Source organism: Microtus oregoni, unplaced genomic scaffold (assembly GCF_018167655.1).
Source record: "Microtus oregoni isolate MIOR12 unplaced genomic scaffold, Mior012 000067F_ref0000223, whole genome shotgun sequence".
In the NCBI taxonomy this organism is placed as follows: domain Eukaryota; kingdom Metazoa; phylum Chordata; class Mammalia; order Rodentia; family Cricetidae; genus Microtus; species Microtus oregoni.
In genome coordinates, this window is record NW_024543974.1 from 247076 (window position 1) to 318192 (window position 71117).

Sequence of the window (71117 nt, forward strand, 5' to 3'; positions counted from 1 at the left end):
CAGACTCTATGCCTCTTTTGGTTTGTTTCTTTGTTTATGGAGCACAGTCTCAAGTAGTTCAAGGTGGACTGGAACTTACTATGTAGTTGAGGTTGCCCTTGTATTTGTGATCCTTCTATGTGCACATGGAAGCTCTGGGACTGCACGCATGTGCCTCATACCTCATTTTTTCTTGCTTCTTGATCTCCCTTCATGATTCCTCTTTGAGGAGATGGCATTACAACGCACAGAGGACGTGCACATGAGTGCAATAGATGGCTTCTGGATCTTAACTCCTGAGCAACAATCACCCTTCAATTCCTTCTTGCCTTATCCAATCACCTGATCCCGGGTTGAAATCATAGCAAACTGTGTTTTTGGAGTTCTAGGAATAAGGGGGCTGACTACTATTTCTCTAAATATGTTGAGCTTGAAAGGCCAGAGATAGATTTTTAACTGGACAGGATAGGCATGAGGCACAAGAGCATCCACGAAAGCCAAAACTAGGAAGGTGTGTGAGACCCAGCATGATGCTAATATGAGCACTTACAGGCACCGTTAACGTGTCAGGCTCAGCCTTAGGAATTTCATAGAAAGTATTGCCTCTTGTCATTCTCTTTAGTAAACTAACGAGACAAGCAGTCTCATCATCCAACCTTTATCCAAGGGTAAGGGCGCACAGAGAAGTTAGGTAACTGGCTCAAAGTTATCCAATTTTCTGTGTGTGATGGTGCATGCCTGTCATCACAGTGCTTTGGAGGCTGAGGCAGGGGGATCACAAATTTGAAGTCAGCCTAGGCTACAAATCCTGATTCAAAAGCCCCCAAACAAAACACGCAACACAAACAAAAACAAAAGTTATACAGCTAGTGAGTGACACAGTCAGATTCGAATTTAAGAACTTTCCCACTGACTTCGTGTGCCAAGGAAACAAGATGGATTGCTCAGGTCTTAGTTCTACCAAACCTTGCCTTCCTCCGTTAGGTACCAATTGTTATTGCCAAAGAGAACCCGAACAAAGCAGGATCACCCCCTCCTGGAAGAGTCTGACCTGTAGGAGTCCCACGCTTTTGCTTTTTAAAGGAGCTCCTCTGGCTTTGCCAAGTTCTTGTGCCACCTCGATACCCCTCCGCTCCGCCCCCAACCCACTCCCACTCCCCCTCTCCCACTCCGCCCCCGCCCCACTCCCGCTGCTCCTAGTCCGCCTCTCTTCAGCCCGCCTCTGTCCTGTTCTTGCCCAATCCTCTTCGCTGCACTCTGCTCCCTGAGGCGCGCGCAGACAATGGCCGAGCTGCAGCCCAATAGGAAGGCTCAGTGAGAAAGAGCGTGGGCCTCTGTCCCTACGGACTGACGGGTGGCTCCGCCCCTGCCGCACGCAGACTAGTGGGCGGGAAGACCTAAGTAACTGCTGTAAGCGTAGCTGTGTGGTCGCGGCCTGTAAGCTTGGGGGCGTGAACCGGTTGTGCTTCAGAACGCAAAACATGGCGGAGAAGGGTACAGCCGCCAGTAGCGGCAGCGGCTCTGGTGACAGCTACTGCGATGATGTGGGCGATGACCGTGTGGTCAAGGCGGCTGTGGAGGTGTTCGAAAAGCTGAAGGTACTGTAAGCCAGGGACTCCAGGATGGGAGACCAGGCAGGGCCCTACCTCAAGGCCTTCTGGAGCTTTCTGTGAAAATTGGCCACTCCACAGGTATCCACAGTGGTGGGTCCTGGCAAAGCCTTAGGGGCGACTTGTGGATTGTCTGTCTTAGCTCTTTGGGTTCCCGGACCTCTGCTCATGCAGTCTCCACCGAACTTTGTAATATTGAGGCTGAGAACTTGGAGTGTGTGAAGAAATGGAGGGTGTAGGCCTCACTCTCAAAGAGTTAGAAGTGGGTGGAGTTGGGTTTGGGGACAGCCATTTTGCTGGATTAGAGGTAGGGATTCCAGGTGCACTTAAGGTACGTGCAGCAGTGTAAAGTCAGAGAGCTAGTCCAGGACCCTTGTCCCCCTCACTAACCTCCCTCCCATCTCCCCTTGCCCTTGACTCTGATCACCTTCACTCTCCATCCACCAGCCCTCAGATTTAATGTTAGTCTTTCTAACCCACTCTTAGGCATTTTCCTAGTTTTGTGGCCATGGAGCCCAGAGGGAACACATTTAAAAGTGGTGGTGTAGCAAGTCACAGGAGGCTTGGGTGAAGATGAGAGGGACTTGAACTTTTGGCAAGACCAGGAGGTGCTTCTGGCTGGCACCATGCTCTTGGAGGTGGGAAGTGTGTGGAAGGGTTAGGAAGGGGTCCTGAGCACGAATTGACAGAAATGCATTGCTACCCTACAGTAACAGGTTTTCTTTTTACTTTTCCTTTCCTTGCTTAGGTTGTAAGCTGCCCCTTCCTTGATGGTCTGTATATTGCAGAGCCAAAGACAATTCTGGATCTGCTATGTAGGCCCTCAAAGTACCGGTTGGACATACTGGAATGGATGTGTATGCGGTAATGTTCTGTATTCTTTTCCTTCTCTTGGGGTGTCTCCTGGGGGGAACATGGGAATGTGTCCTCTCAAAGGGTTCCAGGAGAGCAGCTGGTTAGTTAACAGTGCTGGCTACAGAGCCTTGGCCGAGATGGTGGAGAAGTAGTCCTGACAGTACACGATGAACTTTAATGAAAGCCCTGGGCTTGTGATTGTGTTGGGATTTGATGTGGTCTATGTTTATGGAATTATGATTACTGTTGGCTTGATGGGCACCTGATGATCCAAAAACCCAGTAACAGAAAATAGCTTCCTAGATTGTTCTTCCTCACCCCAACTTTCAAAGAACCAGGGCTTTCCTTAGTGTATCCTGGGGGCAGTGTTTCTAAGGCAGCCTGGTCCCATACCTGTCTCTGCTGCAACCCTGGGGGCAAGTATGACTCCAGGAAAGAAAAAGTCAGTCCTGTTTAATCACTGTGTCTTTTCCACAATATTGGGTCAACAGGCCCAGATACTATGGTCTAGGCCACACATATCACCAAGGTGATACAATAGTCCTACAGAAAGAACATTTTGTTGTCTGGGGGTTACCTGCTTTACCTACATCCAGAGCTCTTAGTTTAGGTGACTAGCTCCTTGGGCTGGTGGGGGGCAAAAACATATTCTAAGGCTCCAGAGCCAAACCAGGGGTGGAAATCAGGGCTGGATGGGCTTTTCTGAGGGAATGGGAGTTGTTGGAGGCCTTCTCCCTTGCCTTTCTCTGTAGAACCTTTCTACCCAGCTAGGAACTCTTCCAAGGCTTGCAGCTCACTGAGGCCTCATTGTTATGCTTATCTGTGTGCCTCCCTCAAGGACAGGGCTGCACAGTCTTGTGATCAGAGCCTTTTCCTTTGGAGCCTTCAAGGGTCTCAAAGCAGAGCTCAGCAAGACTTTTTTCTATGAATGACCAGCTGCTGCTGCTGCTCCAACTCACTCTTGCCAGGGTAGCCCAAAAGCAGCAGAGACAGCATCATCAGTAATGGATGGGATGATGTAGCAATGAACTTTTTTTAAAACCCAAACTGGGAGCCTACGTGTGGGCTTATCCCACATGGATTGAATTGGGGATTTTGAAAAGCGTAAAATGAAACAGAACTCAATGGCAAACGCCCTTAATCTGGGAGGCAAAGCAGATGGATCTCTGAGTTCAAGCCAGACTGGTGAGTTCTATCAGGGCTACAGAGTGAGACCCTGTCTTGAAAAACAAAAAACAACAACAACAACAAAAAACTATAAAATGACCTTCTCTAAAAAGAGGGTATATAGCATTGGTATTTACTAATGGTAGAGGCAACCATAGTTCCTTCATTATATACTCACTGGCCTCATTTTTTGTGTTGGTCATTGCCTAGAGATGTCCTAGGCTCCAGGGATACCTAAGGGAAAGCCAGTTTCTGGTCCTAGCCAGCTTTCACTCCAAGAGGGCAATAGAGTCCCATGGAAGTCCCATTGGCCAAAGAGGTGTCATTGTTCATTGGAAGACCTTTGAATCAGGGCTGGCCAGACTGACAAGGAGTGAGCGAGATGGATTGAATGGAAAGTGAATGCCCCAGTTGGTGTGCGCTCAGGCCAGATTGTGAGGTTCCAAAGTCTTCCCTTCTTGTGCACACATCACTTTAAAACAAAGATTTATTTATTTGTTACATATACAGTATTCTGGTTGCATAGATGCTTGCAAGACAGAAGACGGTACCACATCTTATTATGGACGATTGTGAGTCACTATGTGGGTTCTGGGAATGAACTTGGGTCCTCTGGAAGAGCAGCCTGTGCTCTTAACTTCTGAGCCATCTCTCCAGCCCGGCACCCACCATTTTTGTGTGGGAGAACTTTGAGTATTCACATTTCTGAGGGAAATTTTTCTCAAGTATTTTCCCATAATAATTGATGGTAATAATCACATGATACTAAACAAATCACTTAAAAGTGTCTTTTCACTGGCATTTAGCTTGTACAGGTAATTCTCTGTTTAGAGGATAGTTATGGAGGGGTGATGAGTCAGGCACCTGACCGACTTTGCTATTTTCCCACAGGGTCTGTCCCTCCTTGCAGGACAAGTTCAGTTCACTGAAAGGAACTGCAGGGGATATGAAGATACAGGGTAGGTCTCTTTATGGGAGTGTGACATTTGATGGTGAATTCTGGACAATTTTGAACTTGGTCACAGTGTCTTCCTGAGTTGTGAAATTTCTATGAAGTGATCTTTTATTTTGTATGGTGTATGCTCTGTGCTTATTATTAGAGCCTTCTAGAATCAGGGCCTTCCCTGATACGGTGTATGGGAGGCTTCTCACAAGACCAAATAATACATTGGCCCATCATAGCACTGAGACGTAGAGAGCATGATTGTTTTGATGTTATCAGACGTCTCTTTTCACTGGTTTGTGTGCATATTCTGTCCACATGGTATTCCCATGAGTCCCCTATTGCTCCTTGCTATGATTTGCCTTGTAACCTTATTAGTTTGATGGGTTTTTGTAGAAAGTCTCTTTAACTTGGTATGAAAATTAGATGAAGATGAGCAAAAATGCAATTTGTGTAAAAGGGTAGGGTTTTTTCCTTCCTTGTAGTGTGGCCAAACATTGATAAAATTTAAAAGACTTTCCATCAGCTTGTGTGTATTCAGAATACTGCAGGGTGGGTGAACTTAACTTGAGCCTCTAACTGTGCACCAACTGGCATTGCCAAATCAGTTATCTGGGGAGAGTTGCCCTCTTGGATTCAGTAGGGTGTTTCCTGTTGGCAGGATTCCACTCATAGGCTCGGAAACAGTACTTGATTTCTCTGGAAAGCCCTAGCCTGCAGTCTGAACTTCATTAGATCCAGCTTTTACTTCCCTCTGTGAAGATGAAGGCCTTTGCCTCCGTCATCTCCTTAGAATGTATTGAGTACTTGTCAGAGTGGAAGTAGAAACAAGGACAGGTAGTGGTTAGTTCTCAAGTTTGGCTGACACGTGAGGCAGTGTTTGAAGTGCTAGGGTACAGTAGTGTACTGTGTCACCCTTGTGGAACCTAAATATCAGATGATGGATAACAGATGCTGACTAAAGAAGACAAAACTTCTCAGTGATAGGCTGCTGAGAAGGGTGTAAACTGCCAGTTAAAAAAGAAAGGTGACTTAGGGAGAGTTGGAAGAAGGGTGGTCTTATTGAGAAGACGGCAGAAGGGAGGAAATCAGTCAGGTTGAGAGTACTGTTCAAGGCAAGGGAACAGCAAATGCAAAACACTGATTTGGGCTATGCTTGGCAGCTTTGAGGAAGAGCAGGGAACAAAGACGGCTGAGGCGGATTGGAAATCAGGATGGGATAGGGTTAGCGCCTGCTAGGCATTATAGATCATGGAAGGGCATTGGCTTTTATTCCAAGGAAGGCTGAAACATGACTAATAAAAACTCAGAGAGAGAAATTGGGGTTCAACCTGGAGGTCAGAAAAGCAAAACATCCAGCCACTGGCTCTTACTTCTACCTCAGTCTGAAAATGGACATCTTGCCTTCAGGACTCTCAGAATGAGACTGTGTCTGTGAGCTGTTTTATAATCCTCTCTAGATTTGGGATTAAAGGCATGCACCACTTCCACCTGGTTTCCATGGCAAACTGATGTGGCTGCTGGGATTAAAGGTGTGTGTCACCACTACCTGGTCTGATGACCAGTGTGGCTGTTTTACTCCCTGATCTTAAGGCAAGCTTTATTTATAAAAATAGGAATGAAATGCCACTACAGGTTTTATCTTCCTTTGGGTTCATCAGGCTCTGTGGGGATACTGTAGTAAACATAGGAACACGGAGGCAGCAGTACAGCTCTTGCAGTGACTGAGGCACGATATTGGGGAATGGGTGGAAAGGTGTGCTCTGCAGAATTTGTTGAGAGGAGGAAGACAGGGTCAAAAGGGTTTAAGGGCTGTGGTTGAAGCAGGCTGGTGTGGGGACACAGTGGCATCTGCAGAGTATTCCTAGGGCCACATAGATACTCTCTGCCACTTCTTCCAGTGAGTCTTTCATAACATGTCCTACACAGGTTTACACCTGCTCTGTTGCTGCTGAGGCATAGCCTGGCCCGTGAGGGGTTGAAGGTACTTCTGAAACACTACTTTCTGGCCTTTGTTTATATACTAGATAGCCATGCAAAGATGTGCTAAATGTTTCCTGTTCCTTGTGAGGCCTCAGACTCCTTATCTGTAAAATAGAGCCTAGACTCACCTTCAAGATGACATGTCAGGAGAATGAAAGGCATTTGGGACATGGACAGATGTGAGCCATGGATCATTTTGTTTTAACTTCATGAAGTCTCTAAAAGGGTGACATGTGGTGCATGCCGGAGTCCTTCTAATTTCTGATGGCTTCTCAGGCAACTGATCATCTATGTCTTGTGTACAGAGTATGGTGAATAACCCTTCATTTACTTCTGTGTCTGTAAACATATCTAGAAAGAGAAGCCTTAGTAGTACCCTATTTGCTCTTAGTTCTGGGATGTCTTGTATCCTCCTCTTTTTGAGAGGGTGTCTGTAGTGACAAGGTCTTTGTATTCTAACAGAGATGGTGAAGCTAGGCCATGAGCTGATGTTATGTACACCAGATGACCGGGATCTTCTGATGGTAAGAAAGGACCCTCTTGTTTCCCTACAGAGGATGCACATGCTTTTGTCCTAGGCTGGTGAGTGGATGGGAGAGGCTTCTGGCTCCAGAGCCTGCATGCCTGGCAAGATTGCTTCTCTAGGCGTCCCTAGGTTAAGCGCTGCCAGAAATCTCTGAGGGAGATAGACAGAATGGGGAGGCTTGTAGTAGAAATGGAAATAGAGGTGGATATCTGGTTCATGATGATCAAAAGGACAGAGTGTATTCTCACTTGCTGATGTCATACTTGGCTAGTATGGTACGTAATATATAGTATCAAGATAGGTAATATATTTCAGTCACTGTCACACCCATCCTGAGCAGACAATGTTTTTTTAGCTCCATTTCCCAACTAGGTATCAGAAACTCACTTGAGATCACGTGGTGGCTGAACTAGGCCTACAACTCAGGACTGTGGCTCTCAAACCCATGTACTTTACCCTACCTGAGGGTCCCTGACCTACCTCATAGTTAATTCAGAGAAACCCTACCCTACCGTTAAAATGTCTAAATTTCAAATAATTGTTTCCAATTATTTGTTGTGAGTGACGGGTTGTGGACAGTCTGTGTGTTTTTGTTTGATCCCCATTGTCATATCTCTTGGATATGAGCTAGGTATGTAGTAATTCTGTTTTCAGTTTTGAGGAACTAATGAACCATTTTTTGGTGAGGATGTGCTGCTTTGTGCTGTTGAGTCTCTCCAGTGAGGGTTTGTTTTTAAGTAGGGCAGGTTCACAGGGAATTGAAGATTAAGAACATAGAATTCCCATCTGTTTTCTGTCACTGGCCCCATTTGACCTCCCTCACTGTGGAACATTTGTTACCTCAGTACATTAACACTGATAAGTATAACTGTATCTCCCAATATGCAGTGGGCCATACTTCTCTTGTTTTGCTTTTTGCTTGAAGTTGTCACATGGTTCCTTTCTCTTCTGGTTCTTTACTGATACTTCATGTTTTTTGTTTCTTGTTCACAGTTGTATAAGCATTTTTTCTGATGGCTGCTTAAAACTGTCAGTTCATCTGCCTCGCGTCTAATGAACATCTTTTCTAACGCAAATTGAGGTCTTCATGGCTTTTCACGGGTCAGATTTTTATGGATTTTTTTCCTGGACATGGTGGCTAGTATTTGAATCTTGTTAAATTTCATGGAGAGTTGAGATCCATGTGTTCCAGCAGACTTGCTTTAGTTTATGCAGCCAGGTCCATCCCTCCTCTCTGGCCTGAACTTCCACTGTCAGCTCACCTTCTTACCATGCATCCTGTATGCGCCACCCAGTGGTGAACCTCAGACCTGGGCCTGGCTTTTCCCCTGGCTTAGTAGTCAGTCAGCGGTGCAGAGAGGGCTGGTTCAGACTTTCTGAAACCGATTTATGTAGTCATTTTCTTCATCTCTTTCTTCGATGCCATATCTCTAAGGCTTTCAGTTCCACTATCCTCTAGCTACAAACTATTTGCATGATTGATGCAATAGCAATGGGGCAGAGAGGAAAAGCTAGCAAGAGGTTCACGAAAAGATACTTTTTATCACTGATCACAAGAACAATGAAAATTACGAATGCAGTATTATGCTCCACTCATACCATAATGTCTAGAAGTAGAAAGAAATAACACAGGCTAACAAGGATGGTGAGACAAGAACCCTCATACATTGCTAATAGAGACATAAAATTGTGCAGCTACTGTAGAAGACAGTTAACACACATGTGCCAGAATTCACTGTGAATGTTCATAGTGGCTCAGAAGTAGAAGTGCCCTTTAATGCCCATTTACTAGTGAGATAATTTTCAAGAAAGAAGACATCACAGCTACATGTGACAACGTAGATGATCTTTGAGGATGCTAAGTGAAAAGCAGTCAGATAATAAATGGTAGTATAAGGTCATAAGAAAAGGTTACAAGATTCCTTATGTGTAGACTGTTGAGAAGAGGTGAATCCACAAAGAAAGATAGGCACATAGTGATTGCTAGGGGCTCAGGTAGGAGGCAATAAGAAATGACTGTTAATGGGTCTAGAATTTGTTTTGGGGGTTCTAGATATGTTTCTAAAATGTGACCATGGGGATGGAAAGATGACTCAATGGTTAAGAGTACTCGCTTCTCTTTCAGAGGATAGGTTTAGAGTCAGTTAGAGTCCTACCCAGCCTCCACATGGTTGCTTACAACCACTTGTAACTCCATTTCCAAGGGATATAATGGCCTTTTCTCTCTCCTTGGGTGCTTTACACATCTGGTACACAGATACACATGTAGGCAAAACAGCCAGACACATAGCATAAGTAAATAAATTTGTAAAGAAAAATTGACTATGGTGATGGCCAATTTGTTCTTTGACTATCCTGTCATGTTACTATATACTTTAAAATTTGTGGACTGAATTAAATTTTAGCAAACTGAAACAAAAACCAATGTCTCTAAATGAAAAAAGAACATCTAGGAAAATAGCAAGTGCAAAGGCCCTGGGGTGGTCTGTGCTTGATATGCTTAAACAACTGTTAAAAGGCTGATTAGGCTAAAGCCAAATGAAAACAAGGGAAGGGAACAGAACAGACTGGGCAGGTGTGATGGCCTTTGTAGGCCAGAGAAGGGTTTAGTGTGTGTAAGGTGGTGGCCTAGGGAACTTGGAGCTAAGGAACAGAAATTTCTGTTTCGTCTGACAGAAATAGCCATGGTTAAGATGTGAAGATGGGGTAGATAGAATAGACCTTGAGGGACCTGTTCGCAGTTTACAGCAGTGGCCAAGCATGTGAAATAATAGCTTGAATGCCAGTGATAATGGGGAAAGTAGAGGAGTGGCCAGACCCACTGGATTTGCTGATGTAGTAAGGTAGAGGCAGGGACAAGGCCCAGCAATCATACTCTGGTAAGGTCTGAAGAATGAATTCATAAAAATTCACACTTTACCATTTCTTTAGACCTTCCCAGAGTGTGATTGTTGGGTTTTGCCCTTTGCTTGGGAGCAGAGAGGAGACAGAGTATGGTTTAGTTATGGGCTTTAGTAAGGTAACCACAGACCAGCCTGCTGGAGGTTAACTCTACCTAGGGTCTTGTAAGGTCATCCAGAAGGGTTGTAAGTGGCTTTGGGGAGCTCATTGGGAGATATTGAGCAGGACTACATGGGGCAAGTCTGTGATGATGAAACCCTAAGCAGGCTACACAACCATTCCAGAGCGTGCAATGGGGGAGGTAATGGAGCTAACTCTCTACTAAGTGACCAAAAGCCTTGTGAGGTCTTGAATGACAGCTGCACTTGTGTTTTTGTCTCGACTGTTTCCAGTTTAAGCAGTGTAATACCTTTTACCCCCGGCTGTCCTGCAGGTGTGTTTCTTGGGTAAATGGGGAGACTGAGTGAACAAGAAAGTAAAATAAAGTAAAATAAAATGTCCCAGAAGCAAGTGTCAGTTTGAAGATGTTTGAAGATGTTTGGAATGTGTTTTGCTAACTCACTCATTGTAGCCAGAGTTTGTTTGTTCATTTCCTGGCTGCCCAGACCTGAATAATCACACAGAAACTATATTAATTACAACCCTGTTTGGCCTATTAGCTCAGGCTTCTTATTAACTAACACTTACATCTTAAATTAACCCATTTCTGTTGTTCTGTATATAGCCACGAAGCTGTGGCTTACCCAGTAAGGTTCCAGCATCTGGCTCCTTCAGCAGCTACATGGTGTCTCCTTGACTCTGCCTACTCTCTCTTATTTTTCCAGCCTGGCTATATTCTGCTTTGCCATAAGCTAAAGCAGTTTTATTCATTAATCAATAAGAGTAACACATATACAAAAGGACATCCCACATCAACTCGGTGGCAGTGAATCTTGGAACTGGGCTTTCTCTGTGACTACTCCTCTCCAGGGACCACTTGGCTCCTTTCACTTCAGCATCTGCATTTACCACCAGCTTTCAGTCTTTGTTTGCTCTTCAAGGTGATTTTGCACTGGTGATGGTGATTGAGTGACTCTTTGATTAGTCTTCCTCAGAATTGTGTGTGCCAGGCCAGGGTGGTAAGAAGGTACACTTAAGGGAATAGGCCTTGCTTGGTGCCCTATTTTCACAGGAATTTGTGGAGCGGTCATGGCCTCTAAGATAGTGTCTGCTCCTGGGGAATCACCGACTTTCTAGAAGAAGGCAAGCCTTGGACTCTTCACTGGGCAGCTCCCTGCATCACCTGGGCAGATGGGCAAGCAGGAGACCTGGTCAGCCCTGCACAAGTTGCTGTACAGAAACCTGTAGCCTTCCTGATGGAAAGTCTAGGGGCCCCTGCCGGAGAACAGGCCACCTCCAGGCCTCATGCTGTACCTGTTGGCTTCTGCCATTCGTGGCCAGAAGGGATTGACTGAGGTGTTTGCTTGGAGGTGTCCCTGTGGAATAGGCTACCATCAGATCCCTGTGAGCTCTATTCTGCTTTAGTAGGCCCTGCTGCATGCCACCCACCCATTCAATAAGCTTTCCCCCTCTGGCTGTGTGACAAACTCACACTGTAATATGTTTTGACAACATTTTGCGTTTTGCATTTGCAGTGTGCTTCCAGGTGTCATTGCAGCCTGAAATGTGGCCTCAGAAGGAGCACTTTGTGGCAGAAGTCTGAGGATGCTATTGCTGAGCCAAATCAAGAGGCTACCAGCAAGGGTCAGGGACAGGAAAGAGGAACTGTCTGGCCAGGTCGCTTGCCATTGGCCACAGCAAGGGCAGCATAGGATCGGGCATCTGGAACAGTTGTCTAGGCCTGACCTGGGTCTAGTGGCAAATATATGTGGCTTTCCCTGCCAGGGCTGTGAGTGTCCCCAGAAGCAGCTGCAGTTCATGGACCAGTTGCTGGATATGATGCAGAGCCTGGCCACTGGATGCTCCAGTAGTTCTAGGTAAAGGTGTCAGTGGCATAGGTGGGTGCCCTTGACAGATAAGTCTTGGTCTTAGCTGGGGGTGGTAGGGTGGTAAGGGAAAATATCTTCATCTGGAGTCTCTCTGTACCCCTGTGGCAGCAATAGTCACATATTGGTCCAGGAATTACAGAACTGATAAGTTGAGACAGTTAACTCTAGTCACTGTCTTGGGGGTTGGACTGGCTGTTTAGGGGTCGGTCAGGCAGTGGCCCAACAAGGGATAGCTGTGTCTCTGGGATGTTGGGTCATTGCCTGAGATCCTTGCACTGTAGACTTTGGGGGAAACTAACCTTTATGTATAGGAGTAGAATTAACACCTGGGTGTCTGTAGGCAAGAGGCCATTAGCGAGGCCAAAACAAGCAGAGGCTAGAAATGTAGGCAGTAGAGCTCCCCATCTGGGACTGCTGGGCTAATGCTCCTGCTGATAATAGTGTACTCAGTGCCTGTCCTGTTTTTGCAGCGTGAAGGAACACATTGAAGACACCACAAAGAAAAATGAGGCCTTGCTGGGGGAGCTCTTCTCCAGCCCCAACCTGTGGGCAATCTTGAAGCCTGAGAATGACCCATGGCCCCTGGACATACAGTCCTCTGTCAACAAGCAATGTGATGACCTGCCAGAGTAGGTCTCCAGAAAGGCTCTACCTGGTATCACCCCAACTTGCTTCTGTTCACTAAGGCGGCAGACCTTATAGTGGCCTTCTGCCTACAGCAGCAGTAGCAGAGAGCCGACAATGTCCTCTCCTTTTTCCTCTGCAGGGTTGGCTCCGATGCCCAGTCAGAGGGAGAGAAGGTGGTAGATCTGGCCAGGCATCTGCAAGAGAGTGCTACTAAGCTTCAGACACTCCGAGACCAGGTAAAGGGCACCAGCTCTGGGGACATTGGGACTTGGGGAACAGGCTCTGCTGAATAGGGCAAGTGATGTCCCCCTCAGCGCGGCGTGCTGTGAGGCTTCAGTGAGATGCCGTGAGAGTGCTGAGGTAGGTGCTGAGGGTCTGAGCATGAAAGGAAATAATGGATTTCAGGTGGCAGCTGTGCACCAGGCCTGACTGTACACCTTCACATGTCTTCTCAAATTCAGCCCTACTGGCATCTGTTGACCAGGCTAGATATTTATTTGGCTATGGGGATTGAGGCCTGTGCAAACATTAGCCTCAGAGCTGAGGCTCCGTTCACACCCCCAATCTCCTCCTTTATGGAAACTTTCTTCCTTGCTAAGGTGTGCTATGTTATATCAGCCTGTGTTATGTAGGCTGATGGCAGCCCAGGCTGGCTAGGCAGAGCATCCTCAAGTGACTGTTACCCTTGATTTTGCAGTGCTTTGCATGGCATAAAGCAGGGACTGATAGCAGTCCCATAGATCAGAAGCTTCGTCTGGTCATCTCTGACTTCTACCAGCTCGTTTTGGCCTTCCTCCAAGTCTATGATGATGAGCTGGGACAGTGCTGCCAGCGCCCAGAACCCAGCCTGCACCCAAGTGGCCCCATCATCCAAGCTGTCTATCAGACTCTGGCTTCCTGTGGTCAAGTAAGACACCTCCCTATCTCTGTATCTATACCTTAGCAGCCCCTGATTTCAGGTCTAGGGGCTGGGAAAGAGCTTGAGAGGGCTTGGCCTGGGCTCTTCAACTAATCACATTGTAGTACTTTGGATCTGGGACCTTTGTCAGGTGAGGACAGACATTCCTGGCACCTTGGGGAGGTGATGAGAGCTGATGTGGACGTTATCTCCAAGAGCTCCCCCCCGCCCCCGCGATTTAGGAGAATTCCATTCTTACCTCTCATACCTCTAGGGAGGTTCATGCATTCCCTGCATTGGGTTCTACTTGACTCAGTCTGGTGCCCTGGTCCTAGTTTCTATGCTAGAGTTGTTCTCACATGCCCAAACCTGCTGCGCTAGCTCTGATCTTGTGTCCGAGTACTAGGCCAGACAAACAAACAAGATAGGAGGCAGTTGGGTTTGTGACTAAGCCATTGAGTGAACATGGCTCTGCCATATTTCCGCTTCTCAGAAACCAGGCTCAGCAGCTGGATTTAATTCCCATTATTATGCAGTGTGCACAATTCTGACTTTGGCTCACAGTGCCATGATGCTGATTTTAGGTTAGAACAAGAAAACCCAAGATTTCCAAACCTCTCATAAGGCTCCCAGTACAGGGAAACTCTCATTACAGAGGCATTTTTGGTAGAATGTTTCTTTTTCTGCCCTGCCATTTGCTGTAGTCAGACTGTCACAGCATGTAGTGGTAGCATGTCACTAAACTGAGGGCTGCCAGAGTACCATGATAGTGTGTAGTCACCACTGAGCCAGGAAGAAGGAGACTTGGGTTTGAAGGGAAACTCTCCAGCTGAGAGTTCTGTCTCTTTATGTTGGCTGTCTTTTGGGGCTTCAGTGTAAGATTGGGTGGGAAGCAACAGATGTCAGCAGACGAGCCTCACTGATGCTTGCCTGTCCTCTTTGTCTTGGCAGTTGTTGAGAGTCATTATGGAGATTGCAGACACCTCTGCTGAAGCTATGGAAGCAGTGAGGAAGCAACAAGGAGATCCAAACTGTTGGGGCAGCAGCAACTCTGGGATAAGTCTAGGTAAGTGCCTGGGGCTGAGGGGCAGTTTCCCTGCCTACTTAGGCCAAGTATGCTCCATGGCAGGGCCTCTGCCTTTCTGTGCTGGGCCAGTTCTTAGGAGACTGGCTGCTTAATTTTTGATTTTAATGCTTGTTTTCTTTCCCTTGAAAAAAATGCTTCCAGCATTCCTGACAGGAAATTGGGATAACTCAGAGATGTATAGAGGTAAAACTAAAAGAAATAAACCACATTCTGGCAACCACAGATGCTGGCTATGATAATTTTCATCAGTTTCTTGCTATTCTTTAACCTATTTTCATTTCCTTTCTTTTTATAATTTTGCTATTAGGAGCAAAACTGTATCTGCATTTCATTTTAATTATACTCCTCTAAGTTTGTTATTGTACTTTTTTTGAGGCAAGGTCTTTCTGTAAAGCCCAGGTTTGCTTTGAATTCATGGTAATTTTCTTGCTTCAGCTTTCTGAGAACTGGAATGAAAGGCCTGGGCCTGCAACACCATACCTGGTCCTGCATTAATGAGTGTGGCTGTGTTTCCCCCAAATTTCATCTATGAAAATACACAGCCAGCCTTGGTTTGTTGATCCTGCCATCTAGTGCTACATCTTACCCCATGTCATTGCGTTTCTATTGCAATGATAACACCCCATGACTATAACTTGGGGAGGAAAAGGTTTATTTTATCTTATAGTTCCACACCACGGTCGATCACTGAGGTAAGTCAGAGCAGTAACCAAAGGCAGAAACATGGAGGAGGAACTGATGCAGAAGCCATGGAGGTGTGATGCTTACTGGTTCAGTCAGCCTGCTTTCTTACAGCACCCAGGACCACCATCCCAGGAGTGGTACCACCTACAGTGAACTGGGCCCTCTCACATCTATCATCAAACCATTTGGTGGGGACATTTTTTCAACTGAGATTCCAATCTCTTCCCACATGACTCTGGTTTGTGTCAGGTTGACATAAAACCAGCTGGCACATCCTGTGTCACACTGTGCTGTCAGTGCTGTAATCAGCGTCCACTCTTTCTGGACTTTGGGGCTTCTTTCAATTGGGGGTTCTTTTATTTATTTCTTTGTTTTTGAGAATAGAATTTACTATATAGCCTAGGCTTGTTTCAGACTTAACAAGAGTGTTGGGATGACAAGCATCAGCCTCCATACCCAGTCAGTTTGAGATTTTTACAGATGGCACTGCTTTGGGCATTTTTGAACATATCTCCTTGTGTAGACATGTACCAGTTTCTCCAGGATGTCTTTCTGGGAGTAGAGTTACTCCAGCCTGCCACATTGCCTGGCCCCCATGTGATGTCCCATAGCTGCATATCCCCATCAGCACTAGCCGTGGCCTGACTTTAGTTGATGATGTGTACGGCATGTGTAACAGCATTTTCCTGCATGTTTTATTCTGTATTTTAGTGAGTGCCTACAGAGTTGCACGTTTGCATACATTTATTAATTATTTAAGCTTTCCTTTTTGTAAAGTACTTGTTAAAGTCTAACTTGTAAAAACTTCATGTTTTCTCATTGATTTGTAGCTTGTTTTATATATGGTATATTAGGTTCTTGGATGCTTAGCATAGTATACACATCTTCCACCATAATGTGGCTTATCTTTTCATAACTTGTGTGTGGTCAAATGTAGCCATAATTCCTTTATGGAAAGCATCTTTTATATTTACTGTAGATAGCATTCCTACTATTGCAAAGAGTAGGTTTTATATCATTCCTTTCTGTGGTTAGGTTAGTAATCTTCCCAGATTATAGCATGAGATGGGAGTCCAGTTTCATTGTATTCTGTATGAATGTGCATCTTCCCAGGAGCACTTAATGGAAATGCACTCTTTTCCCCCATTGGTCGATAAAGCCATCATTCTGCTAGTCATCAAGAGTCTCTGAGTTCTCTAGTCTAGTCTGTTTCTCTTTTCCCCATTGGTCGATAAAACCGTCATTCTGCTAGTCATCAAGAGTCTCTGAGTTCTCTATTCTAGTCTGTTTCTCTTTTCCCCATTGGTCGATAAAGCCATCATTCTGCTAGTCATCAAGAGTCTCTGAGTTCTCTATTCTAGTCTGTTTCTCTTTTCCCCATTGGTCGATAAAACCGTCATTCTGCTCGTCATCAAGAGTCTCTGAGTTCTCTATTCTAGTCTGTTTCTCTTTTCCCCTATTGGTCGATAAAGCCATCATTCTGCTAGTCATCAAGAGTCTCTGAGTTCTCTAGTCTGTTTCTCTTTTCCCCATTGGTCGATAAAGCCATCATTCTGCTAGTCATCAAGAGTCTCTGAGTTCTCTATTCTAGTCTGTTTCTCTTTTTTTTTCTGTCTTTGTACTATAGAGATAAGAAAACAAATAACAAAATAAATCCATAAGGTAAAAATATTTTTTTCCTTTTCTCACTTCACTGGAGATTAAATCTGGACTTTATATATGCTATACAAGTGAGTTGCACATAAGCCCTATTTTAATAACATCTTTACTCAATCTTTCAACAGTAAACAATCTAGTGTGTTTTTTTAAAAGGATACTAACACAGTTCATATAGTTGAACAACCATCACAACTAAGTCTGGAATATTTTTTTAATATTTATTTATTTTTATTTTATGTATATGAGTATAGTTGTCTGCATTTATATCTGTGTACAATGTGGGTACAGTGCCCACTGAGGCCATCAGATCCCTCGTGAGTTTAGTTACAGACAATTGTGTGCTGTCTTGTGGGTGCTGGTAATCGAACCTGGGTCATCTGGAAGAGCAACAAATGCTCTTAACCACTGAGCCATCTTTCCAGCCCCTGGAATAATTTTTATTATTCCCCAAAGAAGTTCTATAGCAGAAGCTAGGTGTGGTGACATACACCTTTAAATCCCAGCACTTATGAGGCAGAAGCAGGTGAATTTCTGTGAGTTCAAGGTTAACTTGGTCTATGTAATGAGTTTCAGGATAGCTAGAGCTACATAATGAGACCCTATCTCAAAGAAAAAAAAAAGAAAGAAAAAATAGCAATCTCTCCCATTTTTCCCCCAATTCCCAGCCCTTGACAAACACTGATCTACTGTCTTTCTCTATAGTCTTGTCTCTTCAGGACATTTTTCTTATAATGGAATTGAACAGTGTGTGACCTTTAGACTGTCCTTTTTCACTAAGCACAGTAGTTTCAAAGTTCATCCAAGTGCTATATTCTTTTGTATGGTTGATATGGCTGTGAGGAATAAATAAAATATTTTTGTTTATTCATCTATTAGGAAACATACAAATTATTCCTTCATTTTAGCTGTTAGGAATAACGTTGCTAGATTTTTTTTGTGTGTGTGAATGTGTTTTTGATTCTCTTGGTCTAAAGCAGAATTGCTGGATCATATAAACTTTTAAAAAAATATTCATTCTCTCCCATTTGCCTTCAGGATTACAACTAATAACTTAATGCAGGTGCCTCGGTAGCGCGTCAGTCTCATCATAATAACTTAATGCACTCTGGTACCAAGTTAATTTCAATAGTACACAAAAGTGTGCTTTAATAGAATTTCTTTGTTCTCTCACTTAAGTTATTTTTAAATTTAGATTGAAAATGCATTTATTATATGCCCATCAACGTAGATTTATAATTCCTGATTTATGCAGTTGCATTTGAAATTAGAAGAAAATTACAATCAAAAATACATTTATGCAGCCGGCGGGTGGTGGCACACACCTTTAATCCCAGCACTCGGGAGGCAGAGGCAGGCGGATCTCTGTGAGTTCGAGGCCAGCCTGGTCTACAAGAGCTAGTTCCAGGACAGGAACCAAAAGCTAGGGAGAAACCCTGTCTTGAAAATAAAAAAAAAAGAAAAACATTTATGCTAGTTGTCATATTTATCTGTCTTCTTACTTTTATTGGTGTTTGTTTAACACAAGGTCTTACTCTGTAGCCTTGGATGGTCTGAAACTCACTATGCTGATGAAGTTGACCTCAAATACTCAGCGATTCTCCTGCCTCTGCTTCCCAAATGCTGGAATTACAGATGTGAATCATAGACCGGGCTTTCAAGTTCATTCATTTCTTATTTCTTCCCTCCATCCCTCCCTCCCTCCCTCCCTCCTTCTCTCTCTCTCCTTCCTTCTCCTACCTCTCTTTTTGTTTTTTTTTTATGACAGGGTTTCTCTGTAGCTTCGGTTCCTGTCCTGGAACTAGCTCTTGTAGACCAGGCTGGTCTTGAACTCACAGAGATCCACCTGCCTCTGCCTCCTGAGTACTTGGATTAGAGGCAGATGCCACTACTGCTTGGCCTCAAGTTCTTTATTGATATAGGCTGATAATCACTATCTGGTGTTCATTCATGCTTTGTAGGGAAGGTCCATCAGTGACAAATTCCCTCAGTTTTTGTTGATCTTAGAATGCCTTCCTTATTTTCTCCTTCATTAAAAAAATTCAATGTAATATTTTTATCAATTCTCTGAGACTATTATACATGTATTTTGTTCATATTCAACCCTTACTCTTACCCTTAATGTTTTCCAGATTTATCCATACTCTTCTTCTAACATAATGTCCTCTTTAAAAATAAATCCCACGAAAGCTAATTTGTGCTGTCCACGTGGTGTGTGTGTGTGTGTGTTTGTGTTTGTGTAGGGCCATTCACTGGAGCATGATTGATGCACCAGGGGACTCATTCTTAAAGAAAACTGCCTATCCTTACCCTAGCATTCATCAGCTGCCAGTAGCTCCATCATTAGGGGTGGGGACTTGTGAGCTGCTCCAGCTTCATGCTAGAATGTCGACAGGCTTGATCTTGTGTAAGCAATCACAGTCACTGTGAGTCATGAGTGCAATGTCCCTGCCATGTTCAGAAGACCCTGTTTTGCTTGAGTACTCTCTAACCTCTGGCTCTTATGGTCTTTCCGTCTCCTCTTCCTTGATGTTTCCTGAGCCTTGGGGGTTGGAGGTATGATATAGGTTTCCTGTTTTTGAATTAGCACTCCACAGCACTTGGAGTACTTGTGAGTTTCTGTTTTAACCACCATCCACTGCACAAAAGTCTTTTCAGAGGCATCTGGCTTCCCCCTCTTTTGAAGGTTCATTTGGCTCTTTGCTCTTGGATGACAGTTCTTCCATACTTTGACTGTATCATTCCACTGCCATTTGGCCTTCTTAGCTTCTGATATGAAACCAACTTGTATTCTTTTTTTTTTTTTTTTGATTTTTCGAGACAGGGTTTCTCCATAGCTTTTGGTTCCTGACCAACTTGTATTCTTGTTAAACAGGTCTTGTATGTAACAGGTCTCTTCATTTTCTTGTTTTCTGCTTGTTTCTGGCTTTTGCCAGTTTGGTTATATGTCTCATTTTGGAGGACTCTGGACTTTTCTAGATTCCTATTGTTCACCAACAGTTAAGCAGTTGACAGTGCTTCCTTCTCTTCCACTTCTTGTTTGCTCAGTCTCAGGGTCAGCCAGGAGGTGGACTAAAAACTTGTTCAGATTCTCCTGGGCATTTTCACAGCGCTGGGCTTTTTAGGTCCTTTTAGGTACCCTGTGGACTACTCACTTCCCAGCCTTTCCTTCCAAGCTTTTTGATTTAGTGTATTATTTCCCCCAACTGTTTTAGTGAGCAGAAAGTAAAGCACTTGACTATAGCTGTTTTCACTGATTTTCCCCCAAGTATTGGTCTTAGATCATAGGCTTTGTGCTGTCTCCTTTGGGGACGTTTTTCCCCAGTACTAGAGAAAGGGTCTCACTAAGTTGCCCAGGTTCGCCTTGAACTTGTGATACTCTTCCCTCATCCTCTCCAGTAGCTGTATAACCAACCAGGTCCTTATTGGGATTTTCTCTGACTGCTGGCCTTCTTTCTATGTTCTGCCCTGGCACATACCTGCCAAATGTATATTAGACACTTGAGAGTCTTTTCTTACTTATTGAGCTATAAGAGGATCCTCCATCTTAAAATTTATTATAGTATTTACCCCAATTACCAGTGTCACTGTTGCTCTCACTATAGTCCACATAATTACTATTAGTAAATTGTTCATAATCTATGCTGTCATTACTACAATAAGGATCATTAATAGTCTTAACATTGTGCCCACTCACTGGTGAGTAGGGCATACTAGCAGTGGTAGCCAGCTTGGCAGTATGAGTTAGGCACCCCCACCCCATGCTTTGGTTCCTAGTGGCCTCAGGGATGTGGAGATGGTGGGCTCCCGGCTCAGTTCTTGTTAGTGCAGATTTCTGATGTGCCTTGAGACAAATTCTTGGGCAGTAGGCATTCCTGGGTAAAAGGAGCAGTGCCAAATCTACTACAGAGCCACTTGAACCTTTGCCTGCTCATTTTCTACCTCACCAATTATAGGTTTTAGCCTCTATGAGAAACTACCTTCCACTTACCTGGGAGAGCTCTGCATTTGCATTGGGAATACCCAGCCTGGCATACCTGTGACCTGTGATCATTCTGGCTGGAAAGTCAAGTTCCTGGTCAGCCTGGTAAAACACAGAATAAGAACAAAAGGAGTAGAGTGAGATTGCCCATTGGGTAAAGGTACCTGCTGCGAAGCCTGACAACCTGGATTTGATACCCAGAATCTACAAGGCAGAAGGAGAGAAGTAACTCTTGAAAGTTGTCCTTTGACTTCCACATGTGTGCTAAGGACATGTATGTTCTTGTATGTGCATACACATACATAAAAGAAATACATGGGGCCAAAAAGATGGCTCAGCAGTTAAGAGTATCTGGGTTCAGTTCCCACCATTCCGTGGCAGTTCACAACCATCTTTTACTCCAGTTCCAGGGAAGCCAACACCCTCTTGTCTCCACAGGCACAAGGCATGCACACGGTGTACGTAGAAACATACAGTTAAAACATTCATACACATAAACTAATCTTTAAAACAGAAATATATGTTAAAAAAACAAACAAGCAAAGAACTTACAATTGGGCAGAAATCCCTCATTGGTATTCAGTAATTGTCTGGTTAGGGCCCTGGAGGTGGATGCTTTTACAGGATGTGTCCATCAAATCGGGGCAGCTTGGGCTGTAGCAACTACTTTCGAGAATGTCCTTCCTCTAAAGCAGTAGTTCTTAACCTGTGGGTGGTGATCCCTTTGGGGATCTCATATCAGATATCCTGCATATCAGATATTTACATTACGATTCATAACAATACAAAATTACGGTTAGGAATTAGCAATGAAATAATTTTATAGTTGGGGTCAGCACGACACGAGGAACTGTATTAAAGGATCACAGCATTGGGAAGGTGGAGAGCACTGCTGTAAAAGCCTTAGAGCAGTTCTGTGTTGCTGGCTTTGTTACTGTGTGCACATATTGGTATCTGATTAAAACCACTCACCATCAAAACCAGAGTAACTCCTGGCCTTTGAGGTGGCAGACACCCATCTTGGTCTGAGCTTTGACACTGTCTGGTCAGTGTGATTCAACCAGAGACCCCTGAGCTACTGGCCTACCACCAGTCAAAGGGGCTCCCAAAGCAGCTCCCTGATCAGTGTTTCTGGGTCATGGTAGATGTTGCACCCCCAAGTTCCAAGCCCTTTGAGGACCAGGTGGGAGTGGTCCCCTTACCACCTGGTCATGCCCAATGACAGCCTGAGCAGAATAGGGAGGACGGGGCTCTGGTAGGAAGACAAGGGAGTCTTGTATGGACTGGCAGCTTCTGCCTCTTTCAAGCTTGCAAGCGCTGAACTGACTTTGTTGTTTGTGTTTCTTTTTCTGTATAGCCGCAAGGATTGATGAAGTAACCCAGAAGTACAAGATCCTCACTGACAGACTGCACAGAGACACAAGATAATGTGGGGGAGAAGGCCCTTCCTGGAGCTGTTGCGGAGGGGGGGGGCGGGCAGTTCCAGTTCTGTTCATGGCCTACATGAATTTCCACTTGCTTGGTATCTGCAATTGGAGGAAAAAAAGGAAGAGGGAGGTGGAGAAGGCAGGCAGAGATGGGTAGGACAGGGGAGCTAGAAATAAAAGAAACCTTATGTTCTGAGAAGTTGCCTCCAGACTACTGTTTGTTTCTGCTTATCATACTCTTCCCCTCTGGCCTGGGATGCTCAGCCTCTCTTCTTGTCCTCGTCCCTGCTATTCTAGGTTAGCCAGATGGCACCCTTCTACTTCCCCAGTGGGCCTTGGCTTTTTCTCTCTGCTGCTTCCATTCCTTTCTGATACTGCCTGGTTAGGGTGACCATGCCTAGCCCTGGAGGTCTGCACTGCACCTTGTGATGACACCTCTTCCTGCCTCTGTGCCCTTCACCGCCTTTCCTGCCTCAGGGTCCTGCAGATGCCCTCTTTGCCATGTCCTTGGCAGCCAGGCTATTTCTTCCTTCTTTCCTAAGGCACTAGGGAATTCTCCCTATGATCCCCTGGCTGTCCAGGAAACAGTGACCCAGTATCTTTTTGAGTAGTATACTTGTCACAACCACCTCCCTCCCTTCGAGCACCGGAACAGGAATGACTTAGTGAGGCCCATTATCACACCTGTGGCGGCCTGCCCCACCCTGCTCCTGTAACTGCACCTTTGCTCCCCCAGGCTCCCTGGATAGTTTTGGACAGCTGGGTGCTAGGCCCTTTCTGCTCAGACACTGATGGGTAAGCAAGTCCTTGTTCTCTATGACAGACTCAGGAGTGCCTGCAGTGGGCAGGTACAGCATTGACTACACAACCTTGGGAGGCCAGGCCCACAGTGCTGGATACCTAGCTCTGGAATAAAATCTTCAGGAGAGGCCATGAATGGTCTAGCCTTCTAGCTACTCTCACGTCTTGATGGTGTCCTTCACCTGAAGTCAGGTGAGGCAGGAAAGAAAGGCCTTAGAGGAGCATTTCCTAATCTGTGGGTTATGACCTTCTCGGGGGTCGAATGACATTTTCACAGGGGTTGCATATCAGATATCGTCCATATCAGATATTTCCATTATGATTCATAACAGTAGCAAAATTAGAGTTATGCAGTAGCAATGAAAACAATTTTAAGGTTGGGGTTACCACAACTGTATTAAAGGGTCACAGCATCAGGAAGGTTGAGAAGCACTGCTCTACAGTCTTAGAGGTGTCCAGACTGCCTCTTTCCACTTCTGAAATGGAAAAAATCGGCTCAGGGCTGTTTGGGTCAGGCCTCATTACCTCATGGCTTTCCTTTGACTGCCTATCCTCCCTGCCTTCTCCAAAACTCTACTAAATAAATGCTTGTAACAACATTAGGTGTCAAACCCCTGAGTGTCAAACCCAAAAGCAGAGATCACCTTCCTGCTTGCTGCTAGAAAGTGGGGCCACAAGGTAGGGGTGATCTGCAACCAGACAGTTGTATATTGGAGATGTTCCTGAGGTCACCCGCTGTTTACTAAAGTAAGACTAAGGTCCTGTTCTCAGCATGATTTCCCATTCACAGACTAAACATAACCCAAGTAGATACCCCTGTCACTCCTGAGATTATGGTAATCTCATGAAGGACGTCCATATCCTCACTGATGGAGGAAACCAAGACCTGGAGAAGAGGATCAGCTGTCTGTGTGTAATGTGTCCCAGCATAGGGCTAAGGAAGCACCACACCTGGTTTATCCAGATCTGGCAACCACAACCCAGACCCTATGAGACTTTGAGGTAGGGCTTGGTGGAAGACAGGCTTCCTTGACACTCTGACTTCCTCCTGCCTGTGAGGACACATTCCTCTTGGTCCATGACAGTACTCATCACTCACTGGAACCTGCGTGCGGCCAGAGCCCTGCTTCCCAGTCTGTAAACATGGGGCGTGTGTCCTGGTGGCTGCAAGCTCACGAGGGGGCGGTAAGCAAGCCGGCTGCACAGGTCCTGCGGCCTCAGGCCTCCTGGTTGCCCAACTGGTAGCTAGGGGCGGGCTGTGGCCTCTGATTAAAGGCTGCCTGGAGCAGCCTGTGCAGAGACAGGTGCCCAGCAGCCCAGGAAGCCAGCTGAAGCCTGCCCCAGGTAAGCCAGTGTGGTGGGGATGGGTGGACAGTGTCATGAGCCAGGAGGCAGGTAGAAGCCAACCTAAGACAGCACTTGTTTGGTAGAAAAATGGGGAAATTAGGGTCTTAATGTAAGATTCCTCTGGTGTCTGCTACCCAAAGGTAGAAAGCAGGGCATAATGCCTGAGGCTCCCAGCCAAGGTGTCTACCAAGAAGCTGGGCCAAGGCACCATTTGTGGATTACATCTGCCTCCCTCCTTGCTGGAGACAGTGACTAGGTCTGGGCCTCGCAGCAAAAGGGAGAGGGGCCTGGGCACAGCAGGCCTTTTGTGTCTGGTTAGGTGGCAGAACTAAGATTAGCTGCAAAGAGACCTGGGGAAAGGAGGAGGAGGGATGGACAGCAGTAACAGATCCTGGTCACTTGATCTCAGCCCCATGGTGTCCCTGGATATGAGTCTTAGAAACTTTGCCTAGCACCAAAGGTCTCATGAGGTGGGGTGGAGCCATAGGAAGTGAGGCCCTGAGTGATAGAGCTTTGACCTGAGGGGCTGCGGGCAAAAGGGCCTTGCTCCCATTTCTTTAGCCCTCTGGTTTATGCCACTTGTTCTGGTGCTTTAGGCCTCACTGTTCCTGTGAGAACGTCAGCATGTCTGAGCCGCCCCGGGCTGAGACCTTTGTATTCCTGGACCTGGAAGCCACTGGGCTCCCAAACATGGATCCTGAGATTGCGGAGATATCCCTTTTTGCTGTTCACCGCTCTTGCCTGGAGAACCCAGAGCGGGACGATTCTGGTGCTCTGGTGCTGCCCCGTGTGCTGGACAAGCTCACACTGTGCATGTGCCCGGAGCGCCCCTTTACTGCCAAGGCCAGTGAGATTACTGGTTTGAGCAGCGAAGGCCTGATGCACTGCCGAAAGGCAGCTTTCAATACCGATGTGGTGCGGACACTGCAGGGCTTCCTGAGCCGCCAGGAAGGCCCCATCTGCCTCGTGGCCCACAATGGCTTTGATTATGACTTCCCACTACTTTGCACAGAGCTACAACGCCTGGGTGCTCATCTGCCCCAAGACACTGTCTGCCTGGACACACTGCCTGCGCTGAGGGGCCTGGACCGTGCTCACAGTCATGGCACCAGGGCTCAAGGCCGCAAGAGCTACAGCCTGGCTAGTCTCTTCCACCGCTACTTCCAGGCTGAGCCCAGTGCTGCCCATTCAGCAGAGGGTGATGTGCACACACTGCTTCTGATCTTCCTGCATCGGGCTGCTGAGCTGCTCACCTGGGCCGATGAGCAGGCCCGCAGCTGGGCTCACATTGAGCCCATGTATGTGCCATCTGATGGTCCAAACTTTGAGGCCTGAGACATGTTCTCGCTCTCTGTAGTGCCTACCTGGCCTTCCTCAGCCAGGCCTAACTGGCCATAGGATCCCAGAGCCCTCTTTGTGCCCTACATCCAGCTGGACACCCCTGGCCAGCCTGGGCTCCTGCAGGTTGCTCCTTCACGGCTTCTGCCTTTCCTCCCATTTCTCAATAAATATCAGCAACTATTTACCAGCTGTCTTACTGGCCAGATTTCTCTCTGCCCACACCCAAAACCATCACACCAAGGCACAGATAGGGGCCATGCTGGCCTGACTCTGAATGTACAGAGGGGAAGATGTCAGTATGCAGGTTTTTCCAAGGGGTGTATGTTAGGTTGGGGTGCTGGACCCTAGCCCTTGGCTGTCTCTCTGGTGTGTTTCATGGTCCCCTTGAGTGTTGCCTCTTTCTGCTAGGCCCTCGGGATGAGCAGGCTGAATCCTCTGGGGAGTGGACTGGAAGGAGTCTGAGTCTGCAGAGCTAGTTCATGCCTTCTTCAAAGCCTTGTCCCCCTCTGTCCCTGCTTGCAAAGTAGCATCAGTGAATTGATATAGGGCACAGGGTAAAACAGCTATCTCTATGTTTGTGGACACGGTACATGGATGCCACAGGAGGAGGGGTCACCCAGGCGGGCTAGGGTGCTGAACTTTCCTGAGGCACAGAGGAGAGATACGGATTGGTACATAAGGTACCTCCCAGAATGGAACTCATCCCAGCTCTCAAATCCTTCATGGAGTGATTTGGGTGCGCACCTTCTCACCAGCTGCCTCAGCTGGACTGCAGGTTTCTGGTAAGCTGCCTTTGGGGCCCAACCCTCAGGCATTCCTGTCTTGTGGGAAGTCAGACTAGGTGGAGCTGTGTCACCAAATGCTGGGGCAAGTAAGAAGGGGTGGGGTGGCCACACCCCAGAGTGACTCCTATGACCAAAGCCTCCAGCTTTGTCCTAGCCAGCCTGGCCCGTTTGGGAACCCTAAGTAGGTCAAAATGACTAGAGAGGCTTTGTGTGTGTGGGGGGGGGCAGGATGGTGAAACCAGAGTACTGGTGACAGCTGTAGCAGAAGAGTCTCTTGACCTGGCTGAGACAGAGGACAGTGGAGGTAACAGAGGGTTGTGTCTAGAAGAGAGGCAAAATCTGATTTGTGTGTTTGTTGTATTTCTCAGGCTGGATTACCTTCTGGCCAGGCTCAAGTGGACAGCCTATACCAGAAAGTGGTGCCCTTAGAATGCTGTCCCTGCTACAGGTCAGAAAGACTCAATTCCAGAATATCTGTGCCTTATGACACCTCCACAGTGGTCTTGTTTTGTGTTTTTTCCTCCCTGAGGTTGAGGTTTCTGCCTCAGCCATCCAAGCGCCCTTGGCCTCCTGGTAGTCTGGTCTTGAATATTGTCCCCAAGTCTTTCATGCCCACTCAAGTCTTTCATGCCCACTCAGACTGGTCAGGCTAAGCACTAAGTGCCTTTCCATTTAGCACAGACAAGCTGAGACAATAATATGCTGATGAATTCATGCCAAGTGGCTTTCCAGGAAAGTAAATGCACTCGTTTGTGTGTGTGTGTGTGTGTGTGTGTGTTCCACCCATATGCGTGCTGGCTCAGTTTCCTTTCTCTTAATGAGTAAGTTAAAAATAAAGCAGCAGAGATATACTTAGCACTTCACATGTTCATACTACTCACTATGTTATGGCCACAGAGGCAGCACTCTGATTTAATCTGCAGTATTAACATGTTCCCTATTATTTTCTCAAGGCATGGCAGTCAACAAAGTAAAAATAAATTGAGCACTACCATGCCCTGGCCCATCAACCTCTATGGGAGTAGTTCTTTCGCTGTGGCCAATAGGAGGAGGACAGAGTATGCACAAGACTGTCCAGGAAGAGATTTGTGGTTTCACACTATGGCATTGATTTTCACTGTGCTCTGCTAGATGCACATCAATACACAGTAACAGTAAAATGTGACCAGTTAAGATGTGATAGATTTTGGGTATCTCCTTTAGTTTTCAAATAACTTGCTTAATTTTTCATTTATATTACTTATTTATTTTTATTTTCTGGAGGCAGGTCTCATGTGTCCCATGCTGTTCTTATACTCCCTATGTAGCCGAGGCTGACTCTGAACTCCCGATCCTCAAGCCGCCACCTCCTAAGTGCTGGAATGATAAGCAGGTGTTGCCATGTCCAGCTTGTTTACATAATTTCATTTCTAACAGATGTTAACATTTAACAATTGCCTCTCAGATTTTCCAAACATTTAATATCCATCTGAATGACTAGAACAACAGCAACAAAAAATTGACTATCACATGCTTTGTTAAAGATGAGAGAGGATTGAGGGCTCCTGTGCTTTTGGTGAGACTATAGGCGATGCAGCTTCATGGGAACCAGCTGGGCAGTGTCTGAAAGGGTTAATGGAGCAACCATAATGAGATACATAAACTTTCACCCATATGTATTTCCCCAAGAGAAATTCAGGACACATTCAAGACATTTTGGTTCCAAAGGCCCCTTAACCAGAAAGAAGCAGATGTTTCCCAGTAGGATGGCAGGCTGTACAAATTATGTCACATAATGCACCTGAGGATGCTGCCAGCAATGATGTGGGATTTCCCTCTGTCTGCTGTGATTACCATTGATAAATAAAGGAACTGCTTTGGGCCTATAGCAGAGCTATAGGGGAACAGAGCTAAGTGGGGAAAACTAAGCTGAATGCTGGGAGAAAGAAGGTGGGGTTAAGGAGAAGCCAAGGAGCCCCACCAGAGGCAGATGGAGCTTTAGCTGGTAATCCACAGCCACATGGAACTGTAGCTGGTAAGCCATAGTCACATGGTTAATAGAAATGGATTAAATTAAGATGTAAGAGTCAGCCAACGAGAAGCTAGAGCTAATGGACCAAGCAGTGATTTAATTAGTACAGTTTCTGTGTGATTGTTTTGGGTCTAAGCTACTGGGCAGCCAGGAAAACAAGCAGCCTTCCTTCCAACAAATTGGCATGCCAATGTGGTGGACTAAATCCCTGTAAAACCTGAGAAAGCTTAAAAAAGAATTTTAGACACAAAAGAACAGAGTTAAGCATGGTTTGGTAGCAGCATTTTCTTCACTGGGCTCTGTTTGTTAGAAGCAAGCAGAGGCATGGCTCCTTTAAGAGAGGTTTTCCTGATTAAGTAGTAGCAGGAAAAAAAAAAGATGCACCATTTTGAAATGCTGGCTTTCTGGGCCATGCTGCGAGCATAAACTCTGGCTTTTTCAGGAGGCTGAGCATTTAAATGGGGGTTGTAAACAGCGTGTTACAAACTGCTTAATGGCTTGACATAGACCCACTGCATACTTGTAACTGGGGTGGTATGTGCAGCTCAGGTGAACAGACCTCCTCTGCCATGTTGGACTGGGCAGAACAAGCAGGCAGGCATTACTTGGGTAATGGTGCAGCTTAAGTTTTTAAGAAGTGTTTAGCATCTTAAGAAGCACTTCTGGTCAGAAAATAATTACAGATACACAATAAAGACAGATTCAGATAAAAAAAGCAGTTTGGAGAAAACTACACCCATATTCCCAAATATTGTTTATAAATGTCTGTTTACATTTAGAGAGGGATATGCTATAGAGATTTGCATTGGTATGGATCTTGTTTATTGATACAAATTTAAGGTTAATTTTGTTATATGTATATTTCTGCTCTTGATTAAGGTATTGTGTTTGTGCAGCTCATTTAAAAATGTAATGTATAATTAAGAAATATAGGTTAATAGATAGTCATCTATAATAGTCAAGTTGTAGTCATGTTAGTTAGGTTTTCTATATGTAGAGAGATATATTTCAGTTAGGTATCCTTCAAATCTTCTAGAGACCTCCAGAATATGGCATTTAAATGTTTTTAGAAATTAGGAAGCCGGGCAGTGGTGGCGCATGTCTTTAATCCCAGCACTCAGGAGGCAGAGGCAGGTGGATCTCCGTGAGTTCGGGGCCAGCCTGGTTTACAAAGGGAGTTTCAGGACAGGCTCCAAAGCCTGTCTCAAAAAAACCAAAAAAAGAAAAAGAAATTAGGACTTTTTATGACAGTGAGACACATCTGCTCCTGGCAGCACCAATTACTTCAAGAGAAAGATGGGCATCGAAGAAGCTCCTTATGGTGTTGGTTAGCCATTTGGGCAAGAAACTCCTCTTGTCTGGACTTCTTGATGAACTGGACATGTAGGAGCAGCAGAGAAATGACTGCTGAACTTGCCTAATGGTGAGACAATCCTTTGGGGTTCTTGCTTTCATGAAAGAGTCTGCTAGACATTCTGAAGGACACAGAAGAAAGTAACTGAAATTTCCTGCTTCATAGAAAAGTCTGCCAGATGCTATGGGCCTGTAGGCTGAAGATGGATGCCCCAACATTACAGAAGAACTTTGGGTAAATGTCCAGGCAGTGAGATGTCTCAGTCAATTCTAGAGCTTTGGAAGTTGCTTACAATGTACTTCCTGTTTACTTAGGTAATATTGTATCCTTCTAGAATCTTTGATGGAGTAATAGTTTTGTAGTTACAGTTTTTCTTAGTTATGATAAAAGGTAAAGTAGATACAAATATTATAACTGTAATTGTTGCTTGATACCTGTTTTGTTATATGTAATTTACTATGTTAAAGTTAAAACCTTCCTTTTTATTTAAAGAGAAATTGAAACAGGTGATGGGGGTTTCCCTCTGTCTGCTGTGATTACCATTGGTAAGTAAAGGAATTGCCTTGGGCCTATAGCAGAGCTATATGGGAACAGAGCTAGGCAGGAAAACTAAGCTGAATGCTGGGAGAAAGGAGGCAGAGTCAGAGAGAAACCATGGAGCCCTGCTGGAGCCAGACGGATTTTTAGCCATTAACCTGCAGCCCTGTGGCAATACATAGATTAATAGAAATGTGTTAAATTAATATGTAAGAGTCAGCCAACAAGAAGCTAGAGCTAATGGGCCAAGCAGTGGTTTAATTAATACAGTTTCTGTGTAATTACTTTTGGGTCTAAGCTGCCAGGTGGCTAGAAAAACAAGTGGTCTCCTCCCTCCAACAGTGATTTGAACTCTACAAGCTCCATTGCTTACTGAAGCTCCTCTGACATGGCTACCAACATTCTCACATGTTGAAGGGGATTGGCTCATTCCTTGTAATTTCTTCTAAGGGTGCTAATGCTCTTCATGGAAACTTTTGACTAGATATGGTACTTCTTAAAAGTCATAAATGCCTCTATGTGAAAAATTTATAGCCAATTTCATGCAGGACTTTAAGGTTTTTTGTTTTCTTTTTTGAGATGGGGTTTCTCTGTGTAGCCCTGGCTGACATGGAACTAGCTCTATGGACCAAGATGACCTCAAACTCACAAAGATCTACCTGCCTCTGCCTTCCAACAACCAGAATTAAAGACATGTGCCATGACCACCCAGCTTAAGGTTTTATTAACAATCTCTTTCATTCTTCTATCATCTATACTGATGTCTCCTTTCTTATTTTAAGTCATGTTATAATAAGGATTATGAGAAATTATCTGTTTCATTGGCCCTTTCTTTTGAGTATGTGTATACACATATTTGTGTGTCTACATGTTCATATATGGACCTCTGGCACTTTATTTTATTTGAGTCAGGGTCTCTCACTAAAACTTGGGCCCACCAATTGGCTAGATGGGCGGTCCAGAGAAACCCAGGGTATCTTTTATTTCTTCCTAGCCACTGCAATGGTTACAGATACGTGTTGACTTGCTCAGTTTTTAAATGGGTTCTGTGGATACAAACTCAAGTCCTTATGTTTGTGAGACAGGCACTTTTCCCGCTGAGCCATCTCCACATCCCCTCATTGGACCTTTCAAAGGAAAACAAACTGAAACTTTCCTTACACTTTCAATTTTTTTCTGCTTCATTAAACTTCAGTTTTATCTTGATTATGTCCATCTATCATCTCTCGTTTAATTTAGATTATTTTCTGAGATGAAGATTAACCTCTTGGATCATCTTTATTGAATAATTGAAGTCCTCAAAAATCACCATTTCCTCCAAGTAAGAATCTGACCATATCTCAGAGGTTTGCTATTGGACAGCACCTTCACTTTGTATTAGAGATAGCTCATGGTTTTACCTTTTGTTTTCCTCACAATGTAATGCTGTATAGAAGAGTTTATCCTAACTTCTGAGTATTTAAAAAAATCTTTCCTTCAGTATTATTAGTGTGCCATGTGTATGTGTCCATGTACACTTACTGTTAAAGTAAGAGGATGATATTCAGGGAGTCATGTCTTTTCTTCTAATATGGGTTACAGGAATCAAACTCAGATTGTCAGGCTTATGTGGCAAGTGCTTTTACTCACTAAACCATCTCACTCACCCAAATCACCTTTAAATGGGGGTTGGGGTAGGCCTTATGTTTTCTAGGGCTGCCAAATCAAAGCATGCCACAGTGCTAAAAGGCCTAGATTAAGGGCTCAGCAGGGTAGGTTCCTTCTGAGTTTTTCAAGAGAATCTAGTCCATTTTCCTTCCCTGGAGTCTGTATGGTTGGCCATTCTGTGACTTGTTGGCATATGCAGGACTCTCATTTCTTCTTTCATCTTCACATGACATGATATATGTAATCTCTGCCTGAGACTCCTTTATTACTTATTACTTCTTAGCCACACAGGGTCCAAGCCCACCTTCATGACCTTCTCTTAACATGAGCTTTAGTACAGATCTCATTTCCAAACTTGCAATCTTCCTGTTCTCAGTCTTCCTAGTGCAGAGATTACAGGTGTGTGTCACATGTCTTTTTACAGCATCATACCTTTATAAAGTGTTCTAGATGCTGGAAAATTATGTCTCCTTAAGAAATGTTGGTCTTGCTGGGCAGTGGTGGTACACGCCTTTAATCCCAGCACTCAAGGGGCAGAGGCAGGTGGATCTCTGTGAGATCGAGGCCAGCCTGGTCTCCAGGACAGCTAGCTCCAGGACAGGCTCCAAAGCTACAGAGAAACCCTGTCTCAGAATAAAAAAAGAAATGTTGGTCTTCTTGGGAGAAGGTTGAAAGAGACAGGAGAGGCAGGGAGGGGAGCAAAGAAAAATGTAGCGCTCAATAAAAATCAATAAATTAAGAAAAAGAAATGTTGGTCTTTCTCTATAGTTCTAAAATATAGTTTGACAATTGCACTGCTCTGCAATTCTGTTCTTGTTTATCTATTACATCTCTCCAGTTACATGCATACATGGAAGTTTCTGTTCCACCCAGTCTCAAAATCATTCAGTCCCAAATAAACATAAAGGCTTATATTAATTATAAACAGGTTGGCATATTGATCAGGCTTATTACTAACTAGCTCTTACAATGTAAATTAACCCATAATTCTTGTCTATGTTTAGCTACGTGGCTTGGTACCTTTTCTCAGTGAGGCATTCTCATCTTGTTTCCTCTGCATCTGTCTGGTGACTGCGTCTCTGCCTTTCCTCTTCCCAGAATTATCTTAGTTTGGATATCCTGCCTATACTTCCTTCCTGGCTACTGGCCAATCAGCATTTTATTAAACCAATATGAGTGACAAATCTTTACAGTGTACAAGAGCATTCTCCCACAACATCCCCCCTTTTCTTTTCAAAACAAGAACTCTGAATCTAATCTCTTTTGTTTAGCTTCTTTCCTGACCATTATCCATAACAACTTGTAAACAATACACTAACCAAAGACAAACATCCATAGTCCATTTCTTTGGGAATGTGGATGTAGTTTTCTAGGCTACTTCCTTCTGATTGGGGGTGCTGGTAATCTCATGGGAACCCAAAGAAAATGTAGGATTATGATCAAGTCCTTACTGGAGTATTCTTTGAGGCTTGATCATCTTAGTCAGCACTCTTGGGGCCGTTCTGGATGTAGAACTCAGAGAAACTGCAACACAGGTGCTCTGAGATATTGGATCATCTGGGACATCCACTCCTATTAGAGATTTTTCAGGGGGAATCTTCCTTGATCAAAGCTTATTTTTCTTAACCCAGAATGAACCCATAGCCTTTCATTTCCTGTGGAAACAAAAGCAAAACCTCTTTTCCAAATTAACATGTCTTTTGACTTAAATTTTGAAATCAAAGCATTTTCAAAATATATATGTTGAATTAATTCAGCAGCCTTTATAATCAAATGTCTTTTAGCAGCTCTCGCTCCTTTCTCAACAGTTAAACAATTCAAAGACAACACAATAACATACAGTATTCAGATTCTCTGTGTATTTTCCACTTTTACATGGCTTTTTTACTCTATTTCCTTTATTTTTTTAATTTTTGTTTTTTTGAGACAGGGTTTCTCTGTGTATGTTTGGCTGTTCTGGAACTCACTCTGTAGAGCAGGCTAGCCTTGAACTCACAGAGATCCACCTGCCTCTGCCTCCCAAGTGCCGGGATTAAAGGTGTGTGCCATCACACTTCTTTTTTAAAGGATTTTCTCTATCCTTTTTCTTTTCTCTCCCAAGTCTATGTATATTTTTAAATGTACTGTAAACCATTTAGAGATTTTTTTTCCCACCTGAATCTGTCTTTACTATATATCTTTATCTTTTTCTGACCACATGAGTTTTTAATCTGCCAAATTGCATGGCTAGGATTAAAACTGCTACTTTGGCGGCTGACTCTACCCCATTCCTTAACTTTTTGAGAGTCTAGCTTCATGTAGAGGTACTGGCAGGAGTCACATTTATTGCCACAACTCTGTGGAGTTTTTAGGACCCTGCCACCGCCAAGAAGCCTGCCGCTGGGTGCTCATAAGTGTTTGGTGGCAGAGACTCTTAAAAGATCTATAAGGTTTTTGCTATTAATGCTGACCCAGGAAGCCTCTATTAAAGGAGCCATTCCTCTATTTGCTTCTATCAAATACAGCCAGCCTACCAGAGAAAAGATAGTTACCAAGAAGTTGCACTTGATTCTGTTCTTGTATGTCTCAAAACTTTTTTAAAAAAAAGTTTTCTCAGCTTTATGTGGAAATTCTTGCTAAATTTTTGGGCATCATTTGTAGATGGATATTTTTGCCCCACCCGGTCCCACAATCATTCAGTCCCAAATAAACACAATCCTCTGTATTAATTATAAACTGGTTGGCCTATTGCTCGGGCTTATTACTAACTAGATCTTACAATGTAAATTAACCCATAATTCTTATCTATGTTTAGCCACATGGCTTGGTAACTTTTCTCAGTAAGGCATTCTCATCTTGCTTCCTTTGTGTCTGGCTGGTGACTGATTCTCTACCTTTCCTAGTCTGGTTGCCCCACCTATATACATGACAAAATATGATAATACTCCACTATAGTTATGTCTTATTGAAGTATTCCTCCGTGTCAAGTAGTTTTTATGTTATACATTTAATCTTTATATGCTTGTACTTATGACTTTATGACTCTATTAGGATTCTCACAATACGTGGGAATCGATCTCTTCATCTATCAAGAGACTTCAAAGCATTGGCTCACGTGATATAGAAGCTGAGTGGCAGTTGATCCAACTAGCAACTGAGGATGGAGCTAAATATAGTTCAAATCCATGGGCCATCTGGAGCAGCACCCCTTCCTCTGGGTAATTTCAGTCTTTTTAAAGCCTCTAACTGATTACACAAGACTTACCTACACTAGGGAAAAGGATGGCTTTATTTAAAGTCAATCTCATCTAAAATTATTTTTACAGCCTCATCTAGACTGTTGTTTAACCAAAATCTGAGTTTTGTATCCTGGCCAAGGTGGTATATAAAATTGTTCCCTGACTTTAACCTAGTGCTTATCATCCACAGAAGCAGAGTGAAGCCTCACAGAGCACTGGGCTGGCTGCTCTGCCCTCAGACATGCAGATGTGATATTTTGCTTCCTCCCTCAAGTCTCTGTTTTACGGCTTTGCTTCTAGTGGGTCCTCCCAAGTTTCCACTTTCCTCCCCTATGCAGTGAGTGGCCTTGGCTAGCATTAGGATCCAGAGCTGCTATTTTCCCCAAGCTTTCCAGCCAGAGTTCTAATTGTGTTCTCCGTAAGCACACAAACAGAGGGCAAAGGGATATTATGCTCACAGCAACTTCCTGGGGCAGCAGGACTTGTGGGATGCTTAATTGCTTGAAATCTACAAAACCAGGCTTGGTGGTGTACCTCTGTAATCCCAGCCACAGGAAGACTGAGGTAGGATGATCGAGGCCTCATTCCACTCCAAAAGCCTTTACAAGGACTCATACGCACCTCCAACGGCTAGAAAAAGGGCTTACAAAAGAGATGTTACTATCAAAAACACAGAAGAAATGGATAGGGCAAGGATCTTTCAACAGGAAAATGCTGTAGGATGTGATTGGCTCTGCTTTCTTGTGGATAAAACTGGCAGAAAACTCCGGGGCCAAGGGCTGCAGTTGGCTTCAGAGTGACTTGGGTCCACTGAAGGCCCATTGATGGCCATCACTGGTCTGCTTGTTCACCTGCAGGGCGCGCTACCCTGCATTCTCACCATGACAGCTGTGAGCTATGACTGTTCATGCACACTCAGCCTTAGGGAATTTGTAACAGGCTTAGTTGTTCTGAGTTCCATCTTGTGTTACTGCCTGAGCATCAGTAGCACCAGGGATCACAGCAGGTGGCCATTTCTGTCACTGAGCCCAGAGACCACTGTATGGAAGAAAGGGCAGAAAGATTTTAAGAGCCACAGGACCAAGGCATTCGCTCTGAGATTGTGTCCTCTGTATATGATGGGGAAGTTGCACCCATGAAACTTATAGGTTAAATGCAACCCCAATTAAATCCTAGCATCTGTGGCAATGCAACGAACTTGGATTATGTAAAACAATTTTGAAAAAGAACAGCCATTCACAATATCTGATGTCAAGATGTACATAACTACAGCAATGAAGAGATTATGATGTAAGATAGACTAATTGTCTTAGCCAGTTTGGATACAATAGCAAATACAATACCATTGACTTGATGGCATAAACCAGGCATTTATGACTCATAGTTCTAGGGTCTGGGAAGTCTAAGATTAAGGCGCTGTAAGATTCCACTTCTGGGAAGGACCCCTTTTCTGGCTATGCATGCTTATCTTCTCATGGTAGTCTTACACTGTAGAGAGATGAGACACTAAAGTTTCTTCTTACAAGGGCATTGATTCCATTACCAAGGCCCCGAATTCATGACCTCCCTGAAGCATAATTATCCTCAAAGGCTCTATTTACTAACACTATCCCTTTGCGGGTCAGGATTTTCAAATATGACCAGAGGTCTGGGGACAAGCATTCAGTCCTTTGCCACGAGTGACGTGGTGCTACCAAGAATGAAGAAATCGACTCATACACATATGGCCACCTGCCTTTGCACAAAGGCACCAAGGTAATTCAATGGGGGAAAGACTGTCTTGGCAACTGTGGTGCTGGGCAAATGGAATACCCTCCAGAATGGTTTTTTAATTGATCTCACACAATGCACAAACTGGGTTAGAGGGCTAAACCTAAGAGTAAAGCTACAGACTTTTTTTAAGGACTGAAAGGGCTTTTCAAAGTATGGCCCTATTGCAGAGATTGGATGGAAATGAAGGTGGCAGTCCCTTCTCTAGCAACACCCAGGGGTCAGTGGGGCAAGTCAGTGGGTGAACCCTGGTCTGAGACTTCAGGCTGAGAAAAATGCTTTTTGAAGCTCTCCCATGAGTCTACACTGTAGAGATAAATGTACAACCTGTAACTTCCTACTTTTTTCTTTCCTTTTCTCCACCAGTGCCATTCAATTTTGTTAGGGTCCCTGGGGGCACCTTGAAATTTCCAGGGAAAATCCAGAAACTAAATATGATATAGGTTTCATTTTAATTTTGCAGTGTAGGCTGTTTGATGTTAAAGGGAAAATCATCTTTTAGTTCTCCCAATTTCTCCTGAAGTTGATTATTAAAACTCCTCCCTGATAGGAAACAGGAGAAGGTTGGTAACCTGCTCTGGCCACACAGTTCCCAGAGTAATTAGCCATCATATATAGCCCACTTTCCATCCTAGCACCCTTTGGCTTTCAAATAGTTATTTAAAAGTCTGTGTGAAGGAAGAAGGGGAGAACGTTCTGCATTATCAGGGGTTCAAAGCTGAGTGTGGTGGCACATGCCCAGTCCTGCGCTCCAGGGGTGGAGGCAATATAATCACATGACTGCAGGAGTTCAAAACAAGCCCAGACAACATAGGAAGACCCCACCTGAAAAATAAAAGAAAGCAAAACCCAACCCAAACAAACAAACAAACAAAAAAAAAACCCCAAGACTATCAACAACAAAATCCAAGTCATGAAAAGCTCTATAGACAAACATAAGATAATGTCTTAGTGATTTTTTTGTTGTTAAGAGTTCTTAACTGCGACTCCAAAAATACAAAGTAAAAGCCGGGCGGTGGTGGTGCATGCCTTTAATCCCAGCACTTGGGAGGCAGAGGCAGGAGGATCTCTGTGAGTACGAGGCCAGCCTGGTCTACAAGAGCTAGTTCCAGGACAGGAACCAAAAAGCTACGGAGAAACCCTGTCTCAAAAATCCAAAAAGAAAAAAAAATACAAAGTAAAAATTTAAAATACATAGTTTGGAAGAAAATATTGTTAAAAATATATTTGATGAAGGGATGCCAGTAATTCTTTGTAAGAAGACAAACAACTCAGTTAAAATGGGCAAAAGATAAACATACTTTTCAGGGGCTGGAGAGATGGCTCAGTGGTTAAGAGCATTGCCTGCTCTTCCAAAGGTCCTGAGTTCAATTCCCAGCAACCACATGGTGGCTCACAACCATCTGTAATGAGGTCTGGTGCCCTCTTCTGGCTTGCAGGAAGAATATTGTATACATAATAAATAAATAATTTAAAACAAAAAAAACATACTTTTCAAAGGAAATGTGAATGGCCAACAAGTGCATGCAAAGATGTTCAGTGTTTTAGTCACGAAGGAAATGCAAATCAAACCCACAATTAGTTACAACTTCCCCCACACTAGGGTGGTTCCACTAAGATAGACACAATAAGTGCCGATGAAGGCAGGGGAAACTGGACCTCTCATACAACAGCTATTAGGGATATGAAATAATGCGAGTGCTTTGGAAATGTTTGGCAGTTCTTCCCCCAAGTTAAACAATGTGTCACCATGTGAACCAGCTCTTCCACTCCTAACAAAGCACTCAAGGGAAATAAAAACACGTTCACATTGGAATGTGCATACAAATACTCATAGCAGCTTTATTTGTCTTAAACTGGAAAGAATGTAAATACTAATTAACAGGCATCAACAGACATTGGGGGGCATGTATACAATGAGATAAATACCAAGTGTGGATATACACACAAACACCTGGAAATATCTAAAAAACGGCACCGAGAGACTAGACAAACACTGTGGAAGTCCACTTACAAAGAAGGTAATCACCAGTGATGGAAAGCAGTGGTTATAAGGACAGGGGGCACGGAGGAGCAGAAAGGAGGAATTATCATAAGATACTGAATGCTTACTGACTTGACAATAAGGATGGTTTTAAGGGTACAGACACCCATCACAATCCATCCACAATGGCACACTTTAAGCTTTATATACCCCTACCAATCTACCAAAGAATGTTAATGAGTCAGGAGGCCTCCAAATGCACAGTAAGCCTTCATTTCTGCTCTCACCATTCTCGGGTAATGGAGAGAGACCAGGATTAATCAGTCCTATTGAACACAAAAGGAGGCACTGTTCTCACAAACGTGCAAGGCCTTGAACTTGATGCTACTTGATACAAATGTAAAAAATCTTCAGAAGCCAGGCATGGTGGCCCAAACCTGTAATTCCAGCACTTAAGAGTTAGAGGCAGGAGGGTTAAGAGTCGAAGACCAGTCTGGGTTATACAAGCTTAAGACAACATCCCCCAAAGAAACCCTCTCACAAAGAAAGTGTCCAGGAATCTCAGAGGGCAATTGTTTTGTGAAAACACAGATGAATTGGGGCTCACAAAAACATGAAGGCAGCTACAAATGCCAGGGCTCGTGGGGACTCAGAGGAAGGTGGCTGGGTCACTCGAGTCCTTCCTCTTCTTTCGCACTACCTCTGCAGTGGTGGCTGTCTCACTGCAGAGATTTCCCAGACCTCCAAACCATCTAAATGACCAGAGTGGCTGGTGAGGTGCACACTCACACCCCGTAGCAGTTCTCATTAACGCTGACTTCATTTCTCGTTTAGGAAAGTTCTCCTCAAATGGAACCAGCTAGGGTCTGGCTTCCTACACATGGCATCCTAGGTGCTCCATACTCTACAGTAATTGAGCTCCTGACTCAGGACTGTCCTAGTCTTGTGTGCATTCTAGGCTTCCCTAATACACATCCTCCCCACTCCCAACCAAGGCACTTTTCAGCAATCCCCCCCACCCCCACACACCTGAAATCCCTATATTCTATTCCTTGCCTGGAAAGCTACAAGGTGGGTGCTTTCATGCTGCCTGAAACTTGGTAGCAGAAACAACCAGAAGGCAGGCATTGTGGCCTCTTCGGAGACTGATGAAGTTTTCTGCTAAGGAGCCTGTTGGGCAATCCTGGTCTCAGAGTTGCAGTAGGGGGCCCTGTGAAAAGCCTGCACCCTGGGCAGACTAAGACAGGCCCTCCCACATGGGAAGCAAGCCCTCCCCAATAACTGTAGCATCACTCGGCTCTTTCTAGGTTAGAGTTGACTTTTGCTTGTAACCTTGAACCCACTACCTGTCTGTTTACTTTAAGCCCTCTCCACATGGGGGAGCCCCTTTCCAAGTAGCTGTCAGCTTTTCACCCAACAAAGATGCTGAAAATTCCACCTCATGATAAATTAATTCCGAGACGACCATCTATGAGTTTCCTGGGACACTGCTAGGCCATCCCCACAGCACCTGAAAAGCAGCCAAAGTCTTTTACAAGACAAAAAGGTAAAGTTTGGTGGGGGACAGGAAGAGGAGGAACTAGAAAACAGCAGGGATTCTGATAGTTTAAGCTTTTATAATCTAGTTGCCCCTCAAAACACACAAATGAACGATCAGCCCCATTCCCCATCCAGTTTGAGGGATGAAGCACAGGCTTCAGGCACGAAACAAGGAAAAGCACAAGTGTCCCTCTGGTGACTTTGACTTTCTTCCAGGAGAAACATGTTCTGTTCATTTTGCATACCTGATTAGCATACCTGAGAGAACTCACTACTTTGCTTGCTGAAAACATCTAGGAACAGGAACTGAAGGAGGAAACGGACCAAGAGCTCTGCTGCTATGTATGTAGGCAACAAGTGGGGACCCTGGAGCATTTCAGGGTCCCCACTCTGAAGGGCTCTACAGCTCTCCCTGCAGACCCACTTCCTGCTGAAAATGCCTGTACATGACCCTTCCTCTAAGAACTCAGCCTTGGGTAAAGAAGCTGGTGACTGTCTCAGAAGATAGGCATCATTCATTCATTTCCTGGAGCCATAGAAGTGAACACCCAAGAGTATGTACCAGAGCTTGCACAGAGCCTCCCACTGTGGGCACCTGCTCTGCGTGAGGCCTAGTAGATAGAGCAATTACTTTACAGGGACTTAAAAAGACACTGTTCCTAGCATTTCTTTTTCTATTGGGAAACCAAAGTGACGCATACTCTGAACTGCTTCCATGGGCCACTGAAGTCAACCACTACATAACTCAAACCCAGCAGATCAAGGGAGCAAGGCTCTTTCACTAGTACCCAGGCATGGGGCTTGGACTGCAGACACAAGGCTGAGCAGCTGCAGGCTCACAGACAGGAGAACAATCACAGGACAAGGAGACAGGGATCTACTGTAGGACACAGAGATAACAGCAAGTTACAAACTGGGGCTTTACACAAAACATTTTATATACATAAAATCAATCTCTCTCACTCTCTCTTTCTCCTCCCCGTGTATATTCTTATGATTGGGGCTCCAACCAGCCAGCATCCTGGGTTTTCAGGTTTGCCCATATTCTCTTGGCAGGATACAGCTATCTTTGAATGTCACTCAGCTGGCAGGAGAGGTGCCACCACTCTTTCTTGGAGTGTACAAGAGCTGCCTCCACTTCACCTGTACCAAAAAACTGCCCCCAGGCAGTCTTTGGGACAAAATCTTTCTCTCCTCTGGGATAGGAGAGGGCTGAAAAGTAGCTTGCTACCCAGGATGCTGAGCTGAGTATGCCAAGGGACAGGTCTCCTGGGGGCAGCACAGGTGGAATAGGACTGCCACTGGCTTCCTTTGCAGTAAAGTGCCTTCTAAAGAGCCAGCCAGGCTTAAGGGAAAGGAGGTGGGGGTTGTTACATCATCATTCAGGGCTAGGTTTGCCACCATGCGCATCAGTCATGGGTTGGAAAGGCCCCTTCCTCCTGTCCAAGCTTTTCTTGGGGGAGGGGCAGGGATGGGACACAGGGCCTGTAGTCTGCTAGGCACACATACTCCATCTCTGAGCTACGCCCTCTGTGTGAGGAATTTCTCTAAAAGATAAATTCTCCAACACTCTCACATAACAAAAATCTCCATTTTCAACTAATGGTATCCCCAAATAAAAGCACATCAAAGTAATGGCAACTTTAATATGCTAAGAAATGTCATCTTAAAGATAACTGTCTGGCCAGACTCACTACAGGGGCCACCTAAGTGTGAATTCTTAACCTGCTGTCACCACACAGTGGTTGCTTGAAAGGGATTAGCAGACAAATTGGAAGCTTTAGGCACTGGGGCAGGGGATAGGAATGGCCAATGTGGCCTTCCCTGAGTGGGAGGGGAGGAGACTGAAGCCAGCAGGGTGGTGGGGGTACAAATGCTGCCAGGTCTTACTTAGATCCTGTTCCTGAGAGGGACCAGAAAAAAGGGGCTCCATTCCCAAAAAGGAGACATTCAGGGTCCCTGGGTCTTAACCTCTCTGCAAGATTTGGTACAGACCCTCCAAACAGCAGCAGGGCCACATACACAAGGCCCAAGTTTTCACAGACAGTCTACTCTGCTTCAGAACAGCAGGCTAATTTATAAACTTTTAATGGAATAAAGTGCTTTTAGTATATTCTATCTAGAAACACAAACAACTCTTAACGGGAGACAACCACCCCCACTAACACATTAACAAGAGAAAGGACACACGGGTAATTCCCATGTAAACTTCAATGTAATTGTGCTTAGAGTTGGCTGGACTCTGCTCCTTCTTTCCCAACCACATCAAGCAATTCTCCTGTGAATGGTAGAGACCAACTCTGTATTATGCAAATCTGCTGCCCTGGAGACCCTATTCACACAGGCACTCATTCACCCAAGCACACACAGGAGTACCCTGCCTAGGCTCTTTGAGGAGCCTTCCTGTGCAACCTCTAGGTATCAATTGGATCATCCAGGACTAGGGAGGGAGCCTTACTTTTCAACTCATCAGGGAAAGAGTAGGGCAGATTACATTGGGTGGATGGGTGGGGAGTACCCTGTCTTTCTGAGTTACTTCTGTTTCACACTGGGGAAAGGGGCTACCCTGCCATTCTGAGTTGCTGCCCTGTTTCTGGCCTCAAGGTGAGGATGGGCCCTGGGCCTTCTCGGCATACAGGAAACTTTCACTGCTTTCGCTGTCGTTTCCTTCTGCGGGCTGGGATTCCAAATCCTGGCTGAGCAGCGACCTCTCCTCCGAACCTGAGGTACTCACAGTAATCGACTTCTGTTTCTTGTCATCTTCGTCGTCATGAATGCGCAAATGGCGACACAGCAGCAACTTGTTCTCGAAGACCTGGTCGCAGCGCTCACACACTTGGGGCTTCTTATTGGCCATTGGTCAATGAGCTGGGGTTCGGCCGAGCTGCCTTCCCCGGCTTCCTGGGACCCGTGGGGTCCCTTTAAGCGGCCACGATGCACCCCACCATGCACCACCTGGTGCTTGAAGAGGTTGGCCCGGCGACCGAAGGCCAGGCCACATTCGCTGCACTCGTAGGGCTTCTCGCCGCTGTGCACTCTCTGGTGCTGGCTAAGTCCTGAATGGCCGCGGAAGGCCTTGCCGCACTCCTGGCACGAGAAGGGCCTGTCGCCGCGGTGGCTGCGCTGATGGTGGATGAGCTGCGAGATGCCCTTGAAGGCTTTGCCGCACTCCTGACAGATGTAGGGTTTCTGACCGCTGTGGGTGCGCTGGTGCTCGATAAGGTTGGAGCTGCGGCTGAATGTCTTGCCACATTCACCGCACTCGTAAGGCCGCTCGCCGCTGTGGATGCGCGCATGCTCATGCAGAGCGAAGCGCCGCCGGAACACCTTCCCACACACTCGGCACACGAACGGCTTCTCGCTGCTGTGGATGATCTGGTGCTTCATAAGGTTGAAGCTGCGCGTGAAGGTCTTGCCACACTCTCCGCACTCGTAGGGCTTGTCGCCACTGTGGATGCGCTGATGCTCCAGCAGTGCCAAGTTCCGCCGGAACAGCTTCCCGCACTCGCTGCACTTGTACGGTTTCTCGCCTCTGTGGACGATCCGGTGCTTGATGAGATTGGAGCTGCGGCTGAAGAATTTTCCACACTGCTGACAGAGATACCGTTTATCTGCGATTCTGGAGTGCCGGTACCTTACAATGGAATTTGGCCTGAAGTCGTGAGGACGTCTCCGCACCATGGATCCCGAGGTGTCTCCGAGGAGCCCTCTTCCAAAAAGTTTCGGCCTTGAAGTCAGCATCTTGCTCTTTATCCCATTTCCTGTAATGACAGAGCCACAAACTGTCACTTCAGGTTTTTTTTTTCATAGTGCTTCCCCCTCTTTCATTTTCCCATCAAGAAACTGCAGAATAAAACACCACCACCACCAACAATAACAACAACACATCAGTCAGGCAGAAGGGAGAGCTTCTGCTCTTTCTAGAGGGCAGTAAAGTCTCTTTTCACCCATCCCCAGCAAGGGAGGCTGACACCCATCACTAAAGAGGACATTTCACCCAAAGTTTCAGTATCTATGCCACTTTCCTTAGGCCAGTCCTTACTTTTTACCCTTGCCACTAGCAAGCTGGCTGAGGGTGCCTTGCTCACCAGCACAGGATGCTGCTGCAGTCCCCATTCTGTCTGCAATCCAGGGCTTCTCCCCTCTCTCCAGCTGGGACACCAGGTTAGGCTTAGAGAAAGCAAACCCTGTTCATAGAAATGAAGAAAATCAGCACCTTTCTAGCTAAGGGCAAATTTTTTTTTTTCCGAGACAGGGTTTCTCTGTAGCTTTGATGCCTGTCCTGGCACTAGCTCTTGTTGACCAGGCTGATCTGGAACTCACAGAGATCCGCTTGCCTCTGCCTCCTGAGTGCCAGAATTAAAGGCTGTGCCACCACCGCCTGGCTGGACAGAATAATTTTTAAACAGAGTTCAGCCTGTGTCTTCAGAGAGCAAAGACCTCCTCAGAAAGTATAGCCAAGAAAGATTATCCCTTGTCTTGTGCTTGGGGGCAGCATGTTTCTCCAATAAAACTCAAGTGAGAATTCCAGAAGTTTTATGGGAAGATGTGTCCCCAACTTTCTCTTGATGGTCAAAGAGAACCCAGGGAAGGAACCAGTCTCCCTCGGTCAGATGAGACATTGGTGGTCTGTAGAGTCAGAAAGAAAATGGAAGAGGGCTGATTCTCACAAATCCTTACCCAACTCAAAGCCAGCCAGGGAGCCATCTCAGCTAGAAAGATGCCAGAACAGAGGACGGCCCCAGCTTAGACTCTGTTCATTAGAGGAAGAAGTTGGGACTCATTACTCTTCTCACTCACTTCCTGGTGCTTTTGAGTTCATCCACACAACCTGTGAATCTTGGTTTTGCCTGGAACTGGCAAGATGGACATCCTCTAACAGATGCACAAACACAGGAGCGTGGAGCATGTTGAAGAAAGAAGAGAGCAGCAGGCTGGAAGTTGCCCCGGCTCTTGCCTAGATGTCTCCAGGCTTGGAAACCAAATGCACTGCCTGGCCCTAGCAAGGGGCCTCACAGGCAGTGGAAGATGTTGCTAACTTCTATAAAGTAAGTTGAATGTCAAATACATCTGTTGTTAAAAATAAAATGAGTCTAAAATTCTGCAAGTAAATATTCCTGTATAATAGGCATCTGTTTATCAATAGAAAGAAATTTTTGGGCAGTCTATGATTTTATGTGCAAAATAAGTCTGAAAGGTCATTACTGAATTTATCCTGAACATTTACAAGTCCATATTATTCTTTTTGATACCACAGTTGATCTACAAGGTATGGGTCAAATAAAAAATGTACTTATTCTTGGGTTCATAGCCATCAACAAGCAAAAAAATTCAGAATCGGAGTCCAGAGACAGTAGGTGGGACTGGGTGTGTGTACATGGTAGGGTACTTACCCACTGACACCAAATGGCTGTAGTTCTCCAGCATCACCTGCTTGTAGAGCTTCCTCTGTTTGAGATCCAGAAGCTTCCATTCTGCCTTTGTAAAGTACACAGACACATCCTCAAAAGATATCGGTACCTAAAACAAGCAATTTATGTAGTAGGGAATTAAATTCCAGGTTAAGTCTAGTTGAAAACAGTAAAACATGGCAATCCCCCTGCCTCAAGGGAGTTCAGCAGTCAGGAGAGAGTCAGCAGCAAGTATTACTGCCACAGGAAAGAGGAACAGACAGATGTTGAAAACCTAGCAAAGGGAACTCAGGAAAGCAGCAAGCCACAGGGGTTGGGGGCGGCGGGGATGGCAAAGCATTCTGCTGGCCTGAGACATCCAGGGCAGCAGAGGGAAACTGCTCTGGGCAATTCGAGGACAGTAAGGGGGAGGCTGACTACTTACCTTGGGCTTTGCTCTCAGAAGACTGGCTGCCATAGTCAGGGCTCGGACCACAGAGGGCACAGCTGAAAGGCTGAGAGAAGAGGGTCAGTGAGATCAGGGTGGCTCGGTGCAGCCACCCTCAGCTTGTTTCAAAACCTGCTTTATTTTTCTTGCCAGAGAGTAGCAAGGTGAGACAATGAATGCTGTGGTGTGTGTGAATGAGGTATGTCCCAAAGAAAGGGTGAATTTCTTTCCCAGAGGCCAGTTTCTGCGCCCTCCTTGGAGGACAAGGCAAAGGGTTTTCTCACTCTGGAAGCTTCACCTAGGCTACAGATCACCACACTTTCCTTACATCTTGATGGGGCCACTGCAACAAGATACCTGCTGCAGGGGGCTTAAAACCACACATACATATTTTCTCCCAGTTCTGCAGGTTGAAAGCCTGAGATCTAGGTGCTGGGGGTGGGTGGGTCCTCCTTTCATCCTGAAGGCTGCTTTTCTTGCCTCTTTCAGCCACTGGGTGGCATCCAGTGATCCCTGACTTGTAGCTGCATCCTTCCAAAGCTTTCCTGAATCTTCACATGGATGTCTTCTCTATGTGCACTTGGATCCAAATTTCCCTAGTGTTATATGACACTATTCATTGAGTTAGGGCCTACCATACTCCAATATGGTCTCATTTTAACCTTACTTACATTTCCAAAGTCCGACTTCTAAGTAAAGGTATCTTCCCAGGAAGTTGGGGATGGGACATGAAGCGATCATTTTGTAGAGACACAAGGCAATTCAGTCCTCAACACATTCCCAAACTTAGCTTTCATGCTTTTCTATTTTGGCCCATTGAGTGGGCCAAAATCCAGGGATCACATACCAACTTTGCTCATATGCCCTCTCCAGCCTTCCAAAAGAGCATGCTCTTTCTCTATCATTGCCTTCTTTTAAAAATTATTTTTATTTATTTTATTTTAATTATATGTATGTTTAAGTACCATACATATAACCCAAGGTACCCAAGGAAGCCAGAAGAAGGTGTCAGATCATTTGGGACCAGAATTACAGACGGTTTTGAGCCACCACGTGGGTAGTGGGAATCAAACCCCAATCCTCTGGAAGATCAGCCAGTATTCTAAAAGGCTGTGCTGTCTCTGCAACCCCCTTCATTTCCTTCATTTTTTAAATCTCTTTCTTCTGGTCCCTCCAAGTTTCCAGACATTCCTGGAAGCTCCATTTATGGGTTCCTCTTCCTTTAGTGTCTGGGTTCATGTTAAAAAAAAAAAAACCCTCCAGACACACAATTCAACTTCCAGGCGCAGAGTGATAGCTGCTAGTGAGCAGAAAGAGAAGAGTGGGACACTGTGAGGCACAGTGGAGTGTGAGCAGAAAGAAAAGAGTGGGGGCACTCTGATGAGGCGATGGTAGGCTGAGGGTGGCAATGTGCTTGCAAGGGAACACAGGCAATAAAAGTCCCGGACATGGCTCTCTGTCAGTAGTGCTTGTGTTGCTAAGAACTGGGATGATGGACACAGGCAACGAGACTGGGTGAGGACAGCAGGAAGTTGTTTCTCAGTCCAAGGGCTTGAAGGGCGACAGAATAGATAAAGTTTACTTTAGCCTCGGAGTTCTGTGCATCAGTTAGTATAGAAGCTTGTCAGGCAAATGACCATTTCAAGAATGTTGTTCAACCAGACTTGAGAGTCCTGAGTGGAGCAGCAGAGAAACCAGGAGGAAGTCCAGTGTGGCAATGGCTCGAAAGAGTTTTGATATGCCTGGTGGGCAACTAAAGCTTGTTTGTTTGCCAGTGATAAGGCCACAGGAGAGAAGAAGAAGGGATGGAGTCTAGGGAACACAAGGACAGCCACATATTTATGTAAAATTTAAACTGTCCCCAGATCCCTTGATGAACTGTCAATCAACACTGACCAATTATAAAGTCATATTTCTGATGAAGTTTCTTTTTTGTAGGGGTGTTTGAGACAGGGTGTCTCTCTGTAACAATTCTGGCTGTCCTGGAACTTGCTCTGTAAACCAGGCTGGCCTTGAACTCATGAATATCTGCCTGCCTCTGCCTCCTGAGTGCTGGGATTAAAGGTGTGTGCCACCATTACCTGGCTTCTGATGAATTTTCTATGACTCACACGAAAAAGATCATTTAAGAGGTTAGAGAGATGGCTCAGTGGTTCAGAACATTTGCTGCTCTTCCAGAGGACCAAAGTTCAATTCCATATCAGATGGCTCACTTCCATCTCTAATTCCAGCTCCAGGAGATCAGATGACTCTGGCCTTTATAGAACCTGTACTCTTAAGCACACACTCATATTACACACACACACACACACACACACACACACACACACACACACCATTTGTGGCTGGAGAGATTGTTCAGTGGGGTTATAGTTCAAGTGTCAAGAATGGAGACTGGATATCCAGCACCTATACAAATACCAGGTGGGTGTGTTGGGCCATCTGTAATCCCAGTACACAGGAAACAGAGACAGGGATCCTTGGAGCAAGCTGGTTAGCTAACACTAACTAGCTCAGTTGAGCAGCCCTGGGTTTAAGTGAGACTATCTCTCCATATATAAGGTGGAGAATTGTTGAGGAGGATACTTAATGTCTACTTCTGGCCTTCATATATATATATATATATATATATATATATATATATGCATGTGCACGTGCGCTGCCATGTGTGTATGTCCTTTCATATGGAAACATACACACACTCAATGCCTATTCTCCCGCAACACAAGGAAAACAAATCCATCTGAATGGTTACTCAATGAGTTAAGCACAGTTACCACATGGCCAGGCAATTTCACTCCTGAGCGCATACTGAAAATAATTTCAAACAGGTGTCTACACTAAAAACCTATATACACACATTCATAGCAGTCACACTAGCCAAGGGGCAGAAACTCCACGCGTCCATTAGCAGACAAATGGATAAACAAAATGTGGTATATATAAACAATGGAACATTATTTGTATTTAGAAAGGAAGGAAATTATGACGTATGCTACAACATGAACGAACCTTGGGGATTTTTTGCAAAGTTAAAAATGCCAGATCCAGACACAAACGGCCACATATTTTTTGATTCCATTTATATGATGTAATGACATTTCACAAGAGCTGACTTGACCTAGTTTTTAGTTGTGGCTAAAATCTTTGTCTTTTAAAGACAGTTGCTAAGCCCCCATTCCTACCACATCCTATAAGGTCTCAGTCTTTACAGCCACTAAATACTCACCCTGTCCCTGCTGCTTTCTTATCAGGTTCTCAATCAGGGACTAGATCCCAGAAAACTAGATGGCTCCTACAACCCCACAAGGAACTGGCCCAATTCCTGTTATGCACAGATATCCTAACAGTTTCCCTGTCCCTAAATGCACCTCCATGTGGTCCCAAGTGGCTGTTTTCTCTCATTCAGGGGTGCAAATAAGAGAATTCTTGCTGCCTTTATTGTGGTACAATGTCACTGTGTAGTGAACTCCCTCAAAATCTTTATAGAATATACTGAGTCTGAAAGAGGCAAATTCATAGCTAGAAAGCTGGCCTGGGAGCCCAGATATGAAGAATGACGTAGTGGATTCAGGGGTTTCTTCATGAAGCGATGAAAATGCTCTCGGACCAGATGCAGGCTGAGCAGCACAGTGAGTGCACTGCATGCACTGGATAGTTTCCTTTAAAATAGTGCCTTTAAGTTTGAATTTTTAAATTTTTATTGTTTTATGTGTATGGGTGTTTTCCTGCATGCATGTTTGTGTATCAGTGGATTATTGGTGCTCACAGAGACCAGAAGCAGGCATTGGATCCCCTGAAATTGCAGTTACAGATGGTTATGAGGTGCCATGTGAGTTCTGGACATCGAATCCGGTCCCTCTGTAAGGGCAACCAGTGTTTCTAACCATAAAGTCATCTTTTCAGCCCTGCAAATGGTATCTTTTATGGTAAGTGACTTTTGCCTCATCAAAAAAAAGAGGGAAAGGAGGCTGGGGAGATGACTCAGTTGATAAAGTGCTTACTTACCAAGAAGGGGAACCTGAGGTAGAGAACAACCAGCTAAGACCTCCCTACATAGACTTCTGGCCTCCCTGCATAGAAATGCATCCGAAATCTCACACAAAAACGTACACACATACACACAAATAAGAAGGGAAAGGGGTTCTCTTCATCATTTGGATGTCCACGGGTTACATCTGCATTTCATTATTGATACACTACAACACCAAAAGAGTGTGGAGGAGATGACCCCAGTGTTTCAGGTTAAAATTACTGTTTTAAGCCTGGTGGTGGTGGTAGCACACACCTTTAACCCCAGTACTCAGGAGGAAGAGGTAGGCAGATCTCTGTGAGTTCAAGGCCAGCCTGGTCTATAAAGTGAGTTCTAGGACAGGCTCCAAAGCTACAGAGAAACCCTGTCTTGAATATATATATATATAGTTTTAAAGAAACAACATGATTATGGGGAAGCAGCATGCAGATCTGCGAGTTCGAGGTCAGCCTAGTCTACAGAGAGAGTTCTAGGACAGCCAGGGTTACACAGAGAAACCCTGTATCGAAAAACCAAAACCAAGCAAACAACAAAACACAAACCAATCAACTGAATAAACAAACAAACAAAAAACCCAAACATGATCCAGGGAGATGACTCTGCAGGTAAAATCACTAGTCATATAAGCCTGACAATCAGGATTTGATTTCTGGAACTCACATTTTAATCAAACAAAACATATGATAGTGCAAATCTGTAGATGAAACCGACTTCCCCAAATTGTCCTCTGATCTTGTGTGCATCATGGTGCATTCTCTCTCACGCCAAACAAAAACAATGCGGGTTTGTTTCCCACCATAATGGCACCATGCTGACACAATCCATTTCAGAGAAGTCAGAAGTCCACTTGCTTCAGCCCATCCCTCCCCACATTTGAGGTGGTACACTTCTGTTACGTTGTCCTTAGAGTCAGGCCCAATGGACATGGTTTTACCTGTAGAAGGATAGACCCTTGGAAGTGATAGTCACACAAGGGGGTTACACACCATTGTCTGTCCTTGAGACCTACCCCCTGAAAGTCAGGCATGATTTCAGCTCTTGCCAAGACACAACAAACCTCATGGGGATCCCAGGTAACTACTATGTAACTCCAGTCTGTTCGATCGCATGCTCGTGTGTGTGTGTGTGTGTGTGTGTAAGCTCTGGAAGAAGCTTGGTGGAACTGGAAAACATCTTCCTCCCATTGACTACCTTTGTGGGCCTCCAGAACACAGGACAAGCTGAAAGGTGATTCTAAGCCTGGAAGCTCAGGTTTGTCCCCATATAAGGTTGGGCCTGCCTGAGGCACAGTAGGTTGGGGTCTCAGGGCGATCATCTAGGGAACAGATCAGCCTGTAGACAGAACACCCCTTCCCCTAGGCTTTGGTCCTGCCAGGGGTCTTGCTCACAGACCAGCTTCCCCCAACTCCTGCTTGCAAGGAGCAGGAGGGGAGGAGGGTGAGAAGCCAGGACGTGTGGTGCTCAGAGCCTCAGAGCACCATCCTACAGGCTACCACGAGGTGGGGCACTTTTCCCAGACAAAGAAACCTTAACCCCACCAAATAATCAGCAAGAAAAACATTCAGAATCCTCCTTATTTACATCACAAGGGGATTTGGGGCCTTTTCATCTATCTACAAGAAGGGAGGTGTAGGTTACTTAGGGTGGAACTTTCCTTGGGGTCTAGCAGCTCAAGACTCCCAAATACTTCTTCTCCACCCCACCTGCTGTTCCTGCCCTCCCTCCTGACCTGGTAGAAGAGCCAGAGAGGGCCATCTGAGGAGCCTGTCCTGCCAAAGCCCTCAGGGGTCTCCCCTGTGACTACAGGCCCCAGGCTTAGTTCTAGGAGGCGGGAACCAAGGCTGGCCTAGACAGAGGGCCAACCATGGCTGATCCTCTGAATAGGTGGGTCAGATCCTGGCCTTTTCTGCCCACAGCCTTACCAAAACTGTCACTCAGAGTAAACTCACAAGGCCCTTCCCAATTCCTCCCTCAGCTGTAGTCAAACTGGCCTCTCAGGAGTCAGAACACTCTTGCTTCAGGACTTTCATACCAGCTATTCCTTCTGTCTAGAATATTCTTCCAAAACAGAAGCACATGGCTTATTATTTCATCACCTTTTCTAGTCACAGCACCTAAGCTTGCAACTGTGCCTTTTTCAGCTCCTACTATCTTTCATTCATCCTATGCAGCTACCATTTTAAGCCGTTTATGATTCATGGTCTGTGCTGTCACTAGAATTCCAACCATAGAGCAGAGACTTTTGCCATCTCCTTCTCTGACAGATCTCAGAGAAGTCTGTAAGAACCCAGCTCATAATGGGTCTTGGCAAATCCTTGATAGACGAAACTAGTCATCCTAGCACGACTGCAGTTCCCTGTTCAGCTCTGCTCACTCTCTCACCCCCTTTCCCACCTCACTCTGCTCTTACCTTCCTAGGCATTGGCTTGGTTAAGCTTATTGCTCTTCCCTTGAATGGGGGAAGCACGCTGGGCATTGGTCAACACACACAACCCTCCACTTCTAAGAGCCACAAGTTCAGGATTTTGACGTCCTGTCCCAGTGTGGGGGCCCTTAGGGATTGTGCCTGCGGACTGTTGGCCAGGCACCCCTGTGTAACAGTGCCATGATCACACAATTTGAGCCTTCCTGGAGGAGTTCCCACACCCAGGGGTGCAAAACCCAAATTACCTGGGTAGATCAGCAGTGCAATGCTCCTGTGCCAGACCCCGTACCAGCGTCTGAAAATCAGGAGAGAAACGTAAAAAGATGGCTTCAGTTCCCTAGAGCCCAGACAGGCCGGCTTCTCTTCCCCGAGGCGCTAGAAAGGGGCATTCCCGAGCCACCCTGCCCAGTCCTTCCAGTGTTGGCCCACAGCCCAAGGCTTCCCCAAACACCTCCGCCACCGCTCCACTTTCCACCCTCCAGCCACCTGTGCCCACCATTCCGCACCGCTGCTGAGATGGGCCCGCGACCCGCAGCGCCTCTCTTTTCCAGCCTGCCTGCGTACCTGCGCACCACGCAGGTTTGGTCTTCCCTCTGCAACCCTACTGTGGGCAGAACCGAGGCTAAGGATGCTGCCTCCGAGAAGCTCTCCCGGGAGGCGCCCCTGCAAAACTCAAAGCTCTCAAACTGTTGTCGATTTCACCTCTGTTCAGGAGGTTTGTATTGCGTGGCTGTCCATAAGCCAGGTCCGCCGCTGCTGCGGAGGAGCAGGGTGCGCAAGCAGTCAGGGCCGGGGCGGGGGGGGGGGGGGGGGGGGCGGCGGCGGCGGCGGCGTGGGAACCGGGCGCAAAGGGGGACACAGAGCATGCGCGACGCTGCAGGAGGGCGGTTCGGCCGGCTCTGGGCCCGCTCCTGTCCTGCTCCCGCCCCACTCAGGCATCTGGTCTCGCACCCCACGCACCCGGGACACTTCCGTTTTCCGTCTGGGTTACTCTGAAGCAGACAGGTTGCAATGGTCACCATATCATAGTCCTGAAGCAGACAAAGGAAAAGCTGTCGACCCCATATCATTGGTGACGCACCTCTCATGGATCAGACCATTGAGCATTCCATCCATCCATCCATCCATCCATCCATCCATCCATTTTGCTAGCATCAAGTGGCCGGGCCATGGTCTCCTAATTAAAGACCATGCCTGTGAGCAGGAAGGACAAGAATCAGAAAGGGAGTATAGGGCATGAAGGGGGATTTAGGAGGTGGCAAGGTAGAGATGGAGAGAAGAGAGGAAGTGAAAAAAGTGGAGGTGCCCTACTGAGCACAAGGACTTTCTCTGGTTACTCTATGTGGTCAACAAGCCAGACCCCCAGGGTAGGCCATTAGGAATGCCATTTCCCCACAGATCACCATCTACATAGTGGAAACCCAAGGGTTAGACTTGGACACTTCTCTTTGGACAGTTTTGAGATCTTCCAAGAAAAAATTATGACAAAGAGCAAAGGATAAAGAATAAGGAAAATCAACCACATTGCTGGTTCTACTGATGCCTCCCAACCCCGACTGCTGGGAACTGAGCTGTATCTTCCCTTATAAAGCTGACCAGGCCAAACCCAAGGCAAGGAGTCCTCTGCAAGTCCGTGATCCTACTGTCCTTTGTTCCAGGCTGAGGAGGAAGGCTAGGACCCCCCAGCAAAGATGCTTCTGGCAATGAAGAGTGGAGAGCATAAGGGGGCAAAAGCAAGCTCTGCTTTGGAGTCCCTTTCCTGGAACAGGCTGGGAGGGACCCAGGGACCCTCAGCTGAGGGTTTCAATGAAGAGATGCCCTCTCACTGGGGCTGCTGGAATATGTGTGCACCTCCTGACTCCTGGGCCCGTGGCTGCACACGAGAGACATTCTTGTGGAGGTTGGCCCCATTAAAGATGGAGAGATGAGGTCACCCTGAGCTGCTAGGAGAGCTGGGAAGGGTCCTCCCCCGGTCCCTGTGAAGGGGTGCACGCTGACTTTAGACTCCCATCTCTAGAGTTGCGTGTGGGAGTCAGGTCCTTACAGGCTCTGCTTGTTTGCTGTGGCCACTCCAGGATTCATATTCCTGAAGCAATCAGGGAAACTTAAAATGTTTTAGGAGCCTGGCACGGTGGCACACACCTTTAATCCCAGCACTTGGGAGGCAGAGGCAGGCAGATTTCTGTGAGTCCAAACACAGCCTGGTCTACAGAGTGAGTTCCAGGACAGCCAAGGCTACAAAAAGAAACCCTGTCTCATTATCCCCCCACCCCCCGTTTTGGCCTTGGCCATTCCAAAGAGCCTGGGCAGCCATTCTGGTCTATTCTAGTACAAGTGAGTCTGAAGTAAGTTCACCCCCCCACCCAATTCCAGAGAGCAGAATTAAGCTACAGCTCTTGAAATTTGTGTGAGTTGATTCTCTCATACCATGTACATTCCAGGGATCAAATTCAGGCCAACAGGCTTGTAAGAAAGCATCTTAACTTGCTGAGTCATCTTGTTGGCCCTTAAAATAATTCACTGAGATACATGCAAAACTTCTGTATCAGGTTTCATGAATGAGTTAGTTAGAAGAAATAATACTTGAAGCTAATGTGTTATTTTTCTGGTGGTGTCTGTGGTGGTTTGAATAAGAATTGCCCCCATAGAGTCATATATTTGAATGCTTAGTCATTTGGGAAAGATTAAGTATGGCCTTGTTGGAAGAAGTGTGTCCCTGGGAGTGGACTTTAAGGTTTCAAAAGTCCAGGACAGGCCCAATGGCTCTCTCTCTCTCTTCCTGCTTCCTTTAGATCTGGGTGCAGCACTCTCAGAAAATTCTCTAGCACCATTGTCTGTCTGCGTGCCACGGGTGCTCCCCTCCATGATGATGACGGAGTTAATCTGTGACAATGGAAGGACGTCACAGTTAAATACTTTCTTTCATAAGAGCTGACGTAGTCTTGGTGTCTCATCACATCAATAGAGCACAAAGACACTATAAAATGCAGTGACCAAAAACAACTGATGGAAGAGAAGAGTTCATTGTGGCTTATGGTTCCAGAGGGATAAGAGCCCATCATTGTGGTAAGGCATGATGGCAGGACCAAGAAGTTGAGAGCTCTCATAGTTAACAGCAAGCGTGAAGCAGAGAAAATGAACTGGAAGCAGCATGAAGCTTTTAATCTCAATGCCTGCTACTAACAACATAGCTCCTTTAGCAATACTGCACCAACAAAACCTCCCCCAAACAGTGACACCAATTAGGAACCGAGTATTCAAATACGAGAGCCTATGGGGAACATTTTTCATTTAAATCATCATAACCAGTTAGTGGGCTCCTGCAATTGTACAGGCCCAAGTGTTCTTGTTAAATTTAAATCACAGGTAGGCATGGTGACTCAGATTAGTATTAATACTTGAGAGAGAGACAGAGGTAGGAGACAATAGCTGATAGCTCATGGTCAGCATGGTCTATATAATGAGTTCCAGACAAGTCAGGGCTTCAAAGCATGTCTGTTGAAAACAACAACTAACCAACCAACCAATGATATAATAAATAAAACATCAATTCAGCCTGTGTTAGTTTTTTTTCCTTCAAGAGAATGGCCTCTATAGGATCATATATTTGAATGCTTGGTCTCCAGCTGCTGGAATTGTTTGGGAAGAATTAGGAGGTATGCCTTGTTAGAAGAGGTGTGCCACTGGGGTTGTGGGCTTTGAGGTTTCAAGGGCTCAGAGTACCCTCTGCCCCCTGCTTGTGGATCAGTTATACGAACTCTCAGTTGCTGCTCCAGCCACATGCATGCATCATACTTTCAATCTGCCATCATAGACTCAAGTCCTCTAGAACCACAAATCCAATTAAACTCTTTCTTTTATATGTTGCCTTGGTCATTGTGTTTTGTCACAGCAGTAGGAAGTGGGTTATTGCTGTGACAAGTCTGATCATGATGTTTTAGGGGGTCATGTGGAAGACTTTGGGACTTTGGGCTAGGAAAGTGGTTGAATGCAGAAAGTGGGGTTTAATGGGCCGTCCTAACAGGAGCTTGGAAGCCAGTAGTGCTGAGAGAAATGTAAATTATGGAGGCCCAGTTTATGAGGTCTCAGAGGGGAACAGCATTAGATACTGGACTAGAAACCATTTATTATTGTGATATTTTGGCAAAGAATGTGGCTGCTTTTTGCCCTCATCCTAAGAAAATGCCTTAGGCTCATTTGAAAAATTTTAGATTAATTTTGTTGGCAGAGGAGATCTCAAGACAGCGTAATATTGACTCTGTTGCATGGTTATTAGTAATCACTCTTGAAGAGTTCTATGGTGACAAAGAACAATTGGGGCCAAAAGAAACACAAAATATACAGTTTGAGGAAACTGAATATGGGAAATAAGACTTGTGCTGAAAAAGATAGGAAGAATCCTGATTCAAAATGGAATAAGGGAGTGGTGACCTCAGGGCAAGACCCCATCCAGCTGAGCTTTCATCCTGAGAAAGGAAAAGGGCTGAGGAATTTTTGTTCTTACAACAAATCAAATGTTATACAAAAATAATTCAATAATGGGGCCAAGATCTACCCCAACCAGGCAGCCAAACTTGGCAGTATTTGCCATGTGGTTTGTGGTTCTGACTTTACAGTATGAAGGATGTATGCAAGAAGAGGTTGAAGAATCTTCTGTGGTTAAGGAAAGCAGCTGAGGTAGGCCAGGTGCTTGGCAGTGGAGTCCCTACATGGAGGCCCTGAGAAGCCATTCAGTGAAACTGTGAAGGTGAAGCCTGGAAGTTAGAGATCTTAAGAACTTGGAGATTCCAGAGCTGTGAGCCAGATGCCAAGGAGAGTTACAGACAGGGAGTGGAATCAGCCCAAGAGAGAGAAATATGTTGCAGGCAGCAAAGGTGGAAAAGTCGAGCCACCTAAGTAAGCATGTGACATCAGACATGGAGCAACAGGATTTAGAATTTGCCCTGTTAGGTTTCGGTCTTGCTTTGGTCAACTATTTCCTCAGTATCCCCCCAATTCCTACTTTTTTGGAATGGTAGTGTATATTCTTTGATATTGTATGTTGCAATTTGCATTTTGGTTTAATAGGCGTTTTGTCAAATGGAATAAAAAAAATGCTTTATTTCAAGTCCAGGTCTCTTAGCAGCTGTCATTTATCAGCAATCAAAGCATTCAAAATCAACACAATGACACACAGGACTCCCTGTCTACTTCCCATTTTATGTGGATTTAAAAAATTACTTTTACTCTCTAAGACTTTATTTCTTTAAACTATTTCTTTCTTTCCACAATTCTCAATACCCAATTTCTTTTCTTTCTTAAGCCCATGCCACTGTTAGACACCCTGGAACCTGTTTGGAGGTTTTTTTGATTTGGACCTCTTTTACTGCGTATCTCTAGTCTTTTTTGACCTTTGTGAGGAAACTTAAAACTGCTAAGCTACAGGTGGGTCCTCCATGCGGCTTTATCGGATGGCTTTACCTACTCCTTGGTTTGTGAAAGCCCAGTCACAAGTGTATGACCAGAAACTGCATTTGATCCCCAGATCTCTAGAAGGCTGATGGTTGCACTGTGACAGGTTTTTACTTAGTTTTTTTTTTATTTGTTTCTACTTAGTGTGAGAAAAAGCAGTTTAAGTACTCTTCTGTAAGGCAGAGTTTCTTTTTTTTCTTTTTTTCTTTTGTGTTTTTGAGACAGGATATCTAAGGCAGAGTTTCTTAAAGGGGATGTATTAATTATTTTTTCTTTCCCAGCTTTCTCAGGCCTAAGTGGAAATTTGGGCCCACTTTGAAACACTGAAATGTAGTTGGTTGTTTTTAGTCTTTACTCTTTTGGGGGAAATCGCCCTGAAATAAATCACACAGAGACTTATTCTTACTTATGAATGTCTGGCTTTAGCTTGCCTTGTTTCTAGTCAGATTTTCCTAAATTATTCCATGTATTTTCATCTCTGGGCTTTTAACATATCCTATTTCTCTATACCTTTCTTTACTTCTTAGTATGTGCCTTGTTGTATAGCTGGATGGCTGGCCCTGGAGTCTTCCTCTCTTCCTCTTTCTTGCTCCTTGATCTCTTCTTCCCAGATTTCACCTCCTATTTATTCTCTTTGCCTGCCAGCCCCACCTATCCTTTCTCCTGCTTCGCTATTGGCTGTTCAGTACTTCATTAGCTTAATCAGTTGTTTTAGACAGTAAAGTAACACAATTTCATAGAGTTAAACGAATGCAACATAAAAGAATGCAACACATTTTTGCATCACTAAACTAATATTCCACAGCATAAGTCAATGTAACACACCTTAGTAAAATATTTCACAACAACGGTCCTGGTGTCTCTTAACCAAGATCACCTCAGTGACCTTACCTGTAATCAACATCAAGCCTCATCAGTCTCCATAGCTGAATTTTGTGTATATACATGTTTTTAGGGAGACTCACAAAAAAATAGACAAATGAAGTTGGAAGAAGGGAAAGTGAAAACAGGAAGATAAACCCATTTCAGAAGATTCACAACACATGAAAAGAAACTAAGATTGTGGCACAACTACCAACTATGACCCAGTCCTAATCTCTCAATGTAATAAAAAAAAATCACAGAAGTAGCTGAAATGTCTGAGAGATAATTCAGTCCTTTTAAAAAGAATTATGAACCATATAGAAAATTTAAACAAGAAAATGAATGAACTAAGGCAATCTATCCAAGACCCGAATGAGATCTTTGTGAAACTGAATTAAACAGTTAGCATTTTGTTGTTGTTTTTTTGAGACAGGGTTTCTCTGTGTTACTATTGCCTGGAGGAGTGGAAGGACCTCCCACATACACCTTTAATCCCAATGCCTGGGAGGCAGAGACAGGTGGATCTCTGAGAGTTCAAGGACAGCCTGGTCGACAGAGTTATTCCAGGCCAAAGATATACAGAGAGCCTGTCTCAAAAAGCAAAAAGTTAAAAGTAAAAATAAATGAAATAAAGGTTAAAATAAAGCCGCACAAAGATGGAAAATACAAAGAAAATCTTGATACTGTATGTTATTTTGCTCTCTTTGAATTGTTTTAATGGTGAGGAAGGAGCAACATCTGCTAAAACATATTTGTTTATAAATGCTGCTGAACTAATCCAACGTAGAGATTTTAAAAATACCTTGACTTCAGAATTTGGATCTAAGGATATGATACTTTGGAAAAGAGTTTCTTCTTTTGTTTTCACAGAGGATGAGATCCTGTGGATTGCTTCTATCCCAATATGGTATGATGGACCACGCCCTCCTGAAAGGTTGCTGTGAACACTTTCAAAAAATTACTTCACTTGACTGCTGACTGAGATGAATCTAGCACACAGGTTATACCATGAAAGACCTAAATTACAACGCCCCCATTCAGCAGGAAGCAGTTTGGAGAGAAATAACTGTGCCCATATTCCCAAATATTGTTTATAAATGTTCTTTTACATTTAAAGGGGGATATGATATAGGTATGAATAATTTACATTGATATGGATTTTGTTTTAGTGATTTAAATTTAAGTTCAATTTTGTTATATGTATATGTGTTTCTGATCTTGATTAAGGTATTGTGATTGTGTAGTTCATTTAAAAATGTAATGTATATAGGTTGTTAATAGATAATCATAATAGTCAAGTTTGTAGTCATGTTAGTTAAGATTTTCTAGATGTACATAGATATATTTTAGTTAGGCATTCTTCATATTTTTCAAAGATTACAGAATATGGCATTTTTAAATGTTTTAATAACTTAGGACTTTTCATGACAATGAGATACTCTGATCCTGGCAGCACCAATCTACTTCAAGAGGAAGATGGGCATCGAAGAGGATCCTTATGGAGTTTGATAGCCATTTGGACAAGAAACTGCTCTTGCCTGGACTATTGCATAAACTGTACACAGAGAACCCTCAGAAAGAGGACTGCTGAACTTGCCTAAAGGTGAGATGATCTTTCGGGGTTCCTGACTTATGAAAGTGTCTATGAGACATTCTGCAGGACACAACAGATAGTGACTGAACTGCCTTTGAAATTTCTTGCTTCATGGAAATGTCTGCTGAATACTATGGCCTGTAGGCTGAAGATGGATGCCCCAATGGTACAGAGGAACTTTGGGTGACTGTCCAGGCAGTGAGATGTCTCTGTCACTTCTAGAGTTTTGGAAGTTTCTTACTTGTTTACTTAGGTAATATTATATCCTTCTGGAGTCTTTGATGGAGTTAAAGAATATATAGATAGTTAGAGTTTTCCTTAGTTATGATAAAAGATAAAGTAGATGTAAATATTGTAACTGTAATTCTTGCTTTATAACTGTTTTGTTATATGTAATTTTGCTATGTTAAAGTTAAAGCCTTCCTTTTTTTTGTTTAAACAGAAAAAAAGGGAAATGATGGAGGAAGGTCATTGGTTAATTATAAGCCCTCATAGGTTAGAACATAGGTGGGTGGAGTAAACAGAACAGAATGCTGGGAGGAAGAGGAAGTGAGGTAAGACACCTCAGACAGAGGCCATGCTCCCCTCTCTCAGGCAGACGCCATGAAGCAAGCTGCCAGGTCAGACATGCTGAATCTTTCCCGGTAAGACTGATGCTACACAGATTATTAGAGATGGGTTGATCAGGATATCAGAATTAGCCAGTAAGAGCTAGAGCTAATGGACCAAGCAGTGTTTAAAAGAATACAATTTGTGTGTTGTTATTTCAGGGTATAAGCTAGCCAGGCGACCAGGAGCTGGGGCAGCAGGAACACAGCCCACAGCTCCCACAACATGTTACAGTCCTAACTGTCCTGAAACTCGCTCTGCAGACCAGGGTGGCCTCGAACTCATAGAGATCCCCCTGCCTCTGCATTCTGAGTGCTGGGATTAAAGGTGTGTGCCACCACTGCCTGGCAAAAGTTAACAAATTTGAGGAAAAAAAATTTAAAGGAAAAATTCAGCAAGAAAACCAAAATATTTTAAAAGTTCTGAACAGAAACTCAGGAAATGAAATAAATGGCTAATTAAATAAAACCATACTGGAAAACTTTGTGGAAACATAAGACCATGGAGAAGAACAAATTTCAGGACAGAGAACTTAGTGAAGACATAATACAAACAGTAAAGATAAAAGTTAGACATGAACAGTATTTCTAGTAATTCTGGGGTGCATTCAAGTGACTAAATCTGTGAATTCATGGTGTAGAAGATGCTCAGAGAAAATATAAAAAATAGACAGATTACCTAGAGAAACTGTAGCAGAAAACTCCCCAAATCTAGAGAATGAAGTATAAATACAAACACAAGAGGCATTCATAATCCCACCAGACATTATCAAAGAAGAAACTCTATGACACACTAAGGTCAAAATGCCAAAAATATAAAGTAAATAATAATACTAAAAAAAGTATGAGAAAAAATGAAATTTGAAAGTTTCTCCACAGCAAAGGAAACTTTGGCAGCTATATTTCAGACAAGAGCTAATATCCAGAATTTGAAAAGAATGGCAAAAATTAAACATACAAACAGGTCCCATGGCCATTAAAAATTTGGCTATTGAAAGGAATAAACTGTTCTATAAATGCCCAATAAGTGATTTTATAAAGTGTTCTATGTCCCTAGCCATTAGTGATATACAAATTAAAACCACTTTGGAATTTCACCTCACCACAGTCAGAATAGCTGTCATAAAGAAATCTGAGAACAAATTCTTGTGAGGATGGAGTGGGGGAGGAACTTTTATTCACTACTGATAGGTGTGCAAACTAGTGCAGCTATTATGTAAATCAGTATGGTAGTTTTTTAAAACCATATGACATAGCTATGCCACTCCTGGACATGTATGCAAAGGACTCCATATCAGATAGAGATGCTTACATAGAGATAGAGATACTTACATATCCATGTTTATTGGTGCTCTATCCATCATAGCAAGGAAAAGGAAACAATCTAAATGGCCATAAACAGATGAATGCATATACAATTGAATTTTATACCTCTGTAAAAAAATAAAAGTTTCAGGCAAATAGCTGGATTAGGTAAGTATAATAAGTTATGTGACTCAAACTTAGAATTAAAAACTGTATTTTATCTCATATTTAGTACCTAAACTGTACTATATACATGTAACATATAAATGTAATGTATAAATGTAGGTAAAACTTAAAAACAACAGCAACTAGAAGGTAGACCATGTGAGGGTAAAAAGAGGTGATAAGAAGGATGAGGCATGGGACATAAAAGAGGAAAAGAGACTAAGAGGAGGTTACAAGGATGGATTTGAGTGGCTAGAGGGAGAATCTACTAAAACGTACTTGTGTTAAAAATTCCATAATGATATGTAATACCTTGTATGCTAGTTTACAAAGTAAGAAATATTTAAATATATTTTTTATTGACATAAATTATGCTTATAATGATTTCAAAAAATTTCAGCAGAGAAAAAGTATTGAAAAGGACCAGCTATGAGTTAGGTATAGTGGCATATGCCTGTAAACTCAATACTCCAAAGGCCAAGATAGAAGGATTGCAGCAATTCTGTGGCCAGGCTGGGCTACATAGAGAATTACAAGGCATCTTAAGGCTATTCACTGAGAGTATTTCTAAAACAATTCACCCTGTCAAAGATAAAAGAATTAATTATGAATCCAGAATTGAAAAAAAGCATATAGTGTAATTTTCACCTGATTATTGTAAAAAGATTGTAGATTACAGAAAAGGGAATACAATTTTCTGAACATAGATATAGAGAAAGTATCCATTCTGGAAATCTGAGAGGATAAAAGATTTTTTAAAAGATAAGAAAATAAAAGAAAAAAGAAAGAAATTTAAAAAAATAGGCCTGTGATGTTCTGTGTGAGACATAAGGTCTGATAAATGTGTACAAAGAATCCAAGGAGAGAGGAAAGAGCCCCAGACAAATAAAATTCTTGAAGAAAAGTAGGCCAGATCTGATGTAAATCCAACTACTCTGGAGTTGAGGCAGAAGGGTACAAAGTTTGGTAAGGGTGGGGGAAAAAATCTTAAAGCTTTTGGTCTCTAAGAGAGTCAAAAATTTCCATTGGGGTGATAGTAAGAGATGCACAATAACAACACACAAACAGTAAGTAAAAGAAAATGGAAACAACTCGTCCCCATTCCTGTGACCCTGAGAACTGAACCCAGGATCTGTGCCCGTGAGCTCTACCTTCATTCATTTTCTTTTTCCTCTTTATTTCATCAGCTTTTCTAAATTGTACAATCTAGCTTTGACTAATTGAACCTAGCCTCTCCAGCACCTAGAATTGTAGATTTGCACCATCGTGCCTGGCAAGGATTAACTTGTTATTCCTTTTTGTTTTTTACAGATAGAGTCACATAGCCGAAGCTGGCCTCAAACTCTTTGTGTAGCTGAGAATGACCCTGAACTCCTGATCTACCTCCCTCTACTTCCATGACCAGTGTCCACAGCCACTCCTGGGTTTGTGCACAAACCCGAGGCTTCATGAAAGTCATATCTAAACATCGTGCTAATAATAGAAATAAAGACTAAAAATTATCAGCTAAGGGGGCACATGCCTTGTAATCCCAGCACTCGGAAGGTGGAGGCAAGCAGATTTCAGTGAGTTTAAGGCCAGCCTGGTCTACAAAGTGATTTTCAGGACAACTGACACGACACAGAAAAACCCTGTCTTTAAAAACAAAAACAAACAAACAAAAATCCCCCAAAAACTATCAGCTAAGATTAAACTTCACCATGATATGTGGGTAAATTTATTAGGAACACATAAAATTCATGTTGTTCAACTTAATAAGAAAGCTTCAAAATCAATTACAGAAAAGTCAGCCTTTTTACGCCTCTGTCTAAAGGACCGGAGGAAGGACCAATGAGCATGTCTATTACTTCCGGACATTTCAAGCTTTGCCATGTCAAGCCTTCACATTGGTGGATATGCCCCCTGTTAACACTGGCTCCGCCCCCGAGAGCTCTTGATCCAATCATTTGCCATAGAGTGCTCCAGAATTTTCTTCAAGATACAGAGGGGGTTTCTGGGAGAAACAAGGGATTCTGGGAGTTCATCGGGTGATTGCGAGGTTAACACGTCTCGCCTGCCGCTCCGCTCCTCTCAGCCGCTCCGCTGCAGAGGTGACTGGATTTTCGCGCTTGGGACTCCTGAGGAGAACAAAGGCAGGGAAAATCAACAGTCAGGTAGGGACTTCCGTTGGCCTAGACACTAGTTGCGTATGGCGCCCCGTTGGGTGCCTCGGGGCTGCCACGGTAGTGGTATGGCGAGGGTGTGTCGAGGGCCTTGTTGGACCCGCCTGACTGAGTTCAGGCCTAGTCTAGTCCCTTGTGGCCACAGGATGGATGAGAAGAGGTTGCTTGGGTATAGAGACACAGAGGCTGTGTGGTGGTAGGCTCAGTCTGCAGACTCTGAGGGAGAGGTCAGGAGGGAGCCGTTGGGTGCAGGCAATCACGCGGGGAGAGTGATGAGGTGCCATAGTCTAGGCCTTAGGGTGCTCAGTATGTCAGGCTGCAGACTCTGCATGGGACTGGGCCCTGGTATGTGTGTGCGTGTTCACGTGCCGGCATGTTGCGTGTGCGCGCGTGCACGTGCATGTGTGTGTTTCCTGCTTGCCTGCCCACATGTGAATGCCTAGCTATGGAAGGAGGGGTGTGTTATGATGGTGAAAGGCCAAGCTCCTGAACAAATGGAGCTCACACAGCGCAGATGCCTCACTGTGGAGTAGGCGTGCGTGCCCATTTGGTCTTTGGCGGGAAAACATCTGTTGGGTCTCTTTGAGGTAGGGAGGGCTGCCTTTGGCACACAACATGGCGGCCAACCTCAGCATAGAGGAAAGGGAGAGGGGAGGGGCGACAGTCCTGACGGGAGATGGGGCAATATTTCCCCCCTGGTGAGCCAACTCTCAGTGGTGGGGGATGTGTTAGGGTTCTGGAGCACCCTGATTCTGAGAGTGATACGAGAGGCTTCTGGGGAAGAAATGAATACTTGCTGGCTTGGGATGGGGCAAAAGTCTATGGCTTTTTGGAGGCCAAAGGAGGCCAACAATATTTAAGCACTTGGAGGCACCCTGCCATCTAGCCTAGAGAAGCTTACTGCTGACTGAATGAGCTTATGTGTTGCCATATGCCAGAACCTTGTGAGTGGCAGGTGGGCAAATCAGAAGAAATGGTCACTGCTTGAGGGTGGAGGGCATACAGAAGACAAGGCTAAGTGGCTTCCTGGGATGAATGTGAAGATGGAATGGTGCCTCTATGGGCTGGTGCTGTGCATTTGGGATCAGAAAGGCTTGACAATCCACAGATTCCCCTATGGGGGACATAGCAACCATGTGAATTGCAGTGCTGTACGTTGTACAATTTCCGAAATAGACCATACATGCATTGAGCAACAATTTTTTTAAAAATATCTTTACAGGTTACAAGCAGTAACGTGGGCTTGTACTCACAGATATTGAAGAGGCCAAGGCAAGAGGATCACTTGAAGCTAGGAATTCTATCCTGAGAAAATACCAAGCATTTAAAAGTACGTATTTTAGTATATAATCTTTTAAAACTATGGTGAAATTCTTTCTGAAATTAATACTGTGTATTTTTTTTGCTAGTGTTGACAATAGAACAGCTGAAAAGCTGTTAATGGCTAAATATTTGGAATCCTATGGGTCAAAAAAGTATGATTTGCCTTATATGTTGGAGATGAATTTAACTACAAGGAAATATTTCAAATTCAATAATAAAAAACCACAACTTGCCAAAATTAAGAGGGCAAATAAAGAAGGGATCAGCAGAAAATTGTTTTAGACTTTTTTTTTATTAGAAAAGAACAAATACAGGCTGACAAGGTAACTGAGAAGGTAAAGGCCCCTGACAGCTGGAGTTTGATTACCCAGGCTGACCAGGTGGAACTGTAGGAATTCCTGAAAGTGTTTTTATTCATTTATTTATTAAAAATTTCCACCTCCTCCCATCCTCCCATTTTCCTTCCCCTCCCCCTCCCCTCCCTCTCCAGTCCTAAGAGAGGGCAGAGTACCCTGCCTTGTGGGAAGTCCAAGGTCCTCCCCCCTCCGTCCAGGACTAGGAAGGTGAGCATCCAAACAGCCTAGGCTCCCACAAAGCTAGTACATGGAGTAGAATCAAAACCCAGTGGCATTGTCCTTGGCTTCTCTCATCAGCCCTCATTGTCCACCATGTTCAGTGAGTCCAGTTTTATCCCATGCTTTTTCAGTCCCAGTCCAGCTGGCCTTGGTGAGCTCCCAATAGATCAGCCCCATTGTCTCAGTGGGTGGGTATACCCCTCCTGGTCCTGACTTCCTTGCTTATGTTCTCCCTCCTTCTGCTCCTCATCTGGGCCTTGGGAGCTCCAGTGTGGGTCTCTGTCTCTATCTCCATCCATCACCAGATGAAGGTTCTATGGTGATATGCAAAATATCAGTGTGGCTATAGGATAGGGCCATTTCAGGTTCCCTATCCACTGCTGCCCAAGGACCTAGCTGGGGAAATCCCCTTGGACACCTGGGAACCCCTCTAGAGCCAAGTCTCTTGCCAACCCTAAAATGGCTCCCTTAGTTAAGATATCTTCTTCCCTGCTCCCATATCCACCCTTCCTCCATCTCAACCATCCCACTCCCCCAAGCTCTCCCCAATCCTCCTCTTCTCCCTTCTCTATCCCCAATTTCCCTCCCCCCAACCCACTTCGCACCTCCATGCTCCCAACTTTTGCCCGGCAATGCTTGTCTACTTCCAATATCCAGGAGGATAAATATATGTTTTTCTTTGGGTTCACCTTCTTATTTAGCTTCGCTAGGATCACGAACTATAGGCTCAATGTCCTTTGTTTATGGCTAGAATCCACTTATGAGTGAGTACTGGGTTATCTCACTCAATAAAGTGTTTTCTATTTCCATCCATTTGCACGCAAAATTCAAGATGTCATTGTTTTTATACCGCTGAGTAGAACCCTAAAGTATATATGTGCCACACCTTCTTTATCCATTCTTCTATTGAGGGGCACCTAGGTTGTTTCCAGGTTCTGGCTATTACAAATACTGCTGCTATGAACATAGTTGAACAACTGCTTTTGTAGTATGATTGGGCATCTCTTGGGTATATTCCCAAGAGTGGAATTGCTGGGTCCTGAGGTAGGTTGACTTCCAGTTTGCTGAGAAACCGCCACACTGATTTCCAAAGTTTTTGTACAAGTTTGCATTCCCACCAACAATGGATGAGTGTTCCCCTTACTCCACATCCTCTCCAGCATAGGCTATCATTGGTGTTTTTGATTTTAGCCATTCTGACAGGTGAAAGATAGTATCTCAAAGTTGTTTTGATTTGCATTTCCCTGATTGCTAAGGAGGTTGAACATGACCTTAAGTGTCTTTTGGCCATTTGAACTTCTTCTGTTGAGAATTCTCTGTTAAGTTCAGTACCCCATTTTTTAATTGGGTTAATTAGAGTTTTAATGTCTAGTTTCTTAAGTTCTTTGTAATATGAAGGGGCCTGCTTGTTGGGGTTTATGTCCTGCCCAGTTCCCCACAGCTGGCAAGCCCCAAAGAAAATCACACATAGGTCTACATAGGTTATAAAACTGATTGGCCCATTAGCTCAGTCTTCTTATTAGCTCTTGTAGCTTATATTAACCCATTGTTCTTATCTATGTTAGCCACATGGCTTGGTACCTTTCTCAGCCGGGCAGATTACATCCTGCTTCTTTAGTGGTCTGTGCAGGAGAGTGGGAAGAGCTTCCTTCTTTCCAGAATACTCCTGTTCTCATCACCCTGCCTCTACTTCCTGTCTGGTTGACCCGCCTATACTTCCTGCCTGGCCAATCAGCATTTATTCAAAACATGATTGACAGAATACAGACAATTCTCCCACACCAGTTCTTTATATATTTTGGAGATCAGACCTTTGTCTGATGCGGGGTTGGTGGAGATCTTCTCCCATTCAATAAGTTGCCTTTTTGTCTTAGTGACAGTGTCCTTTGCTTTACAGAAGCTTCTCAGTCTCAGGAGGTCCCATTTATTCAATGAGGTCCTTAATGTCTGTGCTGCTGGGGTAATACGTAGGAAGTGGTCTCCTGTGCCCATGTGTTGTAGAGTACTTCCCACTTTCTATTCTATCAGGTTCAGTGTGGTCAGACTTATATTGAGGTCTTTAATCTATTTGGACTTGAGTTTTGTGCATGGTGATAGATAAGGATCTATTTTCACTCTTCTATAGGTTGACATCCAGTTATGCCAGCACCATTTGTTAAAGATGCTTTCTTTCTTCCATTGTATAATTTTAGCTCCTTTGTTGAAAACCAGGTGTTCATAGGTTTGTGGGTTAATATCCGGGTCTTCGATTCAATTCCATTGGTCAATATCTCTTTTTATGCCAGTACCAAGCTGTTATCATTACTGTAGCTCTGTAATAGAATTTGAAGTCAGGGATGGTAATGCCTCCGGAAGTACTTTTATTGTATAGTGTTGTTTTGGTTATCCTGTTTTTTTTCCCCATATAAAGTTGATTATTGTTTTCTCAATGTCTGTGAAGAATTTTGTTGGGATTTTGATCGTGATTGTGGTGAATTTATAGATTGCCTTTGGTAGAATTGCCATTTTTACTATGTTGATCCTCCCAATCCTAGAGCATGGGAGATCCTTCCATTTTCTGGTATCCTCTTCAATTTCTTTCTTCAAAGACTTAAATTATTGTCATATAGATCTTTCACTTCCTTGGTTAGAGTTACCTCAAGATATTTTATGCTATTTGTGGCTATTGTGAAAGGTGATGTTTCTCTCATTTCCCTCTCTGCTTCTTTGTTCGTTGTGTATAGGAAGGCAACTGATTTTTTGGAGTTGATCTTGTATCCTGCCACATTACTAAAGGTGTTTATCAGCTGTAGGAGTTCTTTGGTAGAGTTTTTGGGGTTGCTTATGTACACTATCATATCATCTGCAAATAATGAAAGTTTGACTTCTTCCTTTCCAATTTGAATCCCCTTGATCTCCTTATGTTGTCTTATTGCTATTGCTAGAACTTCAAGCACTATATTGAAGAGATATGGTGAGAGTGGACAGCCTTGTCTTGTTCCTGATTTTAGTGGTATGGCTTTGAGTTTCTCTCCATTTAATTTGATGTTAGCTGTCGGCTTGCTGTATATTACTTTTATTATATTTAGATATGAACCTTGTATCCCTAATCTCTCCAAGACTAAAAGTTGTTTTTTAATCTCTATAGGGCACTTGATAAGACACATGTACTCACAGACATAAAATAAATTTTATGTAACAAAAAGTAAAGAACAAATGCTTAAGATAGCGATCTAAGGGTCAGTTTAAAGAAACTAGAGTCAGGACCAAGAGTAAATCTAATTTATAAAGTGTCAAATGAAGAAATGTTGTGCACAAGTGAGGATATCAGAAATGTATACAAACAACACAAATGTTCCTTTAAAGAGTTGTAAAACTGGAACCGGGTGGTGGTGGTTCACACCTTTCATCCCAGCACTCAAGAGGCAGAGACAGATAGATCTCTGAGTTCTAGTCCAGCGGAATTTACAGAGCAAGTTCCAGGACAGCCAGGGGTACAAAGAGAAACTCTGTTTTGAAAAATCAAAATAGAGTTGTAAAACTGATGAACACTACTGATCAAGATAAAAGAACAAAAACTAATATCAAGAATGAAAAGAAGACACTGTATCAGGCTATGCAGACATTTAAAAAGAGAATTGAATGTTAAGTGTGGATTTTCACCAAAGCTTGAAAACTTACAAATTGCAGGTTTCTTCAGGAGACAGAACATACTAGAACTGCCACTAGATAAAATATTGTAAATAGATTTAATTTGTTAAAGATTTTCTTAAAACTAAACAAAATGGACCTAATAGGACTGGTCCTACACTTTCTGGGGAAGCTTGGTAGGACCTGGATTGCCTGCCATCAATATGCCTTTCTGTCTTTTCCACTCACAGGAGGAGAAGCCTGCTTCAGTCAGCACACATCCCTGTCTGGTCATGTTTCCTTCCAAGTTCACTGCTATGGGACTGGCTATTCTTCAGGACTGGTGCAGGTGGATGGGTGCCAATGCCCAGCGCTCCCTGCTCATCCTGGGTATCCCCGATGACTGTGAGGAAGAAGAATTCCAGGAGGCTGTGCAGGCTGCCCTCAGGCCCCTGGGCAGGTACCGAGTGCTTGGCAAGGTCTTCAGAAAAGAGATCGGGGCAAAGGTCGCTTTGGTT

At 44.4% G+C, this 71117-nt stretch overlaps 3 protein-coding genes and 1 pseudogene across 4 annotated transcripts in view; 3 read left to right on the forward strand and 1 right to left on the reverse strand.

Annotated features, from left to right (window-relative positions):
- The first annotated feature begins 1460 nt into the window (after window positions 1-1460).
- On the forward strand, window positions 1461-22337 carry LOC121440464 (HAUS augmin-like complex subunit 7). Of its 2 annotated transcripts, XM_041641231.1 has the most exons (10): window positions 1461-1577; window positions 2338-2453; window positions 4503-4570; window positions 7000-7061; window positions 11849-11940; window positions 12423-12581; window positions 12719-12815; window positions 13277-13486; window positions 14429-14543; window positions 22244-22337. In XM_041641231.1, exons 1-10 carry the CDS (start codon window positions 1461-1463, stop codon window positions 22312-22314), a joined length of 1107 nt encoding a protein of 368 aa, XP_041497165.1. In that variant the 3' UTR covers window positions 22315-22337. The 2 variants fall into 2 exon arrangements, with proteins under 2 accessions (XP_041497165.1, XP_041497166.1); XM_041641232.1 differs by lacking the exons at window positions 11849-11940; window positions 12423-12581; window positions 12719-12815.
- A 2748-nt stretch (window positions 22338-25085) lies between these two features.
- Window positions 25086-25796, forward strand: LOC121440412 (three prime repair exonuclease 2). The gene has a single exon (XM_041641176.1). The coding sequence runs from the start codon at window positions 25086-25088 to the stop codon at window positions 25794-25796; it is 711 nt and encodes a 236-aa protein (XP_041497110.1).
- Window positions 25797-41830: 16034 nt separating this feature from the next.
- LOC121440455 lies at window positions 41831-53459 on the reverse strand (annotated as a pseudogene).
- Window positions 53460-70916: 17457 nt separating this feature from the next.
- LOC121440418 (paraneoplastic antigen Ma6E-like) overlaps window positions 70917-71117 on the forward strand; it is a 2343-nt gene continuing 2142 nt past the window's right edge. Inside the window, exon 1 of the mRNA XM_041641180.1 lies at window positions 70917-71117. This exon is cut by the window's right edge and continues 210 nt beyond it. Within this exon, the coding sequence (XP_041497114.1) occupies window positions 70917-71117 (201 nt within the window).

Bases quoted from the DNA above. Each gene is read 5' to 3' on its own strand.
- LOC121440464 (XM_041641231.1), top strand. From the start codon at position 1,461: ATGGCGGAGAAGGGTACAGCCGCCAGTAGCGGCAGCGGCTCTGGTGAC. The intron at 4,571-6,999 runs GTAGGTCTCTTT...GTATTCTAACAG, and splicing joins AGGGGATATGAAGATACAGG to AGATGGTGAAGCTAGGCCAT. The intron at 11,941-12,422 runs GTAAAGGTGTCA...CTGTTTTTGCAG, and splicing joins GGATGCTCCAGTAGTTCTAG to CGTGAAGGAACACATTGAAG.
- LOC121440412 (XM_041641176.1), top strand. From the start codon at position 25,086: ATGTCTGAGCCGCCCCGGGCTGAGACCTTTGTATTCCTGGACCTGGAA.